Below are 72,089 nucleotides of genomic sequence, written 5' to 3' on the forward strand. Positions count from 1 at the left end.
AATTTTCCTAGTACAAGACAAGGATGGAGGCCTGAGGTTTCCAGTACTAGCTGTTGTCAACAGTGTTTCGGAAACGCCTGACCGCAGCTCGTTTGATGCTAGTATGTTATCAAGGACTGACACAGGACTAATGCATGTTTATAAGAGATGATATAATACAGAAGGGTTGTGTTGATGGTAAAAAACAAACTAATAAGGCTTGAACTTTGGTTTAGGAATATTGACACTAGATAGCCTGTGGCGTTTGAGTCACTGGTAACTCAGATTTAATAGGTTTGGTATCATGAACCTTAATTATTGGTTTGGGGATGATTGTTATTACAGCCAATTTATGATTTAATTTTTAAATTATTAGAACATTCCTCTCACAACAGTACGGAATGAAAGTATGTTGTATCCGTGGCTAATTGCTTGCCACTAAATCATACCTTTGAAAAATGTTTGATATTTGCATAATCACAAAATTATCTACGAAATGCTGTATGAAAAGAGCTTCATCTCGCAAAGTTTTACATTTGAGCCTCCTCTGATCAACTGTAAGTTTGTTACGTGTAATACTGTGAATAAAGATGCAGTCAGTATTCAAGAATTTTCATCCACTAAGTGCAATCTTAGTGAGACTGGACATCTACCATTCAACGAAAAATTTAAAGTGCTATCGATTGTTGTGTGTAACAGACCGTTGAATCGAGGAAACTTTTGTGCTATAACTAAATGAAGTTCTTGGTTGCTCGGCAAGTGTTCTTGGTGGTTATTGTGCACCGAATGTATGGCGACGCTCGTTCATCGCCTGTCAAGGCATTCGACTGGTAATGAGTTTTTGCTATCGCTGAAATTAGAATTTTAGGGGTTACAATTACAGAAAACGGATCACCTGAAGATCCGCCACCCCAGCCGCACTCGGGGTGGCAGATCTTCAGGTGAGACAATCTGGGGTGGCGGATCTTCGGGTGATCCCATACTTTTAATGAAGTAAACTTTTTTCTGCATTTTTTATATCCACTCAGTTTTTTAATGCGTTCATGTTGTTAGGTTAGGTTAGGTTAGGTTAGGTTAGGCTAACCTAACCTAACCTAACCTAACCAAGTGAGAGAGTCTGGGGTGGCGGATCTTCAGGTGAGACAATCTGGGGTGGCGGATCTTCAGGTGATCCCTGTGGGGTGGCGGATCTTCAGGTGATCCCAGAAAACTGAACGCATTATATATATATATATATATATATATATATATATATATATATATATATATATATATATATATATATATATATATATATATATATATATATATATATATATATATATATATATATATATATATATATATATTAGTTTTACCCTGTGATTTATGTATTCACAGAAGGAATCTGAATTCCAAATGTTCATTCATGTAAGCATTGTTGGCCCACATTATTTACTACATTCTAGCTTGATGAGTTCATATGTTCATGAGATATTGTGAACCATTTGCGTATGTACAATACAAATTCAGATCTGATGTGCTCAATTATGTACAATACACATAGAGGGTACATGGTATATACCAAGTTTCAATATAATTGGCTGAATAGTTATAGAGAAACCATTTATGAGACACTTTTCCATTTTTTGATGCGAGATGATTTACTGATATTTCTACTTACATTTCCAGATACTGGTGTCTATGATTCCGGTGAAAGACAAAAATATGATATATCTTAGCGGTATATGATTCTTCAATCCGCTCTGAAAAGTTTGTGTATCGTTCAGGCACCAAACATCTTCGAAACTAAGAAATGAAGCGATGCAACTGGCTCAAGGAGTCTAGAGCACCTGGAACTGGCCCCAGCCAATGTCGTCGGGTGTGCTAAGGGAAGCATTGCTGTGTAGGGTTCTGTGCTTTCTTGAACGCGTTGTGTATGGTCAAGGTGGAACAAGACTGCGAAGCCTTACCAAGAGTCTGTTCCCATCGGCCGAGCAGGTACGTTGCACTGGTAACGAACGTAGCTCACCAACATCATTATAATCTTGACAAGTTGCGAACGATCCAGTGAGTCTGTAGCTAGTCAGCTCACTCACTTCTGGACCGGAAAATCATTAAGTAGCCAGTCCAACATACGTGACATCATTTCATTCTATTGGTTTTATTTTCCTTAACTAAATGGTTACTGAGCCTCTTTATTCTTATTTGATTAAAAAGGGGATGTTGGAAATGAGAAGTTTTAGTGCCTAGGTTACAAAACTGGCGTGAGTGGTGGTAATGGTTTCAGCGGCGGTCGGATTTACTGGGAGCTTCTCATCCAAGTTCACATGTGTATTTTGGCTCCAGAATCACAATACATTACTGTTTGTGTGTTCTCTTCCCTGGTGTGTTACAGATATATGCACAACCCTTTCTTAACCCTTTCATTCTGGTGATCATATATGAACGATTGCATCAGTTTGTCCGTAGCGACGGCGATCGTTCCCGTAATCAAGAATTTTCGCGCCTCAATTTTGAGCTCCAAGCGCGGTTTCTCGAGTCAGATGGCGCGTGAAAGTGTCTGGCATCTGTTTCCACCCGAAGTATTGCCACTAGCTCTGTATATTTTGCGGTAACTAAACTATTCTCCCATACTGAGAGCGACACTTGGCAACCCCAGCGACCCGCCGTGTGGAAAGCACCCTGATAAGAGCCAAGGGACCTGATAAGAGCGAAGGACACGGACAGCCTGATAATAGGGAAGGATCTCAGATCCTTCCCTATTATTGTGTGTGTGTGTGTGTGTGTGTGTGTTCTCCGGGCTGTTTCTGGTTGACGGATCACACAGCGAGATCCTTGATAAGCCATAACTAACCTTTTCAGAGATCACATCGAGCTACAAAGTACATCATTGTATTCAGAATAACACAGAGAAAAAAGAAAAAATATTAGTATTCAAACAGTCTTCTGACAATTTCTAGGTTTATGATTTTTACCCATCATGGCTTATGGGAAAATAGTTTAATCACCGGAATATAAGGGTTAAAAAAAAAAAAGCATTTATGACTTTTAACATACATCAACACTCGTCCGCCAATAGCACATTAAACTGATAATATACTAGAAGTATGTTCATTTTCCTAAGTTCACTGAGAGAAAGGCACGAACCTTCTGAAAAAGAGATAAAAAGGGAAGAAAAGAACACGAACACTAACAACAAGAATAAGAACAAGAACAAGAAAAAAGATGTACGTCTTTAGCTTATCTGTTCCTGACAGGTAATAGTAGGGTAAAGCGCTTATCACACTAGCACTTGTACCGTCGAGCTTCCTGCAAAGTAAGACGCTAGCGTCTTACTCTTGGACGCTGGGTTGCTTACCGGATCATATGGGAAACAGCGTCGGCAGTCGGCGGTAAGGATCCACAATGGTACTGGGTGGTGTTCGCATCTTATAATATCATTGTTACTGCCAGAGAGAGAGAGAGAGAGAGAGAGAGAGAGAGAGAGAACACTGAGGATGGTAGTAGATGGGATAGGGAGAAGATATTTTGCTGACCTGATGAATTTAGCTTCGGCCGGGTTAATGGAGGTCAGATAGGAACTTCAAAGACTCCACATAAGAAACATGTGTAGGGGACACCCAACTCTGCCCTGCCCTGGGGCAGAAGCAAGTATACTGTAGACTGTAGAGGGAAGCGGACGTCGTGAACGAGCGTCTCGCATTGAGAGTGATCTCCAGTCTACAGGGGTTAAATGACCCGCCAGCACGTGTCTTGACTACAAGATACTCAGTGTAACATATATGTCCTGTTTTGTGTGAGAGCGTACAGTAGCACAATTTGTAATCTTATTCTGTAAGACTGATACTGTTAAGCTACCAATGTGTGTAGTAACGTAAATCTATAAACCTATTCCATAAGGCTGAGACTGTTAAGTTACCATTATATATTTGTCTTTATGAGAATCTGCTCGTGTCCCCAGGTTTTGACCGATTCAATCAATACATCGAGTCAGCGTGAAACGGGTCTTATTATCATGCACTGATCGCCCCAAGAAAGTGGCGATGACAATCATGGTGATACTATTTATAACCTTAGACTTCAAATCATAGAAATACCTATGGGATATATGTTTAATACATATGCATGAATACTAAACGAGTGAGAAATGATTAAGTAGTAAAAGTTATCAATATAGGTTAAATGTAAAAGAACCAGCTGAACAGGTCTAGACATTTCATCCCCAAGGGAGTGGCCGCTGCAGAAGAGCCTCCACCTCTCTATATAGCCAAGTTTCTCCCATGACTCTTGCAAGGGCTCTTATATTCTGCATACCTTTCACAGCCCTGCCTTTTATCTCCCTATCCATTTCACCATTCTTACCTAGCACCGTTCCCTAGTATGGTATTCACCCTATCACATTCTTTCTCTAGATAAATGAATGATATATACAACTTTTCAGCCTTTTAAATATTCTTCACTACGAGATTTATGCCAACCTTCAAATCCACACAACTGTTCCTACTTATTTACCCATCTATTTCACTCTCCCATCTTGTCGCCCTTTTTAAAAGCCACATTCATATACCCAATCCGTTTGCGACACTCAACGCAGTCCACCGTGCCAGCACAATCGCTTTTTCTTTTTCCTTTCACGCGCTTCACAAGTTGAATAATAATGTCAGTATGTCACCATCATCGCTGGAAAATATTCCATCACTTGTAAACAAGTCGGAGGACGGGGGTAGCATACGATAATATAAGGTCCTCTGTGTTTGATGCTAGCATCTTATGTCGGTAGATCGAGTGCCGACGGTCGACGGAAATACGTTCTAGTGTGAAAGCGGTTTCAGGCAGGTTGGTCAAATACTGGCTCCTCATTCTTAGCTGTAGTCATCACGCTCCGCGCTCATTTTGTTGTCCCTAGTGTGGCGTTTTTACTACTGCCTCTATTCTCTTTTATAGAAATTTCTTTCCTGGAAGCATTTTTCCGAAGTCTATGCGAAAATACATATGTACACGCTCGCCTGTGAAGACGCTCGGCTGTAGCTCTGAAACTAATCACAGGATAATCTCGGAAATACTCTCATTGTGATTCCCAAAACAAAGTTACTCGTTTAAATATATCCAAATCTAGCAACCTAAATCTAACTTTGCCTAAACCAGTCTAACGTGTCCAAGAGTGGTTGGCACCTGCTCCTCCAGACTGAAAATACTCTTCCCGTCTTGCTCCCACCCTACCACGGGTCGGCACCACTGATTCCTTTTAATAGCGAACTCTTTAGCGATCAGGCTTCACCTTGACCCTTACATCTCGTTTGTTACTCAGGGTGAAACATGTTCCCGGGGTCACTCAGCATGTGGGCAAGCATGCTTTCAATCAACACGACTTCGAAAACTTCCTCCAACGTCACGACTCAGTAAAGAGTCTTTCTAACTTTTCCGTATACATCTTGTCTTTTATTATTGTCATGGTTACTTTCCAAGAAAGTGGACGTTACACTGATCCCGGAAAGTTTTAAAGGTCTGGATTTTTAAAGGCTTCGAGTGCCTACCTGACCTATCCGAAATCGCCAGAATTGCACCCTCTCACTGTACCCTTACCTTGACACAGCACACCAGGAATCACCTCAAATACCAGATCAATGTTGGGGGGAGTAGAAAACACGATTATTATATGTTACAATATTATACATTAATACTAAAGATAATTCACAAACAAAATGAGTTATTACACGTTAATATATGATGTTCCGTCACTACACACAACGCCAGAGCCCGTTTACACCTCCACCGGCCACTGAAATATTTTTCTCTGCCGCAGGAATTTACCCAGACGCCATCACCGCATCCCCAAACAATATTTCCCGTGTTTCCTCTCCTCAAACCTCACAAAACATCATCATCATCATCAAAGATCATCTATAACACCATAACCCCATTCCCAAAATCGCCAATACACCACAACACCAGCCTCCAAGGACAACACCACAGCCTCCACTCACAAAATGGCTGCCGGTTTGACCTATGCTCCCCTCAAGCCAGCGTCACTGGCACAATTCACCAACCGAATTTCAGCGGACAAGAGCTCTTGATACCATAAAAGACTCACTAACCTGATCCTAGATATCAAAGTTATACCACCACATCACTAATACCTCCACACACTCACTCCATCACCATTCCACACCAAAATTCCATACACACACACACACACACACACACACACACACACAGATCACTCGTTACATGTCTCAGTGTCTTCCAGCTCCAAGCCCTCCTCTATATCATATCCTAGCTGAACTTCGTATCACACCCTTTGTCAGTCTGCCTCGCCACGAGCAACAATTTCCAAGCCAAAAATGAGAGGGAAAGTCACAAATCCTCTCCCACCGCCATCCCTGCCTAACACCTCACCCTGAGTTTCTGCACAGGCAAGCAAACAAACAGCAACATAACAACCAGCCTCTTCATATCTCCCATGTCCAAACCAGACTTTAACAGACGATGGAGAAAGTGGGCCTCAGACTCTCTCATCACGTATGACAAAAGAGATATTGCATCTTTTCTCGCCTGCTTTCGAAAACATTCTCTGCACTTCGTTAAAGAAAAATCTAAAGGACATCTTCATCCACACAGATCATTCACTACATACGGACCGGTTTCTGGACACCCTGTGCATCGATCTCTCCACGTTCGGTAGGGCCACTGTCAGTCTGGCATCACTCTACGTCCTTGGAAAGGGAAACCGGATACCAACTCCTGCAGCTACGGTTTCTCTTTTCTCTTACTTTTTTTTTTTCACAAGAGACCGCTCAACTGCCTACACTCCTTCACAAGGGATGGGTAGCCGCCAGCGCAGCGATGCTTATAATGTCAGATTTGACTTAAGAAAACCAACTTTATATGCCAGGCGTAGCTGACAGTGTATCTTTTATCCCTTCTCGTTTTTGCCCAATGGTCACTTTTGTCGTCTCCCGTGATCCCTTTTTGGAGTCACGAATGACGAGCTGGTCTTCAACCAGCTACGCTCATCCAACTACCACCTGTCAGTAACTGAGGAAGGAAACCAAAGGTGTACACACACTGTTTTCTCTTTCAGTACAAGGGTTGGAATTTCAACAACCGTAACTTTTTTTTTTACTTTCAGAGAACTTATGCTGGAAAAACAATGTACTAATTAATATATTAGTAGGTTATACGCTACCGGATACGCACGACTCAATAAGTAAAACCTAATATTATCACTGTCACATGTACCGCTGCTTGATCCTCCAAGTAGTATCCCCTCTGATATCACCCTTTCCTTCCCATTTTGCTTTATTACTACTTCACTTTTAATAGCAAATCACTAAAGAACGCCATTAATCAATATCAATCAACAATTTTCCTTAAAACAACAATGTATTACCTTCACTACGTACTCCTTATCATACTTTCAACACCTGTTTTAACCCCCTCAAGCGTCTCCTCAAGTATACTTCATAAATAACCTTTTGACATTGTATGTAGAAATACATCGGCATTTTTAGGAAAGAAAACGAAAATAATTTCAATTAAATGAAACCAAATAGTGATCGTCATTCATTTCCATTTAATGTTAAGTAGAACTAATTCATATAAGGTTAAATTATGTTAGACAACTAGGCAGTTTTCTTTTTGGAATGATCACTGAAGAGGACGGCAGAGACTGCCCTCAGGAGTCGTCGGATGAGAAACAGCAGCAGCAGCAGGGCCAGCAACAGGAGACCCACCACGTCTAGCATCAGGAACTCCACCCAGGAGAGCTGGGCGGCCGGACACCTCAGCTGGGGCGCCCCTCGGTGGCGGATGACATACTCCGTCCAGAACACCGCACGCTCCTGTGGGGTCGTCGGTTGATCCCTTAAAGACGCCGACATCCTGGCCACGTTCTCCTTGTACCTGGACAATGACAGCACCAGACACTCAGGACCACCTTCGTAGCAGACAGCCTCGCTTGCCTTTGTAATGCATGCCTTATAGAACCGTTATGAACCAGAGGGAAAATGTAAACAGTGCACTGCTGAGGAAAACTTACTTTGTGTTGCTGATGATGTCATTGAGGGCGTCGACGATCCTGTCAGCAGTAAGTTCATCCCACACTAACACACGACCAATATCCGAGTTTTCCACGAACATGCCATTCCTTGGCTGGTCGCTAAAGATGGGCAGGACGAGGAGGGGTGTAACATGAAAGATGGACTCCTGAAGGCTGAGGAGACCGCCGTGGGAGATGAACACTTTTACGTTGTTGTGAGCTGCGGCACGAACGGCGTGTCAGGCGACTGTGCCAGTCCTCCTTGCAAGAGTACAACACGAGACTCTAATTGTCAGTGTCTTTCATTGTAATGGTGTGGTGGGTGACTTACCAAGTATGTCCTGCTGGGGCAGCCAGCTGCGGACCCTGACGTTGTCTGACGCGCCCTGCAGCTCCCCCTCGTACTTCCATAGGACTCGCTGCGGCAGCCTGCGGAAAGCCTCCAGGAAGACCTGGCGATACTTCAACGGCATGGTTTTGCCGAGTGCGACTGAGCCAAGACTGAAGTAGATGACGCCCGCAGAACCCGCTCCTGTGAGCCACGACTCCAGTTCCTGAAATGGCCCCGTGTACTAGGATAATTTTAAACCGATCGAAGGAAGGAATGTGCCCTCGTCCATCCGATATGTATGTTAACATTAAGTAATTTCGTCTTATACTGGTCTACGAATACTTTTCCACATTTTTATAGTTATTCCCAATCAACGTTTGTAATCCTTTTTTTAGTTTAATAAAATCGTAATTTTATTACTCTGCCTATATATGTGATATATAAAAACAAAACGAATAATGTTATTTGATTACAAGAATTGAGGCGAGGTGTATACTATTCCGATTCCAGGATATATCTCATATAGTAGTATAGCTGAAAGTTTAGAGACCTGAAAAAGTTTGAGATTGAATCCCATATTAAACAGACAAGTCGGATTTGTCCTCTTCCAAATTGCAGACAATGCTCCCCGAACAGAGAACAAGTGTGTGTGTGTGTGTGTGTGTGTGTGTGTGTGTGTGTGTCCTTGCTGCAAAGGCTTGAAGTGGCCTACGCTACATTTACACAAGTTTGGTGTGCAAAAAAAAAACAAAAAAAAAAAAAACATATATATCAATAGCATTGATAGATATGAAGGAATTACGTTCGAATATACTTAGATGTATATCTATATCCCACAAATGTTATTAGCATTGACGTATAAAAGTATTACGTGTCGAATATATTCAGGTGTATATCCATATCTCATAAATATGGATGTATTATATGTTTTAGCATTCAGATCTGTGTCTCTTTGTCTCTGTCTCTGTTCGTTTTATAGAAATTTATAGAAATATAGAAATCAACATACAATGAAACTGTACTAGGTTCAGAACTCTAAACTAATTGTACTACACTAGCACTAAGCGGGTAAACTATAAGGGAGCGATAAAGTAATTTATGAGGGATTTGGTTTCATGTAGGCTATGTATGAAACAATATTCATTGTAAAATGTAAATGCTGTGACTGACAACAAAGTATTCCTGAGTACGAAGCGATTATTAGCTTTAAAGGGATATGAAGTATGAGATCGTTATACGAGTAACTTTATGACATGATGTAAAGACAAGATGTAAGGAAGTTAGACAGACGCCTACTTAGCCGTTCTTTAAATTTACCAGCTGTAGCGTGCAACGTCTCCCATCTTGTCCTCCCATGCAATCCCTCCCCTAAAGTGATACCTAAATAAGAATGATAAACAAATAAATAAAGAAACGGATAAACGAACAAGTAAATGCATAAATATATAAACAAATAAATAGTAGTTACTCTTATTGACATAAAAAATGCCTAAACAAAGGACAGATTAAGTATCTATGGTTTCCCTGCATTGTAATTTCTTAGCAAGTGACTTTCTGAGAAACCTATACGACTAGAATCTCATAGTACCTGAGGTAGGGGTTTTGCGGAGCGGCAGTGTATGGCGCCCACCTCCACCTGTGAGGGCAGGAGAGGCACCGGCGTGGCAATGCTGAAGTGAGTGTTCATCAGTGTCAGACTCTGGTTCCTCTCGATGTCCAGCAGCGGCGGCAGATCAGGGAATTGAGCTGAGATCTGAAGAGGTTTAAAAATATAATACTAGAACATAAATCAACCATAATTATAATTAATGAACTGGTCCAATCTATTAGTCTTATTTTATTGAACTTGAACCTGTGGCGTGTCACAACAACAAAAAAAAAAAAAAAAAAAAAAATGGAGACTAACCTCCTTCTGAATGCGCGGAACAACAGCCCACTTCCTCCAGTAGAACGGTAACCAGGAGTGAATAACTGTGTTCTTGACACGCTGCCACAAAGACAAGGGACAGCGGTAACCAACGAGGGAGTTGGGGGCGTAGGAAGGATTAAGAACATTCCCTAGGACGGCACTCTGGCGGTGGTCCATCGCGATGGTGGCGACAGTGATGAAGGGAAGTTCGTGCACGAACGGATACACAATCTGGGGACAAGACGGTGCTCGATGAGACTGTGGAGTTGCTGGCAATGCATTATCCAAATAGAGTGCTGAGTGATGACGGAGCTTTAGAAGAAGATTAGACAAAATTATGGATAATGATGATAGTGGAAATAGGTAGGTATGTTTCATACAAGGACTGTAACGTGTAGGCTTGATGGTTTCTTACAACTTCTTTTATTTTTCTTATGTGCATATGTTCTTGTGATTAGTTCTTCGAAGCAGAGACTCGCACTTACTTCATTAAACATGTGGTTGACAATAATAAGATCAAATTCTTTCCTTTTTTCATACAACTGCTTGACTGACGGTACTTTGTACAAGTCCCAGGACATGGCTGGTAAGAAATTATCAAAAGATGATAAACCGCCAGACATTTCCTTTCCCTTGTTAAACATGTTAAGTAATTCCATATGCGTCAGCCCATGATGGATCTCATGGATGTTTGGATGTGTGGAAGCTTTTGGATGGTTGGTGATCATCACGACCTGTGAATAGAAAAAAAAAAAAAAACGTGTTATAACAACGGAAGATGGAGTTGTTATCATTAGTGAATTACGTCACTTTAAAAAAGCACCGCATCCCACCTTGTGGCCACGGTCAGCCAAAGCTTCGGCTATGGCCATGAACATGTTCCAGTGACTCTTAGCAGAGACAGGAAGCAGCATGAGGAGCTTGTAAGATTTCTCAGGGGGTGGTAAGACTCCTGCTGCGCTCCCCGCCAGTGCTGCCACTACCAGAAACAGTGTTATCACCTTCATCTGTCGACGAGAAACTTGTGGTTGTACTGTTGTTTGTTATCTTGTCAACCTCATCTTGTAAACGTAAGGGACCTTTATGAAATTCTAATTTACTAAGATTTACGGAACAGATATTTCTGAGGGCTTGCTCGTGAGTATCTAGAAAGTAAGAGTTTTGGAAGCGAAGAATGTAAACTTGGATTTTTATATTTCAAAAGTTGTCAACAATATAATAACTTTACAGGATAATTTTCAGCTCCATGTGTCTTGGAGCAGTCGTGTGTATTCAAATCTATGCAACAGTTTCTTTTTTCTTGTTTCAATAACTATCTTTTAAAGCGAAAATAATGTTTTTGATTAAAATGGATGTTTGGTGAACGTATTACGAAAAAAACACTGTAAACCAATGCATTTCTTTCTGATTTCAAGCAAAAAAGGACGTCTGATATCCACAAAACTTTAATATCTTCGCGTGTCATAATTTTTGCAAGGATTATAGCATTAAATTATGGAGGTTTCTTTGCTGTTAGAAAAAAAAAAAAAAAACTGCAGGAGTTGTATTACCAGGTGTTTTGAAATATAAGCTCCTTCCATTGAGTGCACGATAGCTGAGCTCCGAACTGAGCGTGCCATCATTGGCCGCACATCTTTTCAGAGCATAAGTATTGAGCGCACCACGATTACACACAAGAATTTTGAGCTCCTACGACTTAGCACATAACTATTAGGCGCACGACGACTGAGTGCACATTAATCAAGCGGCATCAACTGAGCGCAACAATTGAGCGCCAATAATAATTGAGTTACAGTAACAGTTACTGAGTGCACGACAACTGAGGACACAACAATTGAATGTACCGTAATTCAGTACAAGCCGGTCAGCTCACGGCATGTGAGCGCCAATTATTGAATGCACGATAATTAAGGGCACGACAATTGGCCATAACAATTAAGAACAAGAGAATAAAGTGCATGATAAAAGAGTACATGAGAATTAAGCGTTCGGCAGTTGAATGCTTGACCATTGACGACATGGCATTTGAGTGCATGACAGTTGAGCTCACGGCAGTTGAGTGCATGACCAATGATGACGGCAGTTGAGTGCATAACAGTTGAGCTCACGGCTATACTTCTAAAGGTTGCAGTGGGGACTCCACAAAGCACGACCCATTTACACGCCTCAGCGACTTGAGAAATCATTATATCGAAGTGCAGAATGGCCCGTGTGTAAGCACACACTTGAGCGGTTTTACTAGCAAGTGAGCGAGACATCAAAACTCTGGTGGATTCTTATTATCAGTTTATAAACAATCACCATATGGCGGCTTCAGCAAATGAAACTCTCAGGTGGATTTGCATGATCTTCCTTCTACATATGCGCAAGACAGCAGCCTCTGTGTGTTGCGCAAGATTATGTCCTGCATTCATCGTCTCCATTCTAGATTTTGCGTCGTTTACTTGACTTTCTAATAAACATCGAAGCTTTCATTGAAGCTTTCCTTATATTAGAATTTTATCAGCCATATTCTTTATTTATCTTTATCTTTCTCTCTCTCTCTCTCAACTTTAGCCACTAATTCAGCCTGGATGGCTCGTGCTCCGCGAACTATATACTCTTACTTATGTACTGTGAGATCTTTATAAAACTTTAGCGAACGAAAGTGGTTTTGCTGGCACTGCCGAAAGAGCCTTTTAGCTAGCTTACCATTGGGATATTGTTAAGGAGAATTCTGGCGAAAATAAACACCAGCGAACTGGAAATTAAATCAGCACTGCGTAAAACACACTACTGGCAGGACATCCACAGCGAGAGAACGAACCATTTACATGTAAAACACCACGGGCAACGTAAAAAACGACACTCTTGAAGGTGTGTTTATAACTCTGTCAAGGAAGTTAGTGTGATTCAGAGTAACCAGAGATTCCAATCTTTATCTCCTCATAATAATTCATGTATTGTTGGGAGAGATTGCCAAACACTGTCCCATGGTTTCAAGGTGTTTTAGGCATCACGCCTTAAGTTACTAATGTGTTCCACTTGCTTCCACTGTTTTCTCCTCGATCACGTATCTGGAATTGTTCTGAATTACAATGTAACGCTTTAAACTGTTGTTGCGCTTGTTTGCAGTTGCGTTTACTAGTCGGTGCTCATTTGTCGTATAACCGTGACAACCACTGAGATAAATAAAATTTCATAAGCGGACCGTCGCCTGAACACACCACCATCCCGACACAATGACGCCAATGGAGAGCAAGACGCTTTCACCGTCACGGTGAAATTCTGATTTAGAACATAAATTATAGAAAAATTAGCAACATCATTGTATACGACACCTTACAATCTTTCCTGCAGGGACACAAGAGTCAATGCACTCACCTGTGAAGATTTCGCGGGAAGCTATGTGATCTTGACGGCCACTCAGATGTACAGCGTTAATGGGGGTAAATGACTCACCAACTTTTATCATGTTGAAGAGACACCCGTTCAAACAGTAAATAGTACAGCAACTAACAGCATAACAGTGCAAACACGTACCTAAGGAGACCAGCAGAGACGCCGGTTTAATATACTCACCTGAAGTTCCATGGTGATGTGAATGCTGTCATCAAGTATCATGTAAGAAATAGATGTAAGTACCTACGTCTGGCAGTCCCGAGAGTCTGGTTTTGTTGCCATGAAGCGCATTATTACCCTTGCATTGTACTATAAACTACTTCCATCGCAATTTATCATATTTCTTTTTTGCTTGCTTGACAATTATATTAATTTCAAAACTTGTAGGAGTAACTCAGCAAGGATTGAAATTGTTCCTGCAAAAATTTATGAAATCTGTGGCAAAAACAAAGCAAGGATGTGGAAAACATGTTCATATGTTGCATATCTTTTTATACTGACAGACAAACTAGATAGTTGCAGGCATCATTCTGATACAGTGGATGACAGAGTTGATAAGAAAACTCTCGTTGTACTCTTATTGAGAGAGAGAGAGAGAGAGAGAGAGAGAGAGAGAGAGAGAGAGAGAGAGAGAGAGAGAGAGAGAGAGAGAGAGAGAGAGAGAGAGAGAGAGAGAGAGAGAGAGAGAGTTTTATCTTGACCTACATCTTAATATTGTGCTTTGAGCTACATTTTACTTCTCGCATAAACCCATGCATGAACGTAAACCCACGTTGATGCTCTTGATACTTGTACTTTTGATAGTTCCTTTACTACTACTACTACTACTACTCTTACTACTATTATGTATCACCACTATCACTGGCACTGCCACCACCACCACCACTATCACTACCACCACCACAACAACAATAACAATATCAAGAATAATAAGTAAAACAACAACTTTTACTACTACTACTACTACTACTACTACTATCTACTATGTATTACTAACACTGTCACTGGCGCTGCCACCACCGTCACTACCACCACCACCACCACCACAACAACAGCAACAACAACAACAACAACAACAACAACAACAACAACAATAGCAACATCAAGAATAACAACAAAATAACAACTTTCACTACTACTACTATTATTACTACTACTACTACTACTACTGCTACTACTACTATTACTACTACAACTACTACTACTGCTACCACTCCTACTGCTACTACTACTACTACAACTATCACTGGCACTGTCATCATCATCACCACCACCACCACCACCACCATCATCACCACCACAAGAACAACAACAACAGCAAGAACAGCAACTACATCAAGAATAACAACAAGTAAAACAAGAACTTTTACTACTACTACTACTATTACTACTACTACTACCACTACTGATGCTGCTAATGCTATTACTAATACCACTGCTACTATTTCTGCTGCTGCTGCTGTTGGTACTATTGTTACTACTGCTGTTATTACTATTACTACTACTACATATATATATATATATATATATATATATATATATATATATATATATATATATATATATATATATATATATATATATATATATATATATATATATATATATATATATATATATATATATATATATATATTATACTACTACTACTACTCCTCCTGCTACTGTTATCACTACTGGTGCTGTTGCTGCTACTGCTGCTAATATTATCAAATTAACAACAGGAAAACTAAAACGAGGAAAAATTATGAAAAGAGTGATCTTGCCTTCTCTAACTTAAGATATCTAACACGCCTTAAGAGTAGGAGTGGTGGCTGATCTTCATGTGATCCCCAACAACATATAAAAGGGAACATATTCTGCAGCATTTCGTATTGTACCTCGAGTACGTTTAGTTTTGGTCACACAGTCTAGTGGAAGTCTCAATCATTCTGGTAATAGTTTAACAAGGATTCTGCATCATCAGTAATAGGAAAAAAAAAGAAAAAAAAATCGGAGTCAGAATGAGAGCCTATAGTTTCAAGAAAACGCCTGAAGTATTAAATAAATACTGTTTACACCGCGTAAAAGATGGTCTTCAGTACTACTTGACTTTTTTCATTCCTTTCTGATTATACCTTCTGTCTGTAAATCTTTTAAAACTTTCCTGGTAGCTTAATAGAGTTTTGTTGGTTTGTGAGTTAGCTTCTATGTATAAGTTGTCACTTCTGGATTTTCTTTCTTTATTTTGTCTAGAACATCAATCTGGATTTTCTTTCTTTATTTTGTCTAGAACATCAATCTATGATAGAGTTCTAGTTCTGAGTTCATGTAGTTCAGTGCTTCAAGGACGACTTCACCAATATCGAAATAAATGAGTTCTAATCTTGGAATTTACCATCGTCATTATCAACCACAAGAAAACAGCTAACTCAACACAAATGTTATTAAACAAAAGAAAACACATGAAACATATCATAATTTAATCAGAACAGGAGTGAAAAAGAAAACAAAGCTGAACTTGACTCGAGTCTCGACACATCCGAGACTGAATTGGTGTTCGCTAGTCCAGTCTGAGTCGAGTCCCAACCACGTTTGCGCCAGGCGAGCAGAGGAAGAAAAAAATAGTCTTCAACTCAGCATTTCTTACCATAGAAACACGAATCATGTGAGCTGCCCATAGTTAAGCGTGTCAGGAATATTGTAGTGTGCGTAAAAAGTGCTGAGAACATCAGTTTTGTGGTGAAGTGTGTGAAGTGGCGGTAGCCTGACAGTGTGGGTGGCGGTGAGTTGCGGATCGGTGCCTGGCAAGCCTTAATTACATGATTGTCTTGCTCATACACGCTTGGCCGAAAAGTGTTGGTGGTGAATGACTGTATACTTTCATAGAGATTAACGTAGTGTTCAGGAAAAAGTGAAACTCGTATTTTTTTTTTTTTTTTTCGCAGTGAGTGAATAATTGATGTATCGATGACGGAAAATGGCAACATAAACATCGCAGAAAAATGTTGGATGAAAACTTTGCTAAAACCAAAACTACTTTTTATTTTTCACTTATATATCTTTATTTCTGCCGCAAGTGTTTCATTACGTCTTCTGCAAAGGTGCATCCATAATCCCCGAAAAAAAAAAAAAAAGTGCGTCCGGAGCCGAGATGTGTGAGTCATAAGTCGAAAAAAATGTGTGCTCTTAGATCAAAGAATGCGTTGGAAAAAAGAGAGCTGCAGCCTGAAAAAAAATAAATAAATAAATAATGAAATAAATGGGCATCTACAATTGAGAAGTATGCATCTGTAGCTGAGAAAAGTACATTAATACACGAAAAATGTACCTAAGTAATCGAAAAATGTGCATCCATAATCGAGAAAACAATAAATGTACGTCCGTTGCCGAAAAATGAGAAAGATGTGGGTTCGTAGCCCCACAAAAAGAAAAAAAAGGAATATACTGATGTATTGTTGTAAAGTGCCCGGGTGGTACTGCGTTATTTTTTGTGGGGCCCATGTAGTTTATCACCTTACAGAGCTCAGGCAAGATAAGCGTAGTGTTTTAAGTGCGTTATTAAAGTGTGTTAGAGCAAATGACCAACAAATAAGATTTTTTTTTACGAAGAGGTAATATTTGTGTAAAAAAAAATATTTGGTACCTCTTTTCTCCCTCAAATTTGCAGTTTTCGAGTTATACTTTTTTTTTTTTCTTTTTCGTTCACGTTAGTTGTTTCCCACCTTCCACTCCAACCGTATTGAGGAACCTGTGGGAAACTATGGTTTTTACTTAGAACATCGAATCGAGTGGCAATATGCATTTTTGATGAGGTGGGGGAGGGCATGGCTGTGCCAGTGACTTAACACGCCGGAGCCACTGGCATTGTAGGGAGCAGTGTTGCCAACGATTCTCAGCTAAATTGATGGTTACCTTTATTTCATTAAGATAACAATTCATTCATACTGTATTCATTATTCATCTTTAGATTCGATGCTTCCGAAGCCAAAAATTCTGAAACATTATTCATCTTTGGATTCGATGTTTTTGAAGCCAAAAACTTCGAAAACCCTGATTTTCCTCAGGTCCTTCAATATTGCGGACAGGACGGTGGTAGGCTCAACTAGAAAACTCAACTGGAAAATTCAACATTTGCTTCTAAACAAGAGGTACGAGTACATCGTTAATAAACTCAATATGAATATTACCAGATATCAGATATATCAGAAATTCAAAATTGACTGGAATTCATATAATGGTAAGATAATCAATAAGATGTCTAGAGAAATCAATATAGTGATTAGAGAAATGATAATGCATAGGAAATCAGTACAGTTGTTACGAAATTTATATTGTAATTAGAAATCAATGTGGGAATGCAAATCAGAAAATAGATGAGATGTAAGACAATAAACAATAGTGCGCATTTAAGAGTTTGCTAAGAGAGTTGAAAATTATGATTAAAGAAAAAAAAAAGGAGAATAATTTGAAGTGAAAGCCACAAAAAATAATAAGTAAATAAATAGATAAATAAATAAATAAAGAGAAGAAAAGCGGAAGAAGAGGAAAAGATGACGTCCTTTAATTTTCGTTCATATCTTCAGGTAAGGTAAGTAGTATTCTCGGAAATTTACCTGTCTTATTTTCAGTATTTATGTACTGAATCCGTACGACTAACAGTGGGGAAAATATGACCTAACATAATACATGACGTCATGAAATGTAATTTAGACCGACCCAACGAAATCCACATAACGTGAATTCCAAAAGAAAATCACAAGATGCGCCTAAAAATTAGTTGGTAGGTTATTTATTGAGTAGTTTTTTTAGTTCTTCCTTGTTATTTCTTCTTCTTCTTCTTCTTCTTCTTCTTCTTCTTCTTCTTCTTCTTCTTCTTCTTCTTCTTCTTCTTCTTCTTCTTCTTCTTCTTCTTCTTCTTCTTCTTCTTCTTCTTCTTCTTCTTCTTCTTCTTCTTCTTCTTCTTCTTCTTCTTCTTCTTCTTCTTCTTCTTCTTCTTCTTCTTCTTCTTCTTCTTCTTCTTCTTCTTCTTCTTCTTCTTCTTCTTCTTCTTCTTCTTCTTCTTCTTCTTCTTCTTCTTCTTCTTCTTCTTCTTCTTCTTCTTCTTCTTCTTCTTCTTCTTCTTCTTCTTCTTCTTCTTCTTCTTCTTCTTCTTCTTCTTCTTCTTCTTCTTCTTCTTCTTCTTCTTCTTCTTCTTCTTCTTCTTCTTCTTCTTCTTCTTCTTTCTTCTTCTTCTTCTTCTTCTTCTTCTTCTTCTTCTTCTTCTTCTTCTTCTTCTTCTCTTTCTTCTTCTTCTTTCTTCTTCTTCTTCTTCTTCTTTCTTCTTCTTCTTCTTCTTCTTCTTCTTCTTCTTTCTTCTTCTTCTTCTTCTTCTTCTTCTTCTTCTTCTTCTTCTTCTTCTTCTTCTTCTCTTTCTTCTTCTTCTTCTTCTTCTTCTTCTTCTTTCTTCTTCTTCTTCTTCTTCTTATCTTCTTCTTCTTCTTCTTCTTCTTCTTCTTCTTCTTCTTCTTCTTCTTCTTCTTCTTCTTCTTCTTCTTCTTCTTCTTCTTCTTCTTCTTCTTCTTCTTCTTCTTCTTCTTCTTCTTCTTCTTCTTCTTCTTCTTCTTCTTCTTCTTCTTCTTCTTCTTCTTCTTCTTCTTCTTCTTCTTATTCTTCTTCTTCTTCTTCTTCTTCTTCTTCTTCTTCTTCTTCTTCTTCTTCTTCTTCTTCTTCTTCTTCTTCTTCTTCTTCTTCTTCTTCTTCTTCTTCTTCTTCTTCTTCTTCTTCTTCTTCTTTCTTTTCTTCTTCTTCTTCTTCTTCTTCTTCTTCTTCTTCTTCTTCTTCTTCTTCTTCTTCTTCTTCTTCTTCGTCTTCTTCTTCTTCTTCTTCTTCTTCTTCTTCTTCTTCTCTTTCTTCTTCTTCTTCTTCTTCTTCTTCTTCACTAACTTAAGAAACTGTGGGAGTAATGCTTCCGTATATGATGGTTTCTTCACACGTCTTTTCGTGAACATTATTGTAATTTATACGTCTGCTTCTACACCTCCAGCCTACAAAATTATCGATCGGCGAATGGAGAACAGAATAATATGTGACGCTGTTAGTGTGTTGCATTGGCATACTCTTTACTACTGTTAAATTATTCAAAAATATCCAATGGAAATATGAAGTACTTAGTGTAAGTAGAAGTTCACACAGTAGATATATAGTGAAGAACGATGCTCTGGTAAGAACAGGGAACGACAAAGATGTTGAAGTTTAGTGTAGAGTAAAAAAAAAAAAAAAAATGAAAGAAAAAAAAAGTCAGAAATTAAGACAAATTGGGTATTAGGATTCATATTTAGGAACATTAAAAGTAGAAGTCCAGAAGGACTTAGTATTTAAATTATATTTGACAATGGTCAGACCTCATCTAGATTATGCTGTCCAGTTGTGGTTGCCATATTAAAGGAAGAGGTCTTTAAATGGCATAGTTATAGGGTATATAACAAAGGGGACATAAGCAATATGTTCTTGATAGGGCGAGAAATAGTAGATTTAATCTTGATAAAATTATATTTAAAAAGATATAGGAAGAAATTGGTTTTCGAATAGTTTGATAGATGAATGGAACAGACTTAGTAATCAGCTGTTACTGCCTAGTCATTAGGAAGCTTTAAAAATTAAGTAAATCTATGCATGATCATAATAGGTGGAAATAAGTAGCTGTATATTTTCATGCAGGGGCTGCCACGTGTAGGCTTGACCGCTTCTCACAGTTTCCCTTATTTTCTTGTATTCTTTTTATATATTCTTTTGGAATGAATACTTCATGTCGCATACAGAATATCCCCAACTTTTTCCAAAGCTCTCTACAACGCTCACAGATCATGAACAAATTTGGCAACAATTATGAACACTTGTCTAATAGACTTTTGAAAAGTGTGTGTGTATGTGTGTGTGTGTGTGTGTGTGTAACTGATGGATCAGAATCATACCTGCCATCAAACCTGCAATTTTGATGTTAGGTAGTTTTTTTTTTTTTAATGTAAGAGGGACACCGGCCAAGGGCAACAAAAATCTAATAAAAAAAAAAAAAAGCCCACAGAGATGCCGGTCCCCGAGCAGGGTCCCAAGAGGAAGGATAAGTGTCTTGAAACCTCCCTCTTGAAGAAGTTCAAATCATGGGAAGATGGAAATACAGAAGCAGACAGGGAGTTCCAGAGTTTACCAGATAAAGGGATGAATGATTGAGAATACTGGTTAACTCTTTCATTAGAAAGGTGGACAGAATAGGGATGAGAGAAAGAAGAAAGTCTTGTGCAGCGAGGCCGCGGAAGGACGGGAAGCATGCAGTTAGCAAGATCAGAAGAGCAGTTAGCATGAAAAGAGCAGTAGAAGATAGGTAAAGATGCAACATTGCGGGAGACCGCGAATGTTGCAGAAGTTAATGAAGAAATTGAGGGAGGTGTCAAGACACTTAGGGTCGATACCAGAAGAGCAGTCCGATTTGGATGATATATATATATATATATATATATATATATAATATATATATATATATATATACTCGTATATATATATATATATATATATACATATATATATATATATATATATATATATATATATATATATATATATATATATATATATATATATATATATATATATATATATATATATATATATATATATATATATATATATATATATATATATAATTATTCTTCTATGTAGACTTACGTATGCATTGACCTCGTCAACACAGATTGTAAAAACCACTGCAATTATCTCGTCCGTGGTATCGTGGTATATAATTATGCAAATATTAGGTAATTACATAGTGTATGACTCTCAGGTGTGGTGAGTCCCTTGCACTACACCCAGTTTATGTTTCAACGTCAGGCAGCAGCACACAAGTATAGCACGAGACTCACTGCAGTAATGCGTATTACATTATAAAAGTATTGTGTGTAAATTCTAAGTTCCAGTAGTTGTGACAGATATTATCCAACGAGGCTATCTGCAGCTGAGCCTAGTGCAGCGAGATAGCTGAAAATCCGTCCTCCCCGCTTTTGGCGGAAGTCAAGCTGTGAGAGAATACTGATTGTGACAGCGAGTGCGTGGGTGTAGCGCCTTGATTCGACTACCTACCCCAGAGGAGAATGGTGATTTGCTATATGTATGGAGTATTATTATTATTATTATTATTATTATTATTATTATTATTATTATTATTATTACTATTATTATTATTGTTATGGGTGGTACAGTGAATTGTGTGACTCGCAATCAAGAGTTCTCGTGTTCAAACTATGGGCCAAGGTTGAGACGAGTTGTGGAGTTTGCTTTTCACGCCGTAACCATTATTCAGCCGGCAGTGAATAGTTAGAAGATCATTTATAAGTTAAAGTTCTGACCTTGCCTCTCTGGTATAACAGTAAAAGGAAAGGAATGCTGCCCAGATGTGTGTGTGTGTGTGTGTGTGTGTGTGTGTGTGTGTGTGTGTGTGTGTGTGTGTGTGTTATAATTCAGAATTAAAGCAACGTTATTATATACCATCGCATACCATGCCGAGTTTTTCATGTTCGGTTTGTAATTACTTTGTTTTATGTCATTCTATGTTTGCTTTTCCTTTTATTACGAACAGTGTCCCCTATGCTCTTTTAACTTTTTTTCTTTTTTTCATAGACTTTTGCCATCTTATTCTCTTTGGTGTAAAGATGATAAATAAGTGGTGTCATACGCGACTCCAATGCACCACCTTGCTCCCTGACCCGTCTGCTCTGGTGATTCATCTTGTAGGTAACTTTTCATGATGATATTGCGTGTGTTACAGGGTGAGTTGTGCAGTTTTGGTAAAGGTGAAGATAATAATGGTTATGATGATGATACCAACATCGACAGTAATTATATACTTTCAATGCAAAGTGAGGCGCAAATTATGAATTATGAAACAGTGGTATCCTTGAGCGGAATCCTGACGTGCTACCAGACGAATCATTATATTTTCTTTAAGGCGTTGAGTCCGGACTGTCAATAATAACAAAACGTGGAAACGATATTTATGATGTTTGTGTTTGTGTATGCTGTGGCAGACTACAACTTTCATTCAAGAAAAAGCTGAAAAAAGAAACATCCATTTATGGCTGAAGTCAGCACAATTAAGAACTCGCAATAATCATACTGATCAGTATAGTGTAATTATGTACCTACTGTTTGCACATATGTAATATCAAACGTACAGAAAAGTTGAGAAAAAGCATTGATCATATGTATATAAATTTTTTTTTCATAAATTATGAAATTCAAAGTTATCCACATATTTTCTAAAAGGAGAACGACGCTAAGAACACCTGGCGACTGAGACAATGAAAAATGTCATGATATCTCCTATTGGTCATAAAATTACAAATTTTCTTATAAAAAAGCAAATTATGTGTATAGATAGAAGACAGGAGTGTGGAATTTTTCAACTCCTCTGAACTCTCACTGCGAAATCCAGCACATCCACACTTCCCTTATCTTTGCAACCTCTGTCATCACATTTTTTGGTGTTATATATATATATATATATATATATATATATATATATATATATATATATATATATATATATATATATATATATATATATATATATATATATATATGACTAATGCTTGCGTGTCAGACCCATCACAGTGTGCTGAGCGCATAAAAGAGGTGAATGTCTCTGACATGGATGCGTACATTCCTCACTCTTTTTCTCGACCTAGACTTTCCATACCTTCGTTTAACACAACCTGTTCTCGTGCTGTACATGATAGAGGAGTGGCTCACAAAAGGTACTTGAGCCTTCCATCACCAGAATCTCATGCACTTTATATTTCTGCCAGGAACCATGCCAAGTCTGTTTTCCAACTAACCAAAAACTCCTTCATTAATAGAAAGTGTCAAAATCTTTCAAGATCGAACTCCCCTCGTGACTTCTGACACCTAGCCAAAAATATCTCCAATAACTTTGCTTCTTCTTTCCCTCCTTTATTTCAGCCAGATGGCACCACTGGTAACCACATCTATCTTAAAAACTGAACTCTTCGCTCAGACCTTTGCTAAAAACTCTACGTTGGACAATTCAGGGCTTGTTCCTCCCTCTCCTCCACCCTCTGACTACTTCATGCTACCTATTGAAATTCTCCGTAATGATGTTTCCCATGCCCTCGCCGGCCTAAACCCTCGGAAGGCTTATGGACCTGATGGGGTCCCTCCTATTGTTCTCCGAAACTGTGCCTCCGTGCTTGCACCTTGCCTAGTCAAACTTTTTTCAACTCTGTCTGTCAACAAGTACCTTTCCTTCTTGCTGGGAGTTTGCCTACACTCAGCCTCTTCCTAAAAAGGGTGACCGTTCTAATCCCTCAAACTAATGTCCTATTGTTTTAATTTCCTGCCTATCTAAAGTTTTTTAATCTTTCCTCAACAGGAAGAATCTTAAACATCTATCACTTAACAATCTTCTATCTGATCGCCAGTATGGGGTCCGTGATGGCCGCTGTACTGGTGATCTGGCTTTCCTTACTGAGTCTTGATCATCTTCTTTTAGAGATTTTGCTGAAACTTTTGCTATTGCCTTAGACATATCAAAAACTTTTGATAGAGTCTGATACAAAGCTATGATTTCCAAACTATCCTCCTACGGCTTCTATCCTTCTCTCTGTAACTTCACCTCAAGTTCCCTTTCTGACCATTCAATTGCTGCTGTGGTAGACGGTCTTTTTTCTTCTCTTAAATTTATTAACAGTGATGTTCCTAAGGGTTCTTTCCTGTCATCCACTCTCTTCCTATTATTCATCAATGATCTTTTAAAGCAAACTTCTTGTCCTATCCACTCCTACGCTGATGATACCACCCTGCACTTTTCCACGTCTTTTCGTAGACGTCCAACCCTTCAGGAAGTAACAAGTCACGCAAGGAAGCCACAAAACGGCTGACTTCCGATCTCTCTAAAATTTCTGATTGGGGCAGAGCAAACTTGGTATTGTTCAGTGCCTCAAAACCTAAATTTCTCCATCTATCAACTCGACACAGCCTTCCAGACAATCATCCCCTCTTCTTCAGTGACACTGAATTTTCCTTCTCTTCTACACTGAACATCCTCAGTTTGTCCTTTACTTCTAATCTAAACTGGGAACTTCACATCTCATCTCAAGCTAAAATAGTTTCTCTGAAGTTAAGTGTTCTGTGACTTCTCCGCCAGTTTTTCTCACCACAACTGTTAACTCTGTACAGGGGCCTTATCCGCTCATGTATGGAGTATGTGCTTCACATATCTGGGGAGGTTCCATTCATACCGCTCTTCTAGACAGGGTAGAATCAAAAGCTTTTCGTCTCATCAACTCCTCTTCTCTTATTGACTGTCTTCAACCTCTCTCTCTCTCTCTCTCTCTCTCTCTCTCTCTCTCTCTCTCTCTCTCTCTCTCTCTCTCTCTCTCTCTCTCTCTCTCTCTCTCTCTCTCTCTCTCTCTCTCTCTCTCTCTCTCTCTCTCTCTCTCTCTCTCTCTCTCTCTCTCTCTCTCTCTCTCTCTCTCTCTCTCTCTCTCTCTCTCTCTCTCTCTCTCTCTCAAAACTGCATGCCTTCTTTCCTCCTACGGCCTTGGTGCACAAGACTTTCTTCCTTCTCTCACTCCTATTCTGTCCACCTCTCTAAGGCAAGAGTTAACCAGTATTCTCAATCATTCATTCCTTTCTCTGGTAAACTCTGAAACTCCCTGCCTGCTTCTGTATTTTTCACCCTCCTATGACTTGAGCTCCTTCAAGAGGGAGGTTTCAAGACACTTATCCTTCAATTTTTGACTACCACTTCGGATCCTATTCGGGGACCGGCATCTCAGTGGGCTTTACTTTTTTTCTTTATTGGATTTTTGTTGCCCTTGGCCGGTGTCCCTTCTTGATAAAAAAAAAAAAAAAAAAATATATATATATATATATATATATATATATATATATATATATATATATATATATATATATATATATATATATATATATATATATATATATATATATATATATATATATATATATATATATATATATATACTTTTCTATCTTGTTATTAACAGTTCCTCGCTTAAACGATTACATATGGAGGCGATGATGCTGTGCGTGCTGGCAGTGTCCTTGGCGGGAAGTGTTTCGGGGAACCTGTCACCACCGGAGAGATCGTACAAAATTCTCATGCTGCTGCCAGTGTCCTCCAAGAGTCATAACCGCGTTTTCCAACCCGTTGCCGAGGCCCTGGCTAGTCGCGGCCACAAGGTGAAAACTGTTTGTCTTGATCTCTTGAACACGTGTTATGAAGATAAACCTCATCGTAAGGCTGCGCTTCTTTCCGCAGGTGGTGATGCTCACCAACATTCCTGTTGCGTCCAAACATCCAAACATCACGGAGGTCAATCACGGCCTGTCGTACTTTGAGGACGCCAAACGCAACATGTTCGAAGTCAGAAAAAATGAAAACTTTGATGGACTCAAAAAGACGATACTTTCCTTCGCCAAGAATCTATACAAGAGACAGGCAGTGACGGAATTATATGAAAGAAGAAAGGAGTTCGATCTCATAGTGGTGAACTATAAGTTCAATGAGGTAAGAATTCAAGGCACTAAACAAGACAGCGCAAAGACCAAGTGTGACACAACCGTTCTTATCAATGTCTCGTCCCCAGATGGTGTATCCTTTCGTACATGAAGTCCCTTTCATTACTGTCGCTACGCCCGGGATTGACCCTCACCAGAGTGCCATTCTGGGAAATGTCCTCAGTCCGTCTTACGTGCCTGAAATAATGTTCGTGCCGAGGTCCTTCCCGATGTCTGCTTGGGATCGCTTCAAAAGTATCCTTTGGCTCCTTGCCTCAGGGTTCACGTGGAGGCACTGGAATATTGTGCCCTTGGTTCAGAAAGAGGTATGTTTGTTAATTATTAATTAATGCTTATCTGTGTGAAGATAGTTGGAGGTACATGCACGCCAGATTATCATAATGAACGTTTTTCTCGTATGCATAAAGAGTATTGCTGTCTTGCATTTTTTTTATTTTACAAAATTTGTATTTTCATCAACACGTCGTATTTCATCGTCTGCGGCAAACTGATGGCAAATTCTAAAAAGAGCAAAAAATAAAAACAAGAAAGACATACTAGTACTAGTGATAATCAGGAAGACATGGAAAATACTCTTACAAAGAATAATGTCCAGCAGATCTCAGCCCAGTTCCCTGACCTGCCGCCTCTGCTAGACATTGAGAGGAATCAGAGTCTGACACTGATGAACACTCACTTCAGCATTACTACTCTGGTACCTCTCCTACCTTCACAGGTGGAGGTGGGAGCCATGCACTGCCGACCTGGCAAGCCTCTACCACAAGTAAGAAATATCAATCCGTTATCGTTCACATACTTTCGTAAACTAATGGTGCACACGAAACTAAGAGGAAACATTTAAATTTTTTTTCTTTGTGAAATGCTGCTTAGGACCTGGAGTCGTGGCTCGCCGGGGCAGGAACTGCAGGCGTCGTCTACTTCAGTCTGGGTTCCGTCACCCGCGGTGAATCCATGCCACCAAATTACCGTCAAACATTCCTGGAGGCTTTCCGCAGATTGCCACAGCGGGTCCTGTGGAAGTATGAAGGAGAACTGGAAGGAGCGTCTGACAACGTCAGGATTAGCAGCTGGCTCCCCCAGCAGGACATCCTCGGTAAGCTGGCTAAAATGCTATTACAATAAAAAGCACACCACCTATTGCAAAAACATCTGGAACAGCCGCCTGACACGCCCTTTGCACTGCAGCTCACCACAATGTGAAGGTGTTCATCTCCCATGGCGGCCTCCTCAGCCTTCAGGAGTCCATCTTTCACGCTACAACCCTTCTCGTCCTCCCCATCTTCGGTGACCAGCCCAGGAACGGCATGTTCATTGAAAACGCGGAAATTGGTCGCTTGTTGGTGTGGGAGGAACTTACTGCCGACAGGATCGTCGACGCCCTCACTGACATCATCAATAACACAAAGTTAGTTTCCCTCAGCGGTTCATGAACCGTCATGAACCCTCTGATTATTGACTGTTCCATTCGGAATGAATGGTAAAAGTCCGCAGGTGAGGTGTTCTTAAATGTTTGATTTGGTGCTGTCATTATTCAGATTCAAAGAAAACGTGGACAGGATGTCGGCGTCCTTAAGGGATCAACCAACGACGCCGCAGGAGCGTGCAGTGTTCTGGACGGAGTACGTGATCCGCCACCGAGGGGCACTCAAGCTGAGGTGCCCGGCCACACAGCTATCCTGGGTGGAGTTCCTAATGCTGGACATAGTGGGCTTCCTGTTGCTGGCTTTGCTGGTGTTGATATTTGTCATTCGCCGACTCATGTGGTCAGCCTCCTGTGTCCTCTTCGGCGACAGAGCGAAGAAGGAAACGCACTAAAGAATCAGATGAAGGGGTGCTAGCGAAAATATGGCGTTATTATAGTTCATCTTTCCATCCCGGTGTTAGAGGATAGTTAGCTTACTCCGTTACAAATAGAAAAGTCGCTTTTCATAACACTGCCTTATTCACCAATAGCAGGTCATCCTGCTCTCTTCTTTGGACCTCTTTTTCTGGCCTAGACTTACATTTATATTTTGTCCAAAAATTGTGTATTCATAGGAACTTTCTGCTCTTTTATCCTTTTCTTTAATGTGTGAAAAAAAAGTAATGGCTACTTGTGGTTGCAAATACTTGGCAGACAGCTTCTGCTAGGCATGTGACGAGTATTTATTTATTTTTTTTAAATCTGCTAAAAATCACTACTTAGACAGGTGCATCCGAGTAAAGGAAGCCAATCATGCCTATTTTGGAATGCTAGTTGGAGACCAGGATAAAAGTTGGGCTCCCCTTGTTATCTGTGACTACTGCCACCGCACTCTCGAAGGATGGTTTAGAGGAGAGAAGAGGACATTGCGTTTTGCCATTCCTCGTGTCTAGCGTGAGGCCTCAGGCCATCTTACGGACTGCTGTTTCTGAAGAAGAAAGGTGAAAAATGCGCTTCCTATTGAGTACCCTGACATTCCCTCATCTGTTGCACCTAAAAATGCGCTTCCTATTGAGTACCCTGACATTCCCTCATCTGTTGCATCTGTTTGCTATTTGTAACTCCACTGATATTCCTGTGTCACAGCCTCCCTTGAAAGATCAACCTAGTCTAGTAGAAAAAGCAAGCGATGACGATTCTAAGGAAGAACAAGGAGCGACGGCTACTGGAAGCAGCCGCCACCGAGTGGCTGGTGTTAGATGTCCCTACTATCCCAATCAAGAGGACACCAATGACATCAGAAAAATGGCCGTGACATATTCTAATGCGGAGCTGCTTGTTTCCAGATTGAAGCAGTGGGATTTACTGGATGACAACATTAGAATTACTTCCCATAGGAAGCGGCACCACGGCTCTTCAGTGTACTTCACTCCTGCAGATGAACCGTGTTACTGTCATGACATCAGAGGACTCTTCAACGGTACGGGTATTTCCGACTGGAAACTCTTAATCAACAGTTCATTGAAAAGCCTGAAGGTTGTTTACTGCATAACACAAACTGGTAGTCATCGATTCCTTTGGTTCATTCATCGCACATAAATGAAGAGTAACAGAACGTTAAAACACTGCTGAGTGCTCTGAAATATGACCAGTTAAGCTAAGAGGTCAATGACGACGTCAAGATGGTGGCCTCCTTCAGGGAAGCTTCACCAAGTTCCCTTGCTATATATGCCTTTGGGATAACCGAAATACACTATCTTCACTATGAGAGGAGGAACTGGCCCCCGTGGACTGGGTATAAGGTTGGTGTCCATAACCTAATACAAGAGCCATCAAAAGTGCTGATGCCACCTTTGCACATCATCGTGGGACCTCAAATGAAGTGACTTACGAACTCCGAGAACTTCCCTGTGCCAGAGGTGTAACGAGCAGCGTGGACAAACTTTATTTCTGTAGTAAAACGATTCCTTGGAAACCACAAGGCAGAGAACTTGACAACCTTGTGGACACATACCGGACCATGATCTACCGGATGTTAATGAAACTTCATGTACTACATGCCCATCTTGATTATTTCAAAGAAAACGTGGGGAGACTACTCAGAAGAGCAAGGCGAAAGATTTCACCTGGATGTTAGCTCATTTGAGACTGCAGAAATTAGATAATCAAATACACGAAATATATGCCAGAGGAAAAAAAAAAAAAAAGACAAGGAGACAAATGGCACTCATACAAAGTGGTACTGAGAAGGCAAGGAGGAAGTAGTAGACACCTGCTGCAATGGCTGAGTCACTAGTCCCCAGAGAGGTACGACATAGGCGGTTGAGGGACGCTACAGTCTTGCTATATGCTGCCGTGCCAGCTCATCTCCTTGTGACTCCTGAGATCGAGCTGAAAATATCTTCTCATAATTTTTTTATTTTTTATTTTTAACCTCCTTTATTTCAACCAGTTTGTTGTACTTCCATCTCTGTCTCTGAAATTGAACTCTTAAAGTTTTGCTGACAACTCCGCTTTGGATGATTCAGGGTTTGTGATATGGTAGACCATAGCACAAATAAACCTTTGATTAGTGATCGGTAAGTTATTGTAACGTGAAATTCATGAGATGTGAATAGTTTATTTGATTTAGGGAGTGATGCCGTGACGAAATATTTGTCGAGGCACTGGAGGGGCTGGAGAGTCAGTCACGTAGTAATTTGGGTGTGAGCAGCGTGGCTCACTGGACAGTAGAGCCTGTGTCCAACCATGGACAAGTTATTGGAGTATGGATTTTTTTTTTTTCTCTCGTCCGAAATCCAGATATTTCCCATGTTTTGATAGAGGACTTATGAAGCGAAGGTAACTGGCCGTGGTGTGCAGATAACTGGAAAGTTGCAAACATTCAGTTTGTTCTATTGAAGGATGACTTACTTAATCCCTCAAACTACCGACTTATAGCTTTGATTTCCTGTCCTTAATATTTTAAGTCTATCCTCAACAGGAAGATGCTGAACCACCTATCCGCTGAAAATCTTTCTGATCGTCATTGAGGATTCTGTTAAGGATCTTAGAATTTCTTATTGAGTCTTGGTCATCCTCTCGTGCTAAGGATTTCGGTGAAACATTTGCTATTGCTTTAAGTATATCAAAAGCTTTTGAATATATATATATATATATATATATATATATATATATATATATATATATATATATATATATATATATATATATATATATATATATATATATATATATATATATATATATATATATATATATATATATATATATATATATATATATAGATATAGATATATTCTTAATTTCTAAGCTTCCCTCATACGGTTTTCTTGCGTCTCCCTTTACCTTCATCTTTAGTTTCCTTCCTGGCCGCTCTTATCGCAGCAGTGGCAGAAGGTGAAAGGTATGAATTTAGGTTATTCAGAAGAGCTGTAACCATGAAAATAACGATATAAAAAAGTAAGAGATACAACAATGCAATGGTGAACGAGATGGAGAAGATGTCCTCTTTTTAGAGGACATGAATAATCAGTGAGACGAGAAGCTTTTCATTCCACCCTATTTAGGAGGGCTTGTGAGAACTGAACCTCCCCATATGTGAAAGTAGCGCTTCATACATGGACCGATAAGTCTCTTGTACTGAAAATAACAAAGAGGAGAAAAAGTAATGAAGCCGCAACATAAAACCAAATTTCATGAGCGCTGCAAAAACAAGAGAAATGTAAAATTTACAGTTGAGGTTTTTAGTGAAGGGCATTCTGCATGCAGAATACAAGAAAGGGATAGCTGAGTGTCACTGAAGAAGAGGGGGGTAGTTGTCCAGAAGGCTGTGCTGAGTAAAGAGGTGAAGAAATAAAATTTTCGAGGCACTGGACAACACGAGCTTCGTCCTGGCCCATGCAGAAATACTAAAATGATTATAAATTATGTAATTTAGACGTTCTGTGACTTTCCTGGGTGAGTCGTTTAGTTCCTGAACATTCGGCTGCCTAAGAAAAGGCGTAAAGTGCATAGTGTTGTCAAATGGAAAGGATATGAAGTGCAGCCAGAAAGCGTGCATGGGCTTCGGGCACAAAGAACCTTGAAAAGGGGTTCAGTGACCCACGTGGCGGTAACCTCACTGTGGGTTAGTCTAGGTAGGTTAAGCATTTACATTAACAATTGCCTCACACCAACGCATAACACAGGGGTTACACAGTCCGTCTTTCCATACCTGAGCGGGAAAAATATTAACATTACACACTGCATGGCAGCCTTACTGTACGCCATGACAGTTTTCATCAGTCTTACCATGAGATAGTTGTACATACTGCCTCCTGTACCTCGTGTGCCTCTTGCAGTGAATACGCAATCAAAAAATATTTACGGGTTTCGCTCCACTTTCCCATACGGCCAAGAGAACGAGAAAATAGATACACCTGCCCCTTCTCGTAGTAGTTGTCACTGAATGGATGTTTGACAAAGGCCTCTATAACCTGTCAGCTCGCTCTTCCTCCCCATATTTCTATTTCCATTCCATTTTCCCTCAAAAACTCTCTCTATGATAAGGTTGAAAATCTCATACATTTCACATCATACACATAAAGCAATACATTTCATACCCATAACCCGACCATAGGCGTGGCAATAAGGCATCAGGGAATCATTGGTATCAGGGCCGAGTTTGGGTATCTGGCACAGTAAGAAGTTGGAGATATTCAAGTTCCCACAGTACATTTCTCTTTTTCATCTCCTTCGCACACATTGTTCTTACAGGTGTTCCTTCAGCTGTGCTTGCCTTTTCCTTGAGCCTACATCCGGTCTGGGTCCCCTCGACCACGGTGACAGGTTTATAACTCTCTTCCATTTGGGGTCAGTTCTGTCTAGGCCTTCCTAATTTTTTCACGTCAAAATACCCTAACAACAGTTGCACTGGCACTGGGTTTTTCTACTTTTCTCTGTTCCTTCTCTCTTTTTCACGTTTTTTTTTTATTTCCTTCATTCATTTCTTGTTTCTTCTATCTCACCACATATTTCGGTCTGACGTCTTAAAGTTCCTGTCATTCTTCCCATTGGTTGGTTCCGTATTCTGCTCATTAACGTTATATAACTTTAATGATATAGTGTAATTGAAATTCATCCCAATTTTAACTTACTCTAAGGTATTCACACGAATAATACTGTGATTATTCGTCCTTATCACCTGAAAAATCAAGATCAAACCTTAGGGGAAGAAATTTCTACTGAACTGATCCAAAGATTCAAAGATTACAGAGAAGTTACCAAGTCTGGAACCCGACACAGTACACTCAAGGTACACAACTCTGCCAATTGAGTCATGACGATCACCATGCGTGAGCTGGAGTTTAGTTGAATGTCCACCCACAGCAATATTCATCAGCTTCAAGTTAACATTACGTTATTTATTCCGCCTAACTTTGGTTCATTGTTACGTAGGGCACCTAGAACAATGGCGAGTAATTTTGCCTCTAGACACTCATATCATGAACGTATGATCTGTTACAGACTACAGCCATCCGCTAGAGCGTCATATAAAATACCTGACGCAACATTTGAAAAAAATTTATTGTTTATGGTACGCATACCTAACGGATCTCGTCAAAGACAGCTTATAATCACAACAGCGTGCTTGTGTTGCTTATTCTGCGTGATTTTTTATTATTATTATTATTATTATTATTGACTGCAGTTTTCTGTTGAAATAAAATTCTTGTAAACGCTCTTAATCTTGACTATACGAACAGGAATCTGTTCAGTGACTATATTATAAAAGTGTGGTCATTGAACGACTACTATTACTACGTACTACTACTGCTGCTGCTGCTGCTGCTGCTACTACTACTACTACTACTACTACTACTACTACTACTACTACTACTACTACTACTACTACTACTACTACTACTACTACTACTACTACTACTACTACTACTACTATGCACCAACTACTAAGGTAAACTCACTTCGGATTGCTGATGATGTCAATGAGGACGTCGACGATCGTGTCAGTAGTAAGTTCTTCCCATACCAACACACGACCAATATCCGAGTTTTCCACGAACACGCCGTTCCTTGGCTGGTCATCGAAGACAGGCAGGACGAGGAGGGGCTTTTCATGAAAGATGGATTCCTGAAGGCTGAGGAGGCCGCCATGGGAGAAGAACACCACGTTGTGGTAAGCAGCAGTACAAAAACATTGTTGTGATGACGGTTGCGTCAGACCTCTTTACCTCACGTCTTTAAATTGCAGTGTGCCTTTCACTGTAATGATGTGGTAGCTGACTTACCGAGGATGTCCTGCTGGGGGAACCAGCTGCTGACCTTGACGTTGTCAGATGCACCCTCCAGCTGTCCCTCGTACTTCCACAGGAGCCGCTGCGGTAGTCTGCGGAAAGCCTCCAGGAAGGCTTCGCGGTACTCTGGCTGCATGGTTTCACTGTTGATGGATGAACCTAGACTGAAGTAAATGGCACCCGCAGAGCCCGTCCCCGCAAGCCACGACTCGAGGTCCTGCGATGAGGGTGAGGAGTTCCATTTGTTGGTGATTGCAGAGAGAATATAAGAGTTCTCTGAGCATGCTTGTTGCGTTGCTGGCTATTGACAACTCCAGAGTTATATTATCTACGTACCTACATGCTCCAGCTGTTTGCTTGGGCAGCAGTGCATGGCACCCACCTTCATCTGTGAGGGCAGGAGGGGCCACAGGCGTGGTAATGCTGAAATGAGTGTTCAACAGTGTCAGACTCTGGTTCTTCTCGATGTCCAGCAACAGAGGTAGATCAGAGAACTGGGGTGAGATCTGTTCGAGTAACAGGATCAGAATTCTGGCCTCTACAGTATGTAAATATTTTTTACTTAGTTTAAAGAGTTGTAAATCTTCATTTTCATTATGAATTATCTGGTTATACATTTCCCTTATTTTTTTCATCAATATTCCTCATTCAAATAGCATTAGGTTAATTTAAGAGTAAAAATAGAATATGTTATTTAGAATCCTTCGACATAAGAAATATATATATATATATATATATATATATATATATATATATATATATATATATATATATATATATATATATATATATATATATATATATATATATATATATATATATATATATATATATATATATATATATATTTTTTTTTTTATGTAGGAAGGACACTGGCCAAGGGCAACAAAAATCTATATGAATTTAATTAAATTTAACTTATATAAGAAATCAGAACAGTTTATTAACTTTTGTTCTTAATCAAGTATTCATAAAGCAGTATAATATCAATGGAATAGTTCTAAATGTCAAATCTTTAAGGTTTTACGGAATTTTTTTTTTTTTTCAGGAGAGCCAAAGGAAAACGATAATTTCTTTGACTAATCTTAATATTTAAGTTCCCTTTTATCAAATTCAAGTGTAGTATTTTTTGAGGACAACAACAAGGAAAACAGGAGCTAAAACAATGAGCTTTTTTTTTTTTATGTAGGAGGGACACTGACCAAGGGCAATAAAAATCCGAAAAAAAAAGACCACTGAAATGCCAGTCCCATAAAAAGGTTCAGTTTTTGCCATTGTATTACCTCTTTCTGTATTCGTGGCACAACAGCCCAGTTCGTCCAGAAGAAAGGCACCCAGATGTGCATAAAAGTGTTCATGATCCGCTGCCACATAGACAAAGGGAAGGGGCAAGTACTTAGAAAATTAAAGGTACATGAAGGATTCAGCACGTATCCTAAAACAGCACTCTGTCGGGGATCCATCCCGGGAACGGTAAGGGTGATGAAGGGGAGCTCATGTAGGAACGGATAAACGATCTGAAGACAAGAAACTATAGTGGTGAAGGCGTCCTGCTTTTAGTTATGTGGGATTTAAATTTGATTTGATATAAGGCCGATTATGGAGGAAGGCTGTTTGGAAGTATCATGTCTGAGACCGACACTTACCCCGTTAAACATGTGGTCCATCACCACGAGATCACATTCTTTCCTTTTTTAATGCAGATTCCTCGAAGATGGCGCCCTGTAGAACTTTTGGGCCATAGCTGGTAGTGCAATTTGAAACAGTGATAAGCCATCGATGTTATCTTTCTCACTTTCATGCAGGATTACAAATGTGCCTCTTTGATATAGTATTCCGTGCTGTATTTCATTGACATTGACAGTGTTTGGATGTGGCTGGGTGTACGAGTATGTTGAGCATAACTATCTGTAGGTTCAGGTGTTTTTGAGAATATAATCACAGGTGGTTGGATAACAAACAGTGGCAGCCATCGTTACGCACCAGATCTCACCTTGTGTCCACGGTCAGCCAGAACCTCGCCGAATGCCATCATAAATTTAGCTCTTGGAATCGATCATAAAAGACTCTTGGAAGCGAAGGGAAGAAGCATGTAAATCTTGCAAGATCTCTCAGTGGAGGCTAGTATTCTTCCACCACTCCCCAGCAGGAACACCAACAGCAAGAATAGCCTCATTATTTTCATCTACAGAGAAGTGACTCAATCTGCGGACGGCTTACTACACGAGTGGTACGCACCAGTCCCAGAGAGTGTTCGCTGCACTTGTATGCAGAGCCTGAAGTTAGGTGACCTAACCTACAGTAATGATTAAGCCAGAGCGATTTATAAACATCCCACGTGCACATTTTCAAGTCCTTGCAAGTCGTATATAGATACTGAAATACTTGTGAACAACCTTTTATGTTTTCCTCCTGTGAAGATTATGTCGTATTTTAACTTGTGTATTATCATTCATTCCATTTGGAGGGAATCACGGGAAGTTTGTTGTAATACATAATATGACCATTCATATCCAGTAATACAGAAATGTCAATGATAATATTCAGTCTGCTTCAGAAATCAAACGCTACCCCAGCAGCTTTTGTTTGTGTCATAAGAATTTCCTCATAGATTTAACTAGCGAATTAGGACATCCACGCAAAAAAAAAAAAAATAAATAAATAAATAAATAAAATAAAAATAAATAGAAATAAATAAATAAATAAATAAATAAATAAAATTAATAAATAAAAAAAAAAGTAAGTAAATGATTAAATAGTAAATACACAAATGTACATAAATAAAAAACAAATAAATAAATCTATAAACAAATGGAAATAATAAGATAAAGTAATAAGAAACAAGGAAAAGATAAAACAGACAAACAAGAAAATAAAATAATAAATAACAAAAAGTAAAAAAAAAAAGAAAGAAAAAAAAATTTATTTAGATGCACATCAGGTATCCAGCAGCCGTCACGCATAAGAACTAGCTAGTAATGATTGCGATAAAAGAGAAAGTAACGAGTAATAGTAACCTTGATGCAGCTACAGGAGAAATGCACGCCACGCCATCACATGCACTGAGCATGGGTAAAATAATGTAAACACCAACCCGTTAAACGTCTTGATAGGAGATGAACTAGCATGGCTACACTCTAGTGCAAAATACCTACCCTGAACATCAAGCAGCGCCTTGCCAGACAAATTCAACTCACTCTGACTCAGAACTTTTCCCCTGTCGACGGTCCGTTACTCATATCAATTATCAGCACATTAAATTTTGTATCTGAACTAATTTACCTTGATTTTCTTTCCTGCATTCATGCATAAAGCGCTTCGTCAAATAATCGCCACACACAACTGATGATGTCAGTCATCGTAGGAAAAATAAAGAAAGATACATTCTTCTTTCAACATCTTGTAACACAAGAACGTTTGTTTCTTTTATAGTATATATATATATATATATATATATATATATATATATATATATATATATATATATATATATATATATATATATATATATATATATATATATATATATATATATATATATATATATATATATATATATATATATATATATACTATTGATGTATCGGATACTATTTATTAGAGCTCAGCGGATGAGGAGACGGAGCCGGATATGATTTTTTCATCAAATACGTTTGCGGATAAGATTGCGGATGTTGAAATACCAACCTTTGCAAAGGCAGATGTGGTTGAGAATTTCTTTTATCTCCACATCCACAACCGCGGATGTGGAAGCGGATCATCTTTGCACATCACAGTAATAAAAAGTGCGTCGTATCAGCTATACAAATCTGCAGAGAGGAGAGAAATTGAGAAGGAAAAAAAAAGAATAATAGAAAAATATATATAATAAAATAAGTACAAAAAGTAAACATTTCAAGAATGTAGGAATAGAAGATGTAACTGGGGAAGAGAAGTACATGAGGCAAAGGGATGGAGAGAGTAAAAGTGGGAAGGGGGTGCATGGGTGAAGGAAAAAAAAAGGTAGTGAACAGGAAAAAAAGGAATATTTCCTCCCCTTCTCACCTTCTTGCTTATATATATATATATATATATATATATATATATATATATATATATATATATATATATATATATATATATATATATATATATATATATATATATATATATATATATATATATATATATATATATACTTTCTCTCCGCACTCCCATCTTCTTCACTTTTCCTCCGCTTCCTTGTCCCATGTGCTCTTCTTCCCCGTTATGGGCTCCCTTCCTCCCTGTACATCACAACACATCCCTTCCTCTCCCTGTTTTTTTTTCCTTTTCCTTCCTCTTTCGTCTACCCTCTCTGTCGCCTCCTTGTCGCCTTTTGTAAAAGGACAAGAGAGTGATACCTCGTTCTCCCTCACATCACTCATCCCATAAGATTCACTCTCCATTCTTCCTCATTCTCTCTCATCCTCTCAAATAATTCCATTCTCATTCTCAGTCTCATTTTATTAACAATCTTCAGGATTCTTGTCACTCACTCTCACATTTCATCCTTCGCCATATTTAACAATCACTCACACTTTCATTCACTCACACTGACCCACTCAGTCACACACTAATTAGCACTCACTCCCATTCTCACTCTCAATCTCACTCACACACTAATTTTCTCTTATTTTTTACAAACTAACTCACTCTTGTTTTCTTCTTTACTCTGACTCACGCTTCTCGCTTATTCCATCCTATCCACAGCCATTCTTAATCTATAAACCTCTCAACTCTCTCACGCTTACTTTCCATTCAACTCATTCACACTTAATCTCACTCTTGCTTTCTCAGACTTAGCTTTAAACTTAGCTTAATTCAATTCACACGCTTTTGACTCCCGCAGATACACGCATTCTCTCTCTCTCTCTCTCTCTCTCTCTCTCTCTCTCTCTCTCTCTCTCTCTCTCTCTCTCTCTCTCTCTCTCTCATATAAACTTTCAGTGACCTTCACGCTATCAGTCAGTCTCCCTGACTCGTCCTTACACACACACACACACACACACACACACACACACACACACACAGATCCGTATCCCCCGCATTTTTTTTTTCGACGCGCAATCTGAAAATGCGGTTATTAATATCAATACGGATCTTTTCTTACATTAAAATGAGGATGCAGATGATAATGAGGATAGTATTCACTACGGATGCTCCGCGGATACGGATGCGGGAGGATACATAGCAAATGCACAGTGTAGTCACTTGGGCACGGTCAAGAGAGCGGTCAAGAGAGGGAAATCTCAACAGTGGCCATGGCAACACACACACACACACACACACACACACACACACACACACACACACCAACCAACGCCATTAGATTACTTCAGAAAGAAAATGATAGGTCTTGCCCTAGCTCCAACAAATGGCCGTGACGTCAGGAGGAAATCAGTGGAAGGATTGGTCACCAACTAGGACGTAAATTTTCACTCAGTCGCCGTGTTACCATTTGCCTGCTCTTCACACACACACACGCCAGTTTTCCGTGTCATGCACGTATACATACGCCTGGCAGCACGGCTAGAATGAGTTGAGGCCGATGGTAAACGGCTCGTACACATGCAAGTAATAGTCTGCAAATTTTCAATATAAATTAAAGTATACCAACATAAATCATTTCATATTTATCCACATACTGAGACAACCAGCCTTCATTTTTAACGAATGCCTTGCCACCTGGAGTGAAAAAAAAAAATACTGGAAAACGTACAACAAATTAATGAAAGAAAGCCTTGCGATTGGGTGAGTGTAACGATAAAAACACTTCACAACGGAGACCGATACCTGACACTTCAGGTGATAGCGACTTGCTTTGACCTGTGTGTGTGTGTGTGTGTGTGTCCTATTCCGACTTTGTGAAATTCTTCAATTAAAAATGAAGCACATGACTATAAAATTTTTCAGAATTATATTTTTATTCCCTTTTACCGTCTTAACCCTCGGAAGATTTGTGGTCGTGACGGAATCCTTGCTATTGTTCTCCATTGCTCTGCGTCCGTGGTCGTATCTTACCAGTTCAGACTCGTCCGATTCTCCCCTTCTACATCCAGTTTTCCTTCTTGCTGGAGGTTTGCCTACATTCAACCTCTTCCTGAAAAGTGTGACCACTCTAATCCTTTAAACTATCGACCTGTAACTTAGATTTCTTGTCTTTTGAAAGCATTCGAATCTGTCTTCAACATGAAGATTCATAAGTATCTACCTGGTCAGAATCTTTATAACTAACAGTATGGATTCCGTAAAGTTCGATATTTTGGCGAATTCCTAGCATTGTTTATTTAGTCTTGATTATCTTCTTTTGTTGTTTTGGTGAAACTTTTGCTGTTACTTTAGGTTTAGATATATAAAAAAAATGATAGTTTGGAGTAAATGTTTGATTTTTAAGCTACCTTCATAATTATGTTCTCTAACCATTTTTTTCTATCTCATGTTTAATTCATGCGGAGAAGCTCTAGAATATTTGAGTTTTCATCTCTACGAACTTTTATTGGAATTTTCCACTCGACAAAATCTTGTAGACAACTATCATCTCTTTTTCAATTATATTCAACAGTCCTCTTCGTCTATACCGAACATACTTAGGTTTCCATGAAAAGAAAATTACACTTTTATGTTTTGCTAAGACAGCTACCATGAAGTTAGGTGTTTGTGTCGTCTTCGCGTATTATTCACTTTCTTTCAGCTACTAAATATATACGAGGACAGGCCTTATATATTCCTGTAGGGAATATAGCTTTCGTATATATATAGAGGACCTTCATACTTAAATAAATAGTGTAGAGCTATAAGCTTTACGTAACATCAATATCCGATGTTTAATCTCTTACGCACCGGAGCATTGTTGCATCTCTTGCTATTTTTACCACTATATTCATAGTTATTGCCCTTCTGAACTTGCTAACTGCATGTCTCACTCCCTCACGATGGTTCTGCATCTGCATCTGCAGATAACATTCTTCTCATTTCCACCTATATTCTGTACATCAAAGTGAACTTAAAGAGCTTACCAATATTTTCACTCTTTCATCCCTTTCACTGCCAGACTTCGTAATTCTCAACTAACTGCTTTGCCGCCTACCTATGACTTCAACTGTTTATCAAAACACCTTCACAACTAAATTTACTTTTTTTTTTGGGTGGGGGAACTTTTTTTAGGAAAAGTTAGTTTTTTTCTTTCGCATTTATGTGCCCTTAGCATCTAAAAAATCCATTTCAAAGCAGAAAAAGGAGAAAAGAACCTGGAGACAGAGAGAGAGAGAGAGAGAGAGAGAGAGAGAGAGAGAGAGAGAGAGAGAGAGAGAGAGAGAGAGAGAGAGAGAGAGAAATCCACAAATATTCGTACATGTCAAAATCTGTCAGTGCTGAGAGAGTCGGAGTTCTGAGAGCGTGGCCCTCTCTTCCTGGGCTCGAATAAGGATGTACTTTGTGATTGGCTGGGGCACCTTTGTAGCCTTACGACTGAATAGTGACGTTCCATATAGTAATAGAAAAAAAAAAAGACTTTGGCTGGTAGAGTTGACAGGCAACAGACTGAGCGCTCCTCCTTAATTTGATTAATGTTTTCATAGTAAGAGACGAAGGTAGTAATGACATCATAATGGTGTTGATAATAATTACGATCAGTAAATGTAGATCTCCTAAAATATAACTAGAAAAATAAAAAAGGAAAAGAATAAAAAAAAAATGAAAAGGATCAACTGTATAAATGGAAACCTTAAAGCGTGGGTGTAAGATTTATAGTCGGGACGAATGCTTGTTGACTAGTGAAAGCTATCTACAGGAAATTTTTTTTCACCTTTTCAGAGGAACATCCCACGGTACCGATACCAGATCTTGATGTACTCTCAAGGATATGATGATCAGGATCCATCCAATTAAGAACAATACTATGAATGTATTCACCACAATGCAGCAATACGTGATTTGTATATTGTGACAGGACACACACACACACACACACACACACACCACGCCACGCCACATCATATCACACCACAGTATACCACACCATACCACACCACACCACAAACCTCATCACATAACTCACACACACACACGGCGGTTAGCGTACCCGATTCACAATCTGGATAGCACGGGTTCGAATCCCGAGCCAGGCCACAAGTCTTTGGGCGGACTTCTTTGCAGTGTAGCTCCTGTTCACCAAGCAGTGCAAGTCGGGAGCTGTGACCCGCTGCTTAGGTAGGAGAAACAAACTCTGAAAAGAAAAATACACAATGGGTGGCTTGACCACCCCGGGCCTAGTCTACTAGGTTGATCGGCGCCATCTGGCACCCACAGTATCAAATTGTGAGATACTTCCTTTGGGTTAATGAATACTTCAGATATGGTATGTATGTTAGTATGTAAGGTGATATGTAACATGTGATTTTCAGTTGTAAGGCTGCAAGGTTAATAAACCAAATAATAATGATATTATTATTTTACACACACACACACACACACACACACACACACACACACACACACACACACACACACACACACACACACACACACACACACACACACACCACTTCGCGCACACACACACCACTTCATGTAAACATCTTTACAATAAAAAAAAAACATGAACACTATAAAACATCAACATAATAAAACATGAAGACAACATGTAAACATCTTTATAATAAAACATACTAAAACATGAACTATTAACATTTATTATGCGGTTCGCAAAAGTAACTTCAACTGGTACACCACAAAGAAAACGGTCAGTTGTAATCATTCCGGGAACCATCAGTTTCGAGTATCCACTACGAATATGATTGAAGAATATCAAAAACAATCTTACACACAATATTGTTTGCGTACCTGACACTGAAGAGCTCTTCTACACTAGTTAATTAAGCCTGCCTTTCGCCTAATACCACTCGTAACAAGACAATCCATTACATGACATTATGTCTGAACCTCACCACATCAGCACAGACGCTCTCTCCCGTAGTAAACTACCTCGCTCTCGCCTATTCCAAAGTCCAGTCTCAATATGCAAACTGGATCGACAAACAGAAACAAGTGAAGGCCATGCTAAAGCGACCGTTCAATGTGTGACGTTCCTTGTATATACCGTGGATCGCGAAGTTAGGATCCAAGATGCTGTGCACTGCACACTTTGAACCAGTGGATGTTCTGATTTGTTCATGTACATTTTACAAAAGAGCGTTCATATCTGATTCATTCGTATCTATGATCCTTCTTATATCTCTGTTCATCTTTGTGTTACTCCTAGTAAATATATCAATGACAAAAGTCAAGGGCTCGTCGATCATATCGGATCTTTCTGATACCATTTTGGACAAACGCTTGTGTTGTTTAAACATAACAAAGTCTGGCAACGATGAGTATCATACTACGGAGTAACATGCATCATTGGGGTTAGTTTCCTCTCTTCCAGCAAATGCTTAAGTTTAACAGTAGGTTTCAGGTCAGCTCCCACCCATGACTCACAGCCATAAAGTAAAGATTTTTAACAAACAACACATATTTTAGTACATGACATAGTTTGTTCTTTGCACGTAATTTCAACATGGACGAGACAGATCCATCACTTGTGAAGGGTGACCCCAGGAACATATATGAAGTGCAGGGGTTAATAATTAGCTCATTCACCCGCAACGGCTCCGCCTCCTCCTCCTCCTCCTCCTCCTCTGTGCCGCCAATGACAAAAAATTAAGTTTTTGATGTATTGATAATCATGCCATGATCATTGCAGAAGGTTTTCAGGAACACGAGTTTGTTCATCATGCCCTCCCTGGTCGTGGATAACAATACTGTGCCGTCCATTGACACTAGTGTGTGGAACAAGTCTAAGAGCCCGTCAGGCGCGCATATCCATTTGAGCATCCTGATGAACTCATAATAATAAATATAATAATAATAATAATAATAATAATAATAATTAATAATAATAATAATAAACATAATAAACATAATAAACAGGAGACAAGATGTAGGTGAGCCCTGTCGAACCCCGAGCGTGGCGGTCGTGACGGCTCCTCCAGTCACTTACCCCATAACACTAGTTAGTTAGTTAGTTGTTTATTGACAAAAGAATCCTTTTACAAAATAAACGAAGAACAAATAATTGTACAAGTACTTTTGTCCATAAAAAGTAACAAACATGCATTTGATGTAGAGGTGATTCTTACATATTATACGTATATACTCAGTACTTCAAAAATATAGCTACACACTTCCTGTATATAGATATTCTCTTCCATTATGTCATTTATATCGCCAAATCTGAGCATTTGATAACTATTACGTAGATCAGCAGTCATTGTGCACTCTAACAACACATGTTTTTCGGTTTGAACATGAACACCGTCGCACAAACATACTCTCTGCTCAGTTGGCGTTCGACTCCACCTGCCTGTTTCAATTCTTAGATTGTGTGACATTAATCTCAGTCTTGTGAATGCCTCTCGCTGGTAATCGGGCACATACTTATCAGTCTTATAAATATTGTGAACTGTCAGTGTCGGGTTAAAGTCATTCATATATGTCCGGATCTTAGTGGCACTGTTCGGTGTGTTCCTCAAAATATTTCTCAATTTTTCCATGGGGTCATTATCTGATATCAGGGATATTTCTCTATTAAGGAATCTATATCCAGGTGTGTTTTCTCTCCTGCAAAGGTCATACACAATATAAAAAGGTTGTTTCATATCTATGACCTCCAACTTAGATTTTAAGAAGTTTTTCCTCCTTTGCTTTACTAATTCTATTACAGGTAAAATGCCGCTTTCAACCATACATAAATTTATGCTGGTATTTTTTCTCAAACCTAATAAACACTTTACTAAACTGTTGTATTGTCTTTCTAAGTTCTTAGTCTTGTTTGTCAGCCACGACTCACAACTGTACAATAAGGCTGACGTCACGGCAGCATCAAAAACCTTTTTCTTCAATATAAATGGCATTAATGTATTTGCTGCACAAAAAATAGAAAATTTGTTCAGTGTCGCTTCACTCATTGTTTGGTGCATGTTAAGTACATCATCCATTCCGGCAGTGTCTGTGAACCAGGCACCGAGGTACAAGTACCTGGCAGCATAGTTCACTACCACCTCACCCACCTTTAAGTCATGTTTGTCTCTATCATCACCGTTTACCACAAAAAATTTTGTTTTCTTGTCATTGATAAGCATTCCGTATTCACTACAATAACGTAACACGATGTTCATTTTCTTTTCACACATTTCTCTACTTGTTGCAATGATCACTGCGTCATCCATTAACAGCATTGTATGTAAACTTCCTAAGAAATCGTCTGCTGCTATTTCGTTTTTCAGCATCTTTACCATATGGTCAATATGCAAAGTAAAAAGCAGACAACTGGTCGGGGCCCCTTGACGAACACCAACAGATGATTCAATGATTGCAGATTTCATAATATTTCTAGTACAGGTATACATAGCTTTAATGGCTCTAATCATTATCTTACCACATCCACGCTCTTTTAAAGCATCTATGAGTTTTCCTCTGGGGACCCGATCGTATGCCTTACTAAAATCTATAAACAGGACATACAGTTTTCTCTTCTTGTACATAACATAGTCACAGAGTAACCTCAAAGCAGTAATCTGTTCAACACAGCCTCTCTGTTTTTGTGCTCCCGCTTGACACTTGTCGATGTTCCACCATAATTTCAATCTATTCAATATCATAGTGTCATAAACTTTAGCTAGGGTATCATTATAGTGATTCCTCTATAATTACCACAAATCATACGATTACCTGACTTAAATAATACAATTAGCTTGTTGTAACACCATAACAGGGGGTAACATATTTGAGTGAACACTACATTAAACACATTCAAGATAAATAACTTCCATGTTACATCAAACACCTTAATCATGGCCGGGCATAATCCTATATAACTTTTGTTCTTCGTAACATTCAGTGCATCGTCAAGTTCAGTCACAGAAAAAGGATCGTCTAAAATTGGTATATATGGCATATTTTCCAAATCATCAACATGTAACACACTATCGGCAATCGGTTGCTCACTAGATGGATTCAGTAACTTTTCAAAATGTTCTTGAAAATTAAGTTCTGAAGGCTTTTCCATATCCTCATATTGTAGTTTTCCTTTCCAATTAATTGACTTCCAAATCGTCTTACAGTCATTTTCATCAAGCAATCTTTTCCACCTCTGTTGAGTTTCATCCCACGCCTGAGTGCGACCCAAACCCCGCACCGTATGTCTCCGTGCGCACTCCATAATGGTGGAGTATCCTGCTTCTAACACTGCTTCTATATCCTCAGTTGTGTTCACTTGTGGCGCAGCAAGGCTATGTAATTCATTTGCCATGCTCTCTAACTTCACTCTCTTGTGACATACACTCTTACGTAGTTTATGCTGTGACTGATGGTAGCATGAGTTACCCAAGTCTACTGACCTAGCTAACAGTTCTCTGGCTGGCGCACACACTCCACTGTCTAGGTTCAAAGTAACACTCAGAGGTGCATGGTCTGATCTTCCTATCTCTTGATTCACTACAAGTCCTTCAATCAAATCTACAGCATTTTCCTTTACTAAACACAAATCAATCTCGGAAATCCACCCATCCTTTCGTCTAAATGACAAACCACCTCCTACAACCTTATTACCTGTTTTTATGTGGTTAACAATCACCATTTTATTATTGTTGCACACATTCACAAGTATTTTGCCATGGTCATTCTTAGTTATGTCTTTCACCTCTCGGTATTCATATAGGTTTCCCATTTCGTCTCTAATTATAGGTTCTCCTACTCTGGCGTTAAAGTCACCCATCACCACCGTTTTCTCTGAACCCCTCGTGCGAGCAGCCACCTCACCGAACTGCGACGCGTGGTAGTATGGGGAGTCTTCCGGGGGGATGTACACACCTCCTAGATTCACATTAGGCCACCAGGACAGTTGCAGCCAAATTTGACCTTCAACATCTGTGTCTACTCGGGAAACATAATCAGTTAACCAGCGGGAAACAAGCATTACCACTCCTCCTCTGTGTGGACCACTCCTCGATACATTAGTGTACACACTAAACCCTGGAACATTCAGCTGAAAGTATTTCTTTGTTTCCAACAACCAAACAATGTCATAGCCTAAAACAAACTTTAATATGTTGGGTTCCTGCAGCTTATCTTTCAACCCACCAATGTTCCAAGACACTAGTCGAAGCTTTCGGTTCTTTTGTCGATCGTTTAGAAAAACTGAGGCTGATACCTGTCAATGACGACTCCATCTCGAAGTAAAACCCGATCCTTCCTATCATAGGTGATGTTGGCCCCAACATTCACAGGTTTTTCTCTTTCTTCTCGCTCTCTCGTCCGTAGGCGGGCATATTCCTTCCTCACGGCTGGATGCAGGTCTTTCTTTATATAAATAGTTGACAGTGATCCTCTTACATTTTTTAGGCTCTTGGCCACACGCAGCACGCCATCTCTCTTCTCTTGGTTCTCCACTGTGATGAGAAGTGGTCTCTTACGGTGTTCATTCTCTCGTCCTAGTCTCTTCATTTCCCAATTCTCTGTCTGTACAGCATCAGGGTAGCTAGCAGTCTCCAGTACCTTAACAACCTTCTCCTTGTCCGTTTCACCGATCTCATCTGGATCTTCCAGTAATCCGGTCATCACTAAGTTGCATCGTCGCTCTTTGCTGTCAAGTTTTTCCAAGAAAAGCTGCTGGTTGTGTATTATCTTGTATGCCTTCTCCAGACCATCAGCTAAATGTGCTACCTCTTGTTTTAACTTCTTCATCTCAGCCATCTCCTCACGGAGAAAGCGAAGTTCATCCAACAGTACAGAGTTGGACGGCTCTTCCCTCCTCTCTGCACCGAGTACCGTCGTCAGGGCTCGTTTCAGTTGCGGGTTCGTCATTTTACTGATAGTATTGGCTGACAGGTCACGAACAGCCACAATATCATCAAGGTTAGCCATTGTATTATATATTATATTATAGCGCACAGTGTTCAGTCAGGTGGAAACAAGTGTGCGTACACAGGGTTGGATTGGTTGCTATGGACGCCCGTAACTAAGGGCCAGTGCGCATGCGCAAAAGCTGGGTTGCCGGCCGAGGGGGGGTGTTACCAAGGTACACCACTTTTTTGGCCTTAAATTATGGCTAAGTTCATAACCCTCAACCAATATCTCAATACCAACCAACCCTTTGACACTCACGCACCTTCTGATCGTGTCCCTGTTGTCATGGACCTTCTACTTGCTCTGTAAACTGCATAAATAGCAAGAGCGTTTCTCAATGTTGTTTCCACCACTGCAGCGCCCTCTACATATACATAGCAACCAACGCAACCAACAATCTTATCCTACACACCATACGCTTTAAAATCATAAATAATTTATTGCGAGGAACCAGATCATACGCTTCACTAAAAACAGCAAAGGTTACAAGTAATTTACGCTTTTCCCTCTAAGACATATCCATGAGAAGACGTAGAGCTACAATGTGTTCGATACACCCTCGCTTACTCTGATCTCCCGCCTGCTCACGGAATGGGCGGAACTATGATTCCGTCTGTTGCAAAGAACCATATCATATAACTTACCAAGAGAATTGATTACGCTAATACCCGTGTAATTATTAGCTTCAGTTCTGCTTCTCCTCTTAAAACCAATATAAATTAAAGCTTTAGCCTCACCCACGCCACAGGATACATACCAGACATAAAAACTGTAACGGTGTCACATAATTAATAATAATATGTATTGTATCTATAATGCCTTGCCTGATTAGCAATATAAGTGTATGTATACATATATGCATAAGTGCAAATAGTGGGTGTTGGCGCATAAGGGTGGGGCGGATATGATCACGCCACCCTACGTCACACACACACCATGGAACTTTCCATACTCCTTTTATTGCCATCGATAAGTAATCGGTAGCATCTACATTATAGTATCTAAGTATTCTCCATAGTTAATCTCTCTATAATGTATTTTGGCATGTATTACTCTTAGCTATAAGTAGCTTTTCCCTTGCTTTATTTATGTAATTAGAGAGTAATAATTATGAATATATTCATGTACTGTGAGTGCGGTCAACCCGCCCTTATTTCTAATGTCAGCACTTTTTGAAGGCGCTAAGCGTCCCTTGTGCCGGCTCCGTCAGTCTCTTGCCAGGGTGTAACGCTGTACCACGCAGAGGACATCCGTTGTCCCGTACGCGCCACACCCTTCTCCAGAACTCTGTACATATATCTAAATATACCTATTTTTATACGTTCACCTTTGACATTCACCTGAAAACCACAGAAACTCACCAAGAGTGACTTTACCTATTATATAAAGGTAAGAAACTAATGAACAGTGTCCAGTGGTAATTGATAATTTAAAACCACACCGGAACAAAACCTTGTTCAACCAAGAGGTAAGGATTATCAGCCACTGGGCTGGCAAAATCGTGAAGAAACCGGGGGTGATAAAATCTGGCCCTCAAGCTTTGCCCACTTCATTCTCTTCACCTGAATTTCCACATCTGCGGGCGAGATGGGCTCATCTAACACCTGTATTGTAACACTGGTACTGAAGAGCAAGGGTGGTGCAACATGGCTGGGATTCAGCACGCGCTCGAAGTGGCGCTAAAAATCCTCATCGCTAGGAAGATCTGCCTTGTTACACCTGGATGTCTCAAAATATTTTCTAGCATCATCAACATCACCCAACAGCTTCTACTACCTACTCAAGTGTGCCTCGCTCTAAATTCCGCCTGTTTCTGTCGTACTCCTGTTATTTTGAGCCCTTAGGAAAAGCACTGATGTCATTATCTTCTCTAGTACATCCCTACTTGCAATATTAGCAGCAATTTATGTTCATCTTTATTATCAAACACACACACACACACACACACACACACACACACACACACACACACACACACACACACACACACACACACACACACACACACACACACACACACGCACGCACGCACGCACGCACGCACGCACGCACGCACGCACGCACGCACGCACGCACGCACGCACGCACGCACGCACACACACACACACACACACACACACACACACACACACACACACACACACACACACACACACACACACACACACACACACACACACACACACACACACACACACACCATCATTATTGATCTCAGCTTGTATTGCATAGACATAACGTGGATTGTTTATAATTTATCAGATAGGTACTGTTAGCCTTTCATGAATAACAGAAATGATAAAAGTAAAAAGACACGTGAGATATTTAAGAGAATCAGAGACACAAAATAAACTAGTAAGTTTTTTCATATTTAACAATAAAAAAAAATAATTATGCTCGCTTGTTCCTATTTTTCGATTCTTCACTCTTTCTTTTTCTTGGCACTGCCGACGAGAAGAGTAGCAGAGATTCCTCTCAGGATTCGGCGGATGAGAAGCAGCAGCAGCAGCAGTGCCAGCAGCAGAAGACCCAGCACGTCCAGCATCAGGAACTCCACCCAAGATAGCTGGGCAGCCGGGCACCTCAGCTGGGGCGCCCCTCGGTGGCGGATCACGTACTCCGTCCAGAATACCGCACGGTCCAGTGGTGTCATCGGTTGATCCCTTAGTGAAGCCGACATCCTGCCCACGTTCTCCTTATACCTGGACAATGACAGCACCTGTTAGATAACAGATATCATCTCGCTTCCCTGTTGATAATCTCCATGCTGCTGGATCAGTCAAGGTTCTTGGTAAAATTGTGGCTGATAAATCTTGCTGTAACCCTCTCCAATAATAGCCCTATGGCAAAGATTTTTAATACAACAAGCATTTTACCACACCGCTTTCAGCGCCAAAATTGCAGCTGTTCCGAGCACTCGGAAAAAGTTTAATGCTAGACTTATAGTAAGCGGAAAAGCATCTCAATTTTTCCTATGGGAACTTTTTTCGGCAAATTCTGAACATGACTCCTCATTTGTGATACTCTGTAATGTTATAGGAGAATGAAACAGTAATGCTGTAGAAGGAAACGGTATGATAACAAAGAGAATATATGGAGCAAAGCAGGGAGCGGAAGAGGGAAACAAAAATAAGAAATTAACAGAACAGAAACATTATTAACCGTCAGAATGCCTCATTATTGTCTTAATTATTCTGTGTTTCATTCGGCTATACATTACCTTATTATAAAAGTATATATACGTGAAAGATAAAACTAATGAAAGTTCGCACACGATCGGCCGATCATTGTCACAGGATGAGGCTGAGCTAGTAGTATGAAGCTTGCCATTGGCATTTCACGGTGTTGTTGAATAGACATTCAGCTCAGGCTGGTAAGTGTCATGAATATGACCATTGCCCTTAATATCATGCATGCTGACGGAGTCGGTCATGATCCAGTGGAGAAATGTAAACACTGGACTGCTGAGAGAAACTCACTTTGTGTTGTTGATGATGTCAGTGAGGGTGTCGACGATCCTGTCAGCAGTAAGTTCCTCCCACACTAACACACGACCAATTCCCGAGTCTACCACGAGCATGCCATTCCTGGGTTGGTCACCAAAGATGGGCAGGACGAGGAGGGGTGTAGCATGAAAGATGGACTCCTGAAGGCTGAGGAGGCCGCCATGAGAGATGAACACCTTCACGTTGTGGTTAGCTGTGGCACAAGGGGTGTGTCAGGTGGTTGCCTTGGTCTTATTTGCAAAATAACAATTCTAGATTTTACGTGGTAGTGTGTCTTTCTCTGTGACGGTGTGACCGACTTACCGAGGATGTCCTGCTGGGGGAACCAGTTGCTGATCCTGACGTTGTCAGACGCGCCCTCTAGCTCTCCCTCGTACTTCCACAGCACCCGCTGCGGCAGTCTGCGGAAAGCCTCCAGGAAGACTTTGAGGTATTCAGGCAGCATGGAATCACCACGCGTGAGAGAGCCCAGACTGAAGTAAATAACACCCGCAGTGCCCGCCCCCGTGAGCCACGATTCCGTGTCCTGCGAATAAGAATGAGGTATCAGACTTAAGTATTTAGCCAAGGACCTGCTTATGCGTGTTCTTACTTGTTGAGTTATATATGTGCATTGGTGGGTGCTACGTGATAATACCTGGGGTAAAGGCTTGCCAGGGCGACAGTGTATGGCGCCCACCTCCACCTGTGAGGGCAGGAGGGGCAACGGCGTGGTAATGCTGAAGTGAGTGTTCATCAGCGTCAGACTCTGGTTCCTCTCGATGTCCAGCAGCGGCGGCAGATCAGGGAAATGGGCTGAAATCTGTACAGTTTTCGAATAACTTATGAGTCCGTCCAACTATCTCACGTAAGTACTAAGTACTTAGCGTACTTAGTAAGAACTAAGTACTTACTCCTACGCTGATGATACCACCCTGCAATTCTCCACGTCTTTTCATAGACGTCCAACCCTTCAGGAAGTAAACATTTCACGCAGAGAAGCCAGAGAACGCCTGACTTCTGATCTTTCTAAAATTTCTGATTGGGGCAGAGCAAACTTGGTATTGTTCAATGCCTCAAAAACTCAATTCCTCCATCTATCAACTCGACACAACCTTCCAGACAACTATCCCCTCTTCTTCAGTGACACTCAACTGTCCACCTCTTCTACACTGAACATCCTAAGTCTGTCCTACACTTATAATCTGAACTGGAAACTTCACATCTCATCTCTAGCTAAAACAGGTTCTATAAAGCTAGGTGTTCTGAGAGGTCTCCGCCAGTTTTCCTCACTGCACCTTATCCGTCCATGTATGGAGTATGCTTCACCCTGTCGCTCTTCTAGACAGGGTGGAATCAAAAGCTTTTCGTCTCATCAACTCCTCTTCTCTTAATTGTCTGTCTTCAGCCTCTCTCTCATCGCAGCAGTGTTGAATCTCTAGCTGTCTTCTACCGCTCTTTTCATGCTAACTGCTCTTTTTTTTTTTTTATGAAGGATGGATACTGGCCAAGGGCAACAAAAATCTAATAAAAAAAAATGCCCACTGAAATGCCAGTCCCATAAAAGGGTCAAAGCAGTGGTCAAAAATTGGTGGATAAGTGTCTTGAAACCTCCCTCTTGAAGGAATTCAAGTTATAGGAAGGTGGAAATACAGAAGAAGGCAGGAAGTTCCAGAGTTTACCAGAGAAAGGGATGAATGATTGAGAATACTGGTTAACTCTTGCGTTAGAGAGGTGGACAGAATAGGGGTGAGAGAAAGAAGAAAGTCTTGTGCAGCGAGGCCGCGGAAGGAGGGGAGGCATGCAGTTAGCAAGATCAGAAGAGCAGTTGGCATGAAAATAGCGGTAGAAGACAGCTAGATATGCAACATTGCGGCGGTGAGAGAGGGGCTGAAGACAGTCAGTTAGAGGAGAGGAGTTGATGAGACGAAAAGCTCTTGATTCCACCCTGTCTAGAAGAGCAGTATGAGTGGAACCCCCCAGACATGTGAAGCATATTCCATACATGGACGGATAAGGCCCTTGTACAGAGTTAGCAGCTGGGGGGGTGAGAAAAACTGGCGGAGACGTCTCAAAACACCTAACTTCATAGAAGCTGTTTTAGCTAGAGATGAGATGTGAAGTTTCCAGTTCAGATTATAAGTAAAGGACAGACCGAGGATGTTCAGTGTAGAAGAGGGGGACAGTTGAGTGTCATTGAAGAAAAGGGGATAGTTGTCTGGAAGATTGTGTCGAGTTGATAGATGGAGGAATTGAGTTTTTGAGGCATTAAACAATACCAAGTTTGCTCTGCCCCAATCAGAAATTTTAGAAATATCAGAAGTCAGGCGTTCTGTGGCTTCCCTGCGTGATATGTTTACCTCCTGAAGGGTTGGACGTCTATGAAAAGACGTGGAAAAGTGCAGGGTGGTATCATCAGTATAGGAGTGGATAGGACAAGAAGTTTGGTTTAGAAGATCATTAATGAATAATAAGAAGAGAGTGGGTGACAGGACAGAACCCTGAGGAACACCACTGTTAATAGATTTAGGAGAAGAACAGTGACCGTCTACCACAGCAGCAACAGAACGGTCAGAAAGGAAACTTGAGATGAAGTTACAGAGAAAAGGATAGAAACCGTAGGAGGGTAGTTTGGAAATCAAAGCTTTGTGCCAGACTCTATCAAAGGCTTTTGATATGTCCAAGGCAACAGCAAAAGTTTCACCAAAGTCTCTAAAAGAGGATGACCAAGACTCAGTAAGGAAAGCCAGAAGATAACCAGTAGAGCGGCCTTGACGGAACCCATACTGGCGATCAGATAGAAGGTTGTGAAGTGATAGATGTTTAAGAATCTTCCTGTTGAGGATAGATTCAAAAACTTTAGATAAGCAGGAAATTAAAGCAATAGGACGGTAGTTTGAGGGATTAGAGCGGTCACCCTTTTTAGGAACAGGTTGAATGTAGGCAAACTTCCAGCAAGAAGGAAAGGTAGATGTTGACAGACAGAGCTGAAAGAGTTTGACTAGGCAAGGTGCAAGCACGGCGGCACAGTTTCGGAGAACAATAGGAAGGACCCCATCAGGTCCATAAGCCTTCCGAGGGTTTAGACCAGCGAGGGCATGGAAAACATCATTACGAAGAATTTTAATATGTGGCATGAAGTAGTCAGAGGGTGGAGGAGAGGGAGGAACAAGCCCAGAATCGTCCAAGGTAGAGATTTAGCAAAGGTTTGAGCAAAGAGTTCAGCTTTAGAAATAGATGTGATAGCAGTGGTGCCATCTGGTTGAAGTAGAGAAGGGAAAGAAGAACAAGCAAAGTTATTGGAGATATTTTTGGCTAGATGCCAGAAATCACGAGGGGAGTTAGATCTTGAAAGGTTTTGACATTTTCTGTTAATGAAGGAGTTTTTGGCTAGTTGGAGAACAGACTTGGCATGGTTCCGGGCAGAAATATAAAGTGCATGAGATTCTGGTGATGGAAGGCTTAAGTACCTTTTGTGGGCCACCTCTCTATCATGTACAGCACGAGAACAAGCTGTGTTAAACCAAGGTTTAGAAAGTTTAGGACGAGAAAAAGAGTGAGGAATGTACGCCTCCATGCCAGACACTATCACCTCTGTTATGCGCTCAGCACACAAAGACGGGTCTCTGACACGGAAGCAGTAGTCATTCCAAGGAAAATCAGCAAAATACCTCCTCAGGTCCCCCCAACTAGCAGAGGCAAAACGCCAGAGGCACCTTCGCTTAGGGGGATCCTGAGGAGGAATTGGAGTGATAGGACAAGATAAAGATATGAGATTGTGATCGGAGGAGCCCAACGGAGAAGAAAGGGTGACAGCATAAGCAGGATTAGAGGTCAGGAAAAGGTCAAGAATGTTGGGCGTATCTCCAAGACGGTCAGGAATACGAGTAGGGTGTTGCACCAATTGCTCTAGGTCATGGAGGATAGCAAAGTTGTAGGCTAGTTCACCAGGATGGTCAGTGAAGGGAGAGGAAAGCCAAAGCTGGTGGTGAACATTGAAGTCTCCAAGAATGGAGATTCTTTTGATCTTGCTAACTGCATGCCTCCCCTTCTCCCGCGGCCTCCCTGCACAAGACTTTTTTCTTACTCTCACCCTTATTCTGTCCACCTCTTTAATGTAAGAGTTAGCCAGTATTCTCAATCATTCATCCCTTTCTCTGGTAAACTCTGAAACTCCCTGACTGCTTCTGTATTTCCATCTTCCTGTGACTTGAATTCCTCCAAGAGGGAGGTTTCCAGACACTTATCCTTCAATTTTTGACTACCGTTTTGGATCCATTTCTGGGACTGGCATCTCAGTGGGCCTTTTTTTTATTGGATTTTTGTTGCCCTTGGCCAGTATATATATATATATATATATATATATATATATATATATATATATATATATATATATATATATATATATATATATATATATATATAATTACTCCCAGTGAGGTCTAAAGCACTGTTCAGGGGGTGCCCTGAACTTATCATTAAACCCAGCTGTGACCTCACTGAACGTTTCCTTTTGTGTCTCACAACACAAGGGGGCAGTTACAGCCTGCCCTCTAAAGAAAACTCTCTTCCTCCACACAAAACTACAAGCACCTAATAACACACACACCCTTCACTCAAAAATTTTAAAATCATCATGGCGACTCCTACACCAGCCTCGGAGTCCCCATCTGTGGAGGGGACCATAAAATTAATGTCCCCAGGTCGGACTGCCTTTCTGTCGACGACCCTACGTGTCTTGACACCCCCCTCAACTTTTTCTTCATTAACTTCTGCAACATTCGAGGTCTAAGATCTAATTTTCAATCTGTAGAACACCACCTCTCCTCTTCTAAACCTCATCTTCTTTTCCTCACTGAAACTCAGGTGTCTGAGGCAACTGACAGTAGCCCCTTTTCTGTTTCCTCCTACTTTCTCTATCCTCATTTTCGATCCAAAGCTGGATGCTGCGTTTATGTGCGCAATGACTTAACCTGCTCTCGTGCCCACGCTCTTGAATCTTCCGAGTTTTCCATCATCTGGCTACGACAGAGTCACTCTCATACTAAATTTATCTGTGCTGTATACCTCTCTCCTAACTCCTCTGACTATAAGAAATTCTTTGACTACTTAACTTCCAAAGTGGAGCACATTCTGACCCTCTTTCCTTTTGCAGAGATCTCCATTCTTGGAGATTTCAATGTTCACCACCAGCTTTGGCTTTCCTCTCCTTTCACTGACCATCCTGGTGAACTAGCCTACAACTTTGCTATCCTCCATGACCTAGAGCAATTGGTGCAACACCCTACTCGCATTCCTGACCATCTTGGAGATACGCCCAACATTCTTGACCTTTTCCTGACCTCTAATCCTTCTGCTTATGCTGTCACCCTTTCTTCTCCGTTGGGCTCCTCCGATCACAATCTCATATCTTTATCTTGTCCTATCAGTCCAATCCCTCCTCGGGATCCCCCTAAGCGAAGGTGCCTCTGGTGTTTTGCCTCTGCCAGTTGGGGGGACCTGAGGAGGTATTTTGCTGATTTTCCTTGGAATGACTACTGCTTCCGTGTCAGATACCCGTCTTTGTGTGCTGAGCGCATAACAGAGGTGATAGTGTCTGGCATGGAGGCGTACATTCCTCACTCTTTTTCTCGTCCTAAACCTTCTAAACCTTGGTTTAACACAGCTTCTTCTCATGCTATACATGATAGAGAGGTGGCCCACAAAAGGTACTTAAGCCTTCCATCACCAGAATCTCATGCACTTTATATTTCTGCCCGGAACCATGCCAAGTCTGTTCTCCAACCAGTATTCTCAATCATTCATCCCTTTCTCTGGTAAACTCTGGAACTCCCTGCCTGCTTCTGTATTTCCACCTTCCTATGACTTGAATTCCTTAAAGAGGGAGGTTTCAAGACACTTATCCACCTATTTTTGACCACTGCCTTGACCCTTTTACGGGACTGGCATTTCAGTGGGCATTTTTTTTTATTGATTTTTGTTGCCCTTGGCCAGTGTCCTTCTTACATAAAAAAAAAAAAAAAAAAAAAAAAAAAAATATATATATATATATATATATATATATATATATATATATATATATATATATATATATATATATATATATATATATATATATATATATATATATATATATATATGACCTTCAAAAATTGAAGGATAAGTGTCTTGTAACCTCCCTCTTAAAGGAATTCATGTCATTGGAAGGTGGAAATACAGAAGCAGGCAGGGAGTTCCAGAGTTTACCAGAGAAAGGGATGAATGATTGAGAATACTGGTTAACTCTTGCGTTAGAGAGGTGGACAGAATAGGGGTGAGAGAAAGAAGAAAGTCTTGTGCAGCTAGGCCGCGGGAGGAGGGGAGGCATGCAGTTAGCAACATCAGAAGAGCCGTTAGCATGAAAATAGCGGTAGAAGACAGCTAGAGATGCAACATTGCGGCGGTGAGAGAGAGGCTGAAGACAGTCAGTTAGAGTAGAGGAGTTGATAAGACGAAAAGCCTTTGATTCCACCCTGTCTAGAAGAGCAGTATGAGTGGAACCCCCCTCCAGACATGTGAAGCATACTCCATACATGGACGGATAAGGCCCTTGTACAGAGTTAGCAGGGGGGGGATGAGAAAACCTGGCGGAGACGTCTCAGAACACCTAACTCTGTAGAAGCTGTTTTAGCTAGAGATGAGATGTGAAGTTTCCAGATCAGATTATAAATAAAGGGCACACCGAAGATGTTCAGCGTGGAAGAGGGGGGCAGTTGAGTGTCATTGAAGAAGAGGGGATTGTTGTCTGGAAGGTTATGTCGAGTTGATAGATGGAAGAATTGATTTTTTGAAGCATTGAACAATACCAAGTTTGCTCTGCCCCAATCAGAAATTTTAGAAAGATCAGAAGCCAAGCGTTCTGTGGCTTCCCTGCGTGAAATGTTTACCTCCTGAAGGGTTGGACGTCTATGAAAAGACGTGGAAAAGTACAGGGGTGGTATCATCAGCGTAGGAGTGGATAGGACAAGAAGTTTGGTTTAGAAGATCATTAATGAATAATAAGAAGAGAGTGGGTGACAGGACAGAACCCTGAGGAACACCACTGTTAATAGATTTAGGAGAAGAACAGTGACCGTCTACCACAACAGCAATAGAACGGTCAGAAAGGAAACTTGAGATGAAGTTACAAAGGGAAGGATAGAAGCCGTAGGAGGGTAGTTTGGAAATCAAAGCTTTGTGCCAGACTCTATCAAAAGCTTTTGATATGTCCAAGGCAACAGCAAAAGTTTCATCAAAATCTCTAAAAGAGGATGACCAAGACTCAGTAAGGAAAGTCAGAAGATCACCAGTAGAGCGGCCTTGACGGAACCCATACTGGCGATGAGATAGAAGGTTGTGAAGTGATAGATGTTTAAGAATCTTCCTGTTGAGGATAGATTAAAAAACTTTAGATAGGCAAGAAATTAAAGCAGTAGAACGGTAGTTTGAGGGATTAGAATGGTCACCCTTTTTACGAACAGGCTGAATGTAGGCAAACTTCCAGCAAGAAGGAAAGTTAGATGTTGACAGACAGAGCTGAAAGAGTTTGACTAGGCAAGGTGCAAGCACTGAGGCTCAGTTTCGGAGAACAATAGGAGGGACCCCATCAGGTCCATAAGTCTTCCGAGGGTTTAGGCCAGCGAGAGCATGAAAAACATCATTGCGAAGAATTTTAATAGGTACCATAAAGTAGTTAGAGGTTGGAGGAGAGGGAGGAACAAGCCCAGAATCGTCCAAGGTAGAGTTTTTAGCAAAGGTTTGAGCGAAGAGTTCAGCTTTAGAAATAAATGTGATAGCAATGGTGCCATCTGGTTGAAATAGAGGAGGGAAAGAAGAAGAAGCAAAGTTATTGGAGATATTTTTGGCTAGATGTCAAAAGTCACGAGGGGAGTTAAATCTTGAAAGGTTTTGACACTATCTGTTAATGAAGAAGTTTTTGGCTAGTTGGAGAACAGATTTGGCATGGTTTCAGGCAAAAATGTAAAGTGCATGAGATTCTGGTGATGGAAGGCTTAAGTACACTTTGTGGGCCACCTCTCTATCATGTATTATACGAGAAAAAGTTGTGTTAAACCGAGGTTTGGAAGGTTTAGGTCGAGAAAAAGAGTTAGGAATGAATGTACGCCTCCATGCCAGACTCTATCACCTCTGTTATGCGCTCAGCACATAAAGACGGGTCTCTGACACGGAAGCAGTAGTTATTCCAAGGAAAATCACCAAAAATACCTCCTCAGGTCCCCCCAACTAGCAGAGGCAAATCGCCAGAGGCACCTTCGTTTAGGGGGATCCTGAGGAGGGATTGGAGTGATAAGACAAGATACAGATATGAGATTGTGATCGGAGGAGCCCAATGGAGAAGATAGGGTGACAGCATAAGCAGAAGGATTAGAGGTCAGGAAAAGGCCAAGAATGTTGGGAGTATCTCCAAGGCGGTCAGGAATATGAGTAGGGTGTTGCACCAATTGCTCTAAGTCGTGGAGGATAGCAAAGTTGAAGGCTAGTTCACCAGGATGGTCAGTGAAGGGAGAGGAAAGCCAAAGCTGGTGGTGAACATTGAAGTCTCCAAGAATGGAGATCTCTGCAAAAGGGAAGAGGGTCAGAATGTGCTCCACTTTGGAAGTTAAGTATTCAAAGAATTTCTTATAGTCAGAGGAGTTAGGTGAGAGGTATACAGAACAGATAAATTTAGTTTGTGTGTGACTGTAGTCGTAGCCAGATGGTGGAAAACTCGGAAGATTCAAGAGCGTAGGCACGAGAGCAGGTTAAGTCATTGTGCACATAAACGCAACATCCAGTTTGGATCGAAAATGAGGATAGAGAAAGTAGGAGGGTACAGAAAAGGGGATTCTCTCAGTTGCTTCAGACATCTGAGGCGCATATATATATATATATATATATATATATATATATATATATATATATATATATATATATATATATATATATATATATATATATATATATATATATATATATATATATATACATACACACACAAATCCTCTTCCTGTTTGTTTTTCCTTCTGCCTACAACTGAACTGTTTCAAAAGAGCAACATCAAGAAAACTAGATTGTCCATTTCTCTCTTTTTTCTTAGCCACTTCTTATGGTATCGTGAATTGGATTTATATACTGGTTTTCAATGTTAATCCGGTCTCCTTGGTACATGAAACTTTACTGAGTGGATATCATTAATATGCATTTACTGTTAGCAGTTGTTTCCTCTTCATGATTTACAGAATGCTACAAAAAAAAAGTGGATGGTAATGTTCATTTAAACTAACCTCCTTCTGAATTCGTGGAACAACGCCCCAGTGCCTCCAGTAGAACGATATCCAAACGTGCAAGGCGGTGTTCTTGAGGCGCTGCCACAAAGACATGGGGAAAGGATAACTGGTCCACAGGTTAGGCACGTAGGAAGGATTTTGGACATTGCCCAAGACGGCACTCTGGCGGGCGTCCATCCCCGGCACGGCGACAGTGACGAAGGGAAGCTCGTGCATGAACGGGTACACGATCTGGGGACAGGACAATGGCTAGGAAGGCTATGGTGGTGCTGACGACGTATTTATATTTTATAGGGAAGATTTTGGAATCAGCAATCTCAGAGGCAAACGCTTACCTCATTGAACATGTGGTCTACTACTACAAGATCAAATTCTTTTCTTTTTTCATATAAATGTTGAACCGATGGCACCTTGTACAAATCCCGGGCCATGGCGGGCAAAATTTTTGGAAACACTGCGAATCCAGTGGACGAATTTTTCCGCTCATGGAACATATTTCGTTTTGATAAAGCCATGTGTGTGAGACCGTGATGCACCTCATGGATGTTTGGATGCACAGATTGGCTCGGTTGATTGGTGAGCATCATTATCTGCGAAGGAAGGCGTCAGATTAAAAAGGAAGATACAAGTAAGGACACTTTTTGGTACTATCATTGCAACATTATTAACAGCAAAGATTCTCACCTTGTGACCGCGTTGGGCCAGAGCCTCCGCCAGAGCCACAATTATGTTCATGTGACTCCTTGAAGAGACAGGGAGAAGCATAAGGATTTTATAAGACCTCTCAGGGAGCGGCACGTCCCCGGAGGCTCTTCCCGCCAGGGTCGCCACCAACATGAACAAAGTTACAGCCTTCATGTGTCAATGAAAAATGTGGTCTTGCGACGATATTATGAGATGACTAGCACACCTCTAACGGTTTTCTTGGTGCCTGAAAAACAATTATCTGAAATAATATTTTTGACAATAAATATATTAAGACCTTAACCATAAAAAAAAAAAAAAAATACCAAAATTTGTATTTCTAATACTGTTCATAACTTTGGAATGGATTTTGTTGTTCGATGGGAAGATAGATATATTTTCCCTATCATTTTTTTTTTTTCGGAGGATGCACAATACATACGTTTATACTGTGTCTATGAGACGTAATTTTTGGTAAACGCGAGCAGAACGATAAAAATACAGACCATGCAATCCCGGTCGTTCAATCGTAGCAACCACCCCAGCACCGTGGAAACGTATTATTAGAGAGGCTACACAGCATCATCACAGGCCTATTCGAGTTCATGCTTTGCCTCACTTAAGATGCCGCGTCACAAAACCTAACGTGATTCAACTTTTCTTGTATTATGATGTCTTACTCAATTACTGTTTTATATTTTGTTATCTTGAATGCATTGTTTATCACAAATCAGATAAATGAGAAATTCATGACTTATGAGGAGGATCATGGAAGAAAAATAAAAAAATGAGCTATGCAACGGAGAGACCAAACCATGTCACGTGAGTGAACCAAGCGTCACCAACACTATTGTCGTTGATTTTGATCTCATTTCTTCTCGTCTTCTTCTTCTTCTTCTTCTTCTTCTTCTTTTTCGGGCGATATACATCTAACTGGTAGGTGTCTGGGCTTTGCGAGATGGAGCCCGGCATGAGTCGACAACTGTCGATCAGTAGAGTGAGCAGAGGAGGAAGTAAACGCCTCATATAGCGGGCACATACGTACAATCACGCATACATTCACATAACACACACTGGCACACACTGGCTCGCGCACATACACACTGATAGTAGCATAGTGCCATAAAGCATATTAGGCACACATACACACATTACACACGCACAATACATAACAGATCGGTGATGCACACACTTTAGCTCGGTAGAGGAAACCTTAGCACAAAACTGGGTCAGTTGCACCGACAACACCTGCAGCGTTAACTTGATCGATTTCATAACTGCGCACATTTGAGCGGATGAGGAAGGCAGCGTCAGGACACTCAAGCAAGTAATGGAGAAGTGGGTCCTCGGGCCGATGCAAACAGTGATCGCAAGGGTCGTCACGGTCGTTAAAGATAAAGCTTTTGCATTCTCGTCTTTATAAGAAGAGTGTCTTAAGACCCTTGAGTGTCTTAATCTCTCTCTCTCTCTCTCTCTCTCTCTCTCTCTCTCTCTCTCTCTCTCTCTCTCTCTCTCTCTCTCTCTCTCTCTCTCTCTCTATAAATATGCCCACTGAAATGCCAGTCCCATAAAAGGGTCAAAGCAGTGGTCAAAAATTGATGAATAAGTGTCTTGAAACCTCCCTCTTGAAGGAATTCAAGTCATAGGAAGGTGGAAATACAGAAGCAGGCAAGGAGTTCCAGAGTTTACCAGAGAAAGGGATGAATGATTGAGAATACTGGTTAACTCTTCCGTTAGAGAGGTGGACAGAATAGGGGTGAGAGAAAGAAGTCTTGTGTAGCGAGGCCGTGGAAGGAGGGGAGGCATGCAGTTAGCAAGATCAGAAGAGCAGTTAGCATGAAAATAGCGGTAGAAGACAGCTAGATATGCAACATTGCGGCGGTGAGAGAGAGGCTGAAGACAGTCAGTTAGATGAGAGGAGTTGATGAGACGAAAAGCTTTTGATTCCACCCTGTCTAGAAGAGCAGTATGAGAGGAACCCCCCCCCAGACATGTGAAGCATACTCCATACATGGACGGATAAGGCCCTTGTACAGGGTTAGCAGCTGGGGGGGGGGGGTGAGAAAAACTGGCGGAGACGTCTCAGAACACCTAACTTCATAGAAGCTGTTTTAGCTAGAGATGAGATGTGAATTTTCCAGTTCAGATTATAAGTAAAGGACAGACCGAGGATGTTCAATGTAGAAGAGGGGGACAGTTGAGTGTCATTGAAGAAGAGGGGATAGTTGTCTGGAAGGTTGTGTCGAGTTGATAGATGGGGGAATTGAGTTATATATATATATATATATATATATATATATATATATATATATATATATATATATATATATATATATATATATATATATATATATATATATATATATATATATATATATATATATATATATATATATATATATATATATATATATATATATATATATATATATATATATATATATATATATATATATATATATATATCGAGTGGTCCAAGAATAGTCACGTGCATCTCGCATCCCAGCAACCCTATTTTCGACGGTGATTACACCGGGAACTCTGGCATGAGTCTCTGCATGAGCCTCTGCAAAGGCTCTTCTTAAAATCTGAGTGGGGCTGATATATTAAGTCTTCAAAAATATAAGAGGCCGACCAACTAAGCCTATCCCTCCCAAACAAAAAAAAAATAAGATAAAATAAATTAATAAATAAAATAAGATAAAATAAATAGATAAATAAATAAGTAGATAAAATAATAAAAAAATAAGTAAATAAATAAATAAATATATATATATATATATATATATATATATATATATATATATATATATATATATATATATATATATATATATATATATATATATATATATATATATATATATATATATATATATATATATATATATATAAAGAATAGCCTACTAGCGCGATAAGCCATAAACACACACACACATGTGCCTTGAGTCAATGTAGCAGGAGTGTACTATGTGCCTGTTCTGATACATGTATAGTGTGATTAAATTCATATTTCTAATATAAAGGACTAACATATCATACAGAAATTCTCTATGGATGATGAAATATTTGTTTTGTCACTGATATAATGGCTGGGCAGTGATTCGTCGTGTTTTTTGCACTGATAATGATAGAGATAAGTTGGTTGGTTTTGGGCAAGTTGTCAGGATTGTAGGCAAGGAACTTATATGATTATGTAGAATCCTTGGTTTTAGGAGTTGCAATTATGAATTAAAGGTAGCCAGCCAGGCGAAGACGGACCCCATGGGATTTTATCAGGTATACAGGACGAAGAATAAGAATACTATAGGTCCATTAAAGGCAGCAGATGGTGAGCTGGTTAGTTCTGGGGAGGAGATTAGTAAACTTCTGAATGAGTATTTTTTAACTGTCTTCACCAAGGAAAACATGCAGGATATGCCAAATAGTGAACAAATGTTTAGAGCAGATGAGAATGAGAAACTGACATATTTTCATAGCTAGGGAGATAGTGGAACAAGAGATAGATAAGCTAAAAAAAATTCAAGACACCAAAACCAGATGAAATATATCCCAGAGTACTTAAGTCTTAAGGAATGCAAAAAAGGTTATTAGTGATCCGTTAGTATCTGTCTTTAAGAAATCACTTGAGTTAGGTGAGGTACCAGTAATGTGGAGGCAGGCTAATGTAATACCCATCTTTAAGAAAGAAGATAAAACTTTAGCGTCTAACCATAGACCTGTCAGCTTAACTTCAATTGTAGGTAAAATATTAGTCAATAATAGCGACAAACATTAGGGAACATTTAGACAAGCATAACTTGATAAATCAGTCACAGCATGGCTTCACGAAGGGGAAGTCTTGCCTGACAAACTTGTTAAGTTTTTACAGTAAAGTGTACGAAACAATAGATAATGGAGATAATTATGATATCTTATATCTGGACTTTAGCAAAGCATTTGACAAGGTACCCCATCAAAGGCTCCTGAGAAAGGTTAGGGCACACCGGATAGATGGGAAGGTGTTAGGCTGGATAGGGTCATGGCTTAGCGACAGGCGACAGAGAGTTGTAATAAACGGCTCGAAATCCGAGTGGGGTCATGTAATTAGTTGGGTGCCACAGGGATCAGTATTAGGGCCTTTGTTATTTCTAATACATATCAATGGCTTGGATAGTGGAATTAGTAGTGATGTTAGTAAATTTGCGGATGACACAATGATAGGTAGATTAATTAGGTCAGAATCGGATGCCATCGCCTTGCAGGCAGATTTAGATAGGATGAATGAATGGACGGACAGATGGCAAATGCAATTTAATATCAATAAATGTAAAGTACTTAGCGTAGGTAGAGGAAACCCACACAGTAGGTACACATTAAACAACCAAACTCTGGTAGGTACAGGGCACGAGAAAGATTTAGGAGTTATAGTTAGCTCTGAACTCCGTCTGGGAAAACAATGCATAGAGGCCAGAAACAGGGCAAATAGGATACTAGGATTAATTTTTAGGAGTGTTAAAAGTAGAAGGCCGGAAGTAATATTAAAGTTATACTTGACGCTGGTTAGACCTAATCTACACTACGCTGTGCAGTTCTGGTCCCCACATTACAGGAAAGATATAGGTCTATTAAAATCAGTACAGAGGAGAATGACTAAAAAGATACAGGGGATGAGGAGTATTCCTTACGAGGCGAGATTGAAGTTGTTAAATTTACATTCTTTAGAGAGACGTAGGTCAAGAGGGGACCTGATAGAAGTCTTTAAGTGGTATAAGGGTTATAACAAGGGGGATATAAGCAAAATTCTTAGGATCAGCAACCAGGGTAGAGAACAAGAAATAACGGGTTCAAACTTGAAAAATTTAGGTTTAGGAAGGAGATAAGAAAAAAATTGGTTCACAAATAGAGTGGTAGATGAGTGGAACGGACTCAGTAATCATGTTATTTGTGCTAGGACATTAGAGAGCTTTAAGAGAAGATTAGACAGGTTTATGGATGGGGATAATAGATGTAAATAGGTAGGTATATTTCAAACAGGGACTGCCACGTGTAAGCCTTGTCGCTTCTTGCAGCTTCCCTTATTTTTTATGAAGAGAACTGCTGTCTGCTTACACACACACACACAGACACACACACACACACACACACACACACACACACACACACACACGCACGCACGCACGCACACACACACACACACACACACACACACACACACACACACACACACACACACACACACACACACACACACACACACACACACACACACACACACACACACACACACACACACACACACACACACACCGAGGCTCTGCTGGTTATTTTTATCCAGTACCACGAGCAAGTTACTTTCATGGTATTTGGGTAGTATTTGTCGTTGCCCTTTACGTGACATTTTACCACATAGTGAGTTTATAATATCAAATTGAATTTCCTAAATTTTATTTGCTTTAATTAAAACTCCTTTTCATACCTATATACATTAATTTAAAATAGTATGCACTTTTACTAATCACACACACACACACACACACACACACACACACACACACACCGAGCCTCTACACCTGATTAAAAAGGTTCCCAGCACTTTAACTTCATGTACTTGCTACTTTTATGCTCAGAATTTGTGAAGCAATGTGCTATTTTCAGGCATGCATGGCAGATGAAAGGAAAGGAGACATGATGGGTGTAGAAAACATGCAAACATAATATTTTTCATCACTATCAAGAAACAAATCCTCCTCGTCATCACTGTCGAGGTTGGTGATGACGGGTGCCACAGCCTTGTGTATATTGTACGCGCACCATTTCGGTTTTTCGAAGGCTTGAGATCTTCGAACCGCAACACTTCATCTGTGGCGCAAAACCTTGCTCCCTCCAGCCTGGTCTGCAGGTCAGCCCTAGTAAAACGCTCCGAGCTAATACTTAGTCGATTTGAAACTTTCTATCTGTCATATACGGAGAAGAATCGCATTTCTGCAGCTACGTGCATGGGTAGCGCCTTATCATGATCGCATGAGTGTAGTGATTTATTAATTTTATTAATTTCTTTATGTAAGTGGGCCACTGGCCAAGAAAGAAAGAAAAAAAAAAAAAAAAAAAAAAATATATATATATATATATATATATATATATATATATATATATATATATATATATATATATATATATATATATATATATATATATATATATATATATATATGAGCAAATTAAAAGGCTCAATTGTTGCCAAGGAATGACAGAAAGTTGAACTAAAAAGTAAACGAGAGAAGATGCAGTTTTATTTCCTTGTCATTCGTATTGTGGGTAAAGTTAAATAAAAATATGCTCGTGATGCGTAACATTGCCCTGAAAAGGTGAGGGATAATAAGATTAGTTTTCTTAAACATCATTGCGGTAGTGTGATACAGTGTAATCATGATAATGCTGGCAGCAGTAGGAACATCAGTTCTCACACAGGACAAGAATGCAGTCTTGTGAGGGCGGAGCCGAGGAGTGACGTCACAATGACGTCACAGATACTTCCATGTGTCAGGCAGTGCCTGGGTCTTACACACGTTAATTTACGTTAATTTACAAGAGTAATTGGCTTTATTATCCACTTATGTCACATGACCATAATGGTGAAAATGAATGCAGTGTCTGAAACACGCTCTGTCAAAGTCTGATCGTAATTCATCAGTTTGTTCGAAAATTATTCCCGAAAGACGATGTAACACAGGCCCTTAAAAGCATAGCAGTTGCTTTGGGTCTGATAGTCTGTCACTTTCTCCCACTTCACTCACAATCAACAGACACTGTCGCTACAGAGGAGAGGTGCATATTAATACAAGGAGTGAAGGCCACAGTATATGGAGTTAATGTATGGTTTACCTTGGAGGAGCGGAGATACAGTGGTGCTCCACACCTGTTGCTTCTGGTGCACTGCGCTATCTGAACAAGGCAGCCTCAACTGACGCGCTGTTTGTTATCTTCATGTATTTTATTATTATTTATAGTTTACACATGTGTTATAAAATACATACCTTTATATTTTCTTCATTTAGATTCGAAAGAATTTTTGGAAATGTGGAACCCGATTTGATGATGTTAATAGAAATATTTTAGAGAGAATACTTGTTATTTATGCCAGGCGACGTCTGCTACATTCTCTGACTGGCTTAGTAGGGCGGAGAAAGCCAGGAAGGCGTGGAATCAGTGGAAGAACCAGTGTGGTTATAGTCCGTAGCGCGAGTTTAGGGAAGCGAAGCGCTTCAAATCATGGTGGTGATTATGGTTTACTGCCAGGAAATCTCTTATTCAGTAAATTGAAATTTAGTTATAGTAAAGTAAAAAAAAGTGGCAAAAGTAACAGATGTGCCATGGAAATTAAGTCATTATAAGAAAAAAACCTACGTTTGTTTTGCATACTTTTCATAAATTATGGAATATTGTAAATATAAGTTAAACATTAATAACCTGAAATACTGCATAAGTTTGTAAGAACACTGACCAATAACACCGTGAGGTTCTGTTTAGTCACGTCCACAGGAAATGATAGCAGGAATGTTGCTCACACGTGTTCGTTCATCCAGATAGAAGCCGTGGGATAAGACTTGCCAACACACAAGCACCAAGTAGTAGTAGTAGTAGTAGTAATACCAGTAGTAGTAGTAGTAGTGGTAGTAGTGGTGGTGGTGGTGGTGGTGGTAGTAGTAGTAGTAGTGGTAGTGGAGGTGGTGGTGGTTGTGGTGATGGTCATGCTCGTGCTGATAGTAGTAGTAGTGTTAGTGGAGGTCGTGATGGTGGTGGTGGTTATTATTATTATTATTATTATTATTAGTAGTAGTAGTAGTAGTAGTAGTAATAGTAGTAGTAGTTGTAGTAGTAGTAGTAGTGATAGTAGCAGTACTAGTAGTAGTAAGCATATCACCATCTCATCATCTCATGTTTTCTCATGAGATGGTGAAATGAAAGAGAAAAGAAGAAAAAAGAAAAACAAAGAAAGAAGAACGCATAATATATAAGAGAAACGAAGAAAAAGAAGTAGAGTACAACTAGCCGGTCACTCCACCGGAAAGGTAATTCATAGATTCACACTGGGTGTCCAGGACAAGGTAACTTGAGAGCGTAAACAAGACGCCAAAGCAACAATCACGAAGCGGGTCACTGGTACAGGATAACGTATCGAAAAGACAGAAGATGAAAGGCAGAACCAGAATAGGAGAAGAGGGGAAGTAAATTACCAGTTAAACGCCTGGAAGGCGATTGACGAGCGAGGCTGTCAGTAATGCAAAATGGAAGCAACCTGCACATCGTGCGCTTGCCTAATATTGAAATCACTCTAGCTCAAAACTTTTCTGGAACCCAGTGGTTGTGCTATATATTGTTGGACAGGAAATTTCTTTCTGTGTTCAGTGGTATTTATTCGCTCTTGCTGAGAGAGAGAAAAAAAAAAGGTGAAAAATTGCAGAAAACTCGTTCGGTTTATAAAAATATTATTATCTATTTTGCCCATGCGCAATAGTGTTACAAATTTGACATGCTTTATCGTTATAACTTGCATTAATCTTATCGCCTACAAAATTTGAGCTTTATCAGTTCATTAGTTGAAAAGTTGGCAGAAATTTTAGGCACAGCGCACATCGTGCACTTGCCTAATATTCAAATTAACCTAGCTCAAAACTCTGCGACCTATTTAATAGGAAATCTAATTCTGTTTTCAGTGGTATGTATCCACTCTCGTTGAGACGAAAGAAAGTTGGCGAAAATTGCAGAAAACTGACGGCTACTTTACAAAAATTTTATACTGTATTTTGCGCATGTGCAGTAGTGTTGGAAATATATATTTTTTTCGTTATAACTTGTATTACTCTTATTACCAAGAAAATTTAAGCTTAATTAGTTGATTAGTTAAAAAGCTGAAATTCTGGCTGCGCATGCGCAGCGCTACTTCAAAGTTGACATAACGAATTTTATTAAAACTGCAACAACATAATACCTCTTAAGTTTCATTAAGACTGGTTGAGAAGTTTTTGAGAAATCTTATTTTCGACACCTTTCTACGTTTTGCAAGTTACCCAATTACTTCACCCAATAGAAGAGATGAAAGCTATATTATATAAAATTTATAGAGTTGTGCTGACATATGGTGCTAATTTTGTTACGATCGGCTGGGTAGTTCAGGAGATATTAACGTTTGAATAGCGTTACGGTCGGGCTGGGCTGGGCCGGACCGCTCAAAATGATGCAACAACCTCCATAGTAAACTTCGCTTTGCTTGTAACTAGAGAAAATGGTCGACCTATGAAAACACGTCAGCGCCTGTATACATTCCACCTTAAACCTTGTCTCATTTTTTAATTAGTTAAGAGTATTCTATGAAGGGTCAAATGAAGTGTCTAATTGGTCAAAAGATCAAAAGTAGTGTTTCATTGGTCAGACATATATGTAACACGTCGGTCACTTTGTAGAGTCGTTAAGGTATATTATATCATGTAATAGTAGAACAATTCAGTAGCACGGAGCACAGAATCAGAGATTGAGACGAGATGGAGAAACAAATTTTGTTGCTTGTAAGTAGAGCTTAAAAGCTTGTGTATGAATTTGATTACGTGATGACGGTACAAGAAGGAAATTTTATTGGATTTTGTAGTATGTTAGTGTTATTTTGACGTTTAGTTGTAAGATATTGCATGCTGTGTTTTCTTGTGTACTGTTTATGATCTTACTGACATGAATATTGAAGTTCTACGGTATTAAATGTGAGTTAAATTTTGTGATTATAATAACTGAAAGATAATGTGCAAGTAGCTTGACGGAGAATAATCTTGCACTTAATTTTAGTGAATTAAATATAAAAAGTTATCAGTACTTGATTTCACCTTCGTGGTCACCTCTATAATGATTGTTCTTATCTTGTGCACAACATTGCAAGCACGACAGATCCAATTAGCAAGATCAATAGAGCAATTAGCGTGAAAATAGCGATATGAAATAGCAAGAGATGCAGTATTGCGGCGATGAAAGCGAGGCTGTAAACAGTCAGTTAAAAGAGAGAAGCTGGTAAGTCGAAATGCTTTTGATTCCATCCTGTCTAGAAGAGCGGTATGAGTGGAACCTCTCCCACATGCATGTGATGCATTCTCTAGATATGGATGGGTAAGACCCTTCTCCAAAGTTAGCAGCTGGGATGTTGAGAAATACTGAAGGTAACGAATCATAGATCCTGATTTCATAGAAGATGTTTTTAGGTAAAAATTATGTGTGAATTTTCCAATTTAATTATAGTAAATAATAGACTGAGGATGTTGAGTGTCGAGATGATAGATGGAGAAATTAAGTTTTAGAGGTAATGAACTAAGTTTGCTCTGCATCAATCGAAAGTTTTAGAGAGATCAGAAATCACGCGTTCTGTGGCTTTTTTTTGTGTGATTTGTTTAATTCCTGAAGGGTTGGACATCTATGAAAAGACGTAATGCATGGCGGTATCATCAAAGTAAGAGTGGATAGGATAGGAAGTTTGGCTTAGAGGATCATTGATGAATAATGGGAAGAGATTGGGTGCAAGGGCAGAACCTTGAGGAACACCACTGTTAATAGACTTAGGAGAAGAATAGTTACCGTCTACCATAGCAGCAATAGAACGGTCAAAAAGGGAACTTAATATGAAGTTACAGAGAGGATAGAAGCCATAAGAAAATAGTTAGAAATCAAAGCTTTGTGCCTGACTCTATCAAGAACTTTAGATATGTGTAAGTCAACAGCTAAAGTTTCACAAAAATCCCTA

The 72,089-nt window shown here is 39.9% G+C and overlaps 3 protein-coding genes across 11 annotated transcripts; 1 reads left to right on the forward strand and 2 right to left on the reverse strand.

The window, feature by feature from the left end:
- Nucleotides 1–7,519: 7,519 nt before the first annotated feature.
- LOC135089200 (UDP-glycosyltransferase UGT5-like) lies at nt 7,520–13,880 on the reverse strand. Of its 3 annotated transcripts, none has more exons than XM_063984538.1 (8): nt 13,801–13,880; nt 11,073–11,246; nt 10,725–10,973; nt 10,237–10,470; nt 9,919–10,083; nt 8,331–8,553; nt 8,000–8,219; nt 7,520–7,863 (listed from the first exon to the last, which is right to left on the reverse strand). In XM_063984538.1, the coding sequence occupies exons 1-8, from the start codon at nt 13,840–13,842 to the stop codon at nt 7,584–7,586; spliced, it is 1,587 nt and encodes a 528-aa protein (XP_063840608.1). In that variant the 5' UTR covers nt 13,843–13,880; the 3' UTR covers nt 7,520–7,583. The 3 variants fall into 3 exon arrangements, with proteins under 3 accessions (XP_063840608.1, XP_063840611.1, XP_063840610.1); XM_063984541.1 differs by lacking the exon at nt 13,801–13,880 and adding an exon at nt 13,762–13,784; XM_063984540.1 differs by lacking the exon at nt 13,801–13,880 and adding an exon at nt 13,603–13,735.
- A 2,277-nt stretch (nt 13,881–16,157) lies between these two features.
- On the forward strand, nt 16,158–28,063 carry LOC135089202 (UDP-glycosyltransferase UGT5-like). Of its 3 annotated transcripts, none has more exons than XM_063984548.1 (8): nt 16,158–16,267; nt 16,548–18,185; nt 25,934–26,182; nt 26,262–26,498; nt 26,792–26,956; nt 27,064–27,286; nt 27,379–27,598; nt 27,729–28,063. In XM_063984548.1, exons 2-8 carry the CDS (start codon nt 18,153–18,155, stop codon nt 28,006–28,008), a joined length of 1,407 nt encoding a protein of 468 aa, XP_063840618.1. In that variant the 5' UTR covers nt 16,158–16,267; nt 16,548–18,152; the 3' UTR covers nt 28,009–28,063. The 3 variants fall into 3 exon arrangements, with proteins under 3 accessions (XP_063840618.1, XP_063840620.1, XP_063840617.1); XM_063984550.1 differs by having other exon boundaries at nt 16,182–16,267; nt 17,793–18,185; XM_063984547.1 differs by lacking the exons at nt 16,158–16,267; nt 16,548–18,185 and adding an exon at nt 25,665–25,854.
- Nucleotides 28,064–50,095: 22,032 nt separating this feature from the next.
- Nucleotides 50,096–68,367, reverse strand: LOC135089201 (UDP-glycosyltransferase UGT5-like). 5 transcript variants are annotated; one of them, XM_063984543.1, is made up of 8 exons: nt 68,347–68,367; nt 61,331–61,577; nt 60,982–61,236; nt 60,644–60,895; nt 52,000–52,164; nt 51,666–51,888; nt 51,336–51,555; nt 50,096–50,558 (listed from the first exon to the last, which is right to left on the reverse strand). In XM_063984543.1, exons 2-8 carry the CDS (start codon nt 61,502–61,504, stop codon nt 50,279–50,281), a joined length of 1,569 nt encoding a protein of 522 aa, XP_063840613.1. In that variant the 5' UTR covers nt 61,505–61,577; nt 68,347–68,367; the 3' UTR covers nt 50,096–50,278. The 5 variants fall into 5 exon arrangements, with proteins under 5 accessions (XP_063840613.1, XP_063840615.1, XP_063840614.1 ...); XM_063984545.1 differs by lacking the exon at nt 68,347–68,367 and adding an exon at nt 68,195–68,317 and having other exon boundaries at nt 60,644–60,877; nt 61,057–61,236; XM_063984544.1 differs by lacking the exon at nt 68,347–68,367 and adding an exon at nt 68,195–68,317 and having other exon boundaries at nt 60,644–60,877.
- Between the last annotated feature and the right edge of the window lie 3,722 nt (nt 68,368–72,089).

Source organism: Scylla paramamosain, chromosome 32, assembly GCF_035594125.1.
Source record: "Scylla paramamosain isolate STU-SP2022 chromosome 32, ASM3559412v1, whole genome shotgun sequence".
NCBI lineage: Eukaryota > Metazoa > Arthropoda > Malacostraca > Decapoda > Portunidae > Scylla > Scylla paramamosain.

Coding starts and splice junctions, on each gene's coding strand:
- LOC135089200 (XM_063984538.1), bottom strand. CDS start 13,842: ATGATACTTGATGACAGCATTCACATCACCATGGAACTTCAG. Junction 10,471..10,724: donor TCAACCACATGTTTAATGAA/GTAAGTGCGAGT, acceptor TCTTGTCCCCAG/ATTGTGTATCCGTTCGTGCA. Junction 8,554..9,918: donor CCGCAAAACCCCTACCTCAG/GTACTATGAGAT, acceptor GGGCCATTTCAG/GAACTGGAGTCGTGGCTCAC.
- LOC135089202 (XM_063984547.1), top strand. CDS start 25,681: ATGGAGGCGATGATGCTGTGCGTGCTGGCAGTGTCCTTGGCGGGAAGT. Junction 26,183..26,261: donor TGAACTATAAGTTCAATGAG/GTAAGAATTCAA, acceptor TCTCGTCCCCAG/ATGGTGTATCCTTTCGTACA. Junction 26,499..26,791: donor TGCCCTTGGTTCAGAAAGAG/GTATGTTTGTTA, acceptor AATGTCCAGCAG/ATCTCAGCCCAGTTCCCTGA.
- LOC135089201 (XM_063984543.1), bottom strand. CDS start 61,504: ATGAAGGCTGTAACTTTGTTCATGTTGGTGGCGACCCTGGCGGGAAGA. Junction 52,165..60,643: donor TTCCACGAATTCAGAAGGAG/GTTAGTTTAAAT, acceptor AAAACTGTACAG/ATTTCAGCCCATTTCCCTGA. Junction 50,559..51,335: donor GACATCATCAACAACACAAA/GTGAGTTTCTCT, acceptor GTCATTGTCCAG/GTATAAGGAGAACGTGGGCA.